General features: G+C 60.1%; 2 protein-coding genes across 6 annotated transcripts; one reads left to right on the top strand and one right to left on the bottom strand.

The window, feature by feature from the left end:
• Nucleotides 1-3,007: 3,007 nt before the first annotated feature.
• Nucleotides 3,008-24,210, bottom strand: CTBP1 (C-terminal binding protein 1). 4 transcript variants are annotated; one of them, XM_053922728.2, is made up of 11 exons: nt 23,991-24,210; nt 20,671-20,748; nt 17,898-18,093; nt 15,858-16,012; nt 8,967-9,111; nt 7,204-7,410; nt 6,317-6,531; nt 5,588-5,718; nt 4,944-5,071; nt 4,268-4,385; nt 3,008-3,933 (listed from the first exon to the last, which is right to left on the bottom strand). In XM_053922728.2, the coding sequence occupies exons 3-11, from the start codon at nt 17,902-17,904 to the stop codon at nt 3,747-3,749; spliced, it is 1,293 nt and encodes a 430-aa protein (XP_053778703.1). In that variant the 5' UTR covers nt 17,905-18,093; nt 20,671-20,748; nt 23,991-24,210; the 3' UTR covers nt 3,008-3,746. The 4 variants fall into 4 exon arrangements, with proteins under 4 accessions (XP_053778703.1, XP_053778702.1, XP_053778701.1 ...); XM_053922727.2 differs by lacking the exon at nt 20,671-20,748; XM_053922726.2 differs by lacking the exons at nt 17,898-18,093; nt 20,671-20,748 and having other exon boundaries at nt 3,008-3,930.
• An 11,364-nt stretch (nt 24,211-35,574) lies between these two features.
• MAEA (macrophage erythroblast attacher, E3 ubiquitin ligase) lies at nt 35,575-57,483 on the top strand. Of its 2 annotated transcripts, XM_024573686.3 has the most exons (10): nt 35,575-35,696; nt 46,982-47,164; nt 48,983-49,186; nt 50,118-50,240; nt 50,813-50,926; nt 53,243-53,319; nt 54,125-54,233; nt 55,711-55,844; nt 56,483-56,678; nt 56,776-57,483. In XM_024573686.3, the coding sequence occupies exons 1-10, from the start codon at nt 35,628-35,630 to the stop codon at nt 56,869-56,871; spliced, it is 1,305 nt and encodes a 434-aa protein (XP_024429454.1). In that variant the 5' UTR covers nt 35,575-35,627; the 3' UTR covers nt 56,872-57,483. The 2 variants fall into 2 exon arrangements, with proteins under 2 accessions (XP_024429454.1, XP_024429455.1); XM_024573687.3 differs by lacking the exon at nt 50,813-50,926.
• The last annotated feature ends 6,086 nt before the right edge of the window (nt 57,484-63,569 follow it).

A 63,569-nucleotide genomic window follows, 5' to 3' on the forward strand; every position in this document is an offset into this window, starting at 1 on the left:
AATGCGCATTTTCACCACATGAGCACAGATTTGGGGTTCTGATGGTTTAGTGTCCACGTGCAGGCCAATGCCCTCTGCTGACTCCCAGACCGTCGGTCCATTTGCTGCCGGGTGGCCAGTGCCAGGTGCCTTCATTCTGGACCCAGCACAGGGGTCACTGTGTGTGTCCACACAGCACAGAAGACAGTGAGGGACACAGAGGCCCCTCCCTCATCAGTAGACACTGCCTGGGGGCCGCCTGCCTGGATGATGGGAGTGGGAGTTAGGCCAGCAAGTTAAAATGCTCAGTGTGGTTTCAGCTCTGGCGTGTAAAGAACTTAGATGTCATCGCTCCTGTCCTTACAATAAGAAAAAGCTGAAAAATCAACAACTTTCCTTGGATCCCTCACAGAACCAAGGTCACTGGGCAAGCCAGCACCCTGAAATCTGGAGAGACAGGTAACAGGGTCCCTGCTGGGGCTGCTCACCCTAGCAGAAGTCACTGGAGCCATGACAGGTAGGTGACTTGAGGGTGACTCTGCTGGAGGCTGCGTGGACTCCGGTGGCAGTGAGAAGCTCCAGGGAAGAGAGCGCCCGGCCAGCAGATTCTCTGTCCTGCTGCGGGAGCTGTGTCCGGAGGAAGCCCGTCTCTCCATCGCAGAGGCCCTTGCTGTGTGTAGACCTACATGTGGTTCGTCGTCGTGGCTGCAGAGCTTTTACTGCAGCACCGGTGACACCTGACATCCGTTCTAACGTTGGACAGGACGCTTCTGGTGTTTGAGCCTTATGCTAAAAGCAGCTGTAAGCACGCCTGAATGCATCTTTCTGTCACATGTGTCTGCATGTGTTGGGATATACCAGGAGTGGAATGCTGGGTTTCGGGGGTTTCAGGTGGGCTCCCTGGGAAGCAGACTCTAAGATAGGCGTACATACAGCTGGTTCACGAAGGAGTGACCTCAGCAACACCCTCCCAGTCACTGAGGGGGCAGCACTGGGCAGAGGAAGCTCAGTGCTGTGACGGACCTTCCGAACTGTCCTCCATGAGCCAGAGGGGCCAGATCTTCGTACCACAAGTCAACTCTGTGCTGTGCGTCGGCATTTGCAGGAGCCAGCTCTGCGTGGCTGAGGAGCATGCCCCCCAGGGAGGGCCCGTGTGAGCTGTCAGCACCCGGCGCCTCTGGTGGCTGTGCGATGAATGCTTTGGCCCCCAGGGGAGATGTGGGGGGCACGTGGTCCCACTGCAGGCCGCCCTTGGTTACTCTTGGACCCAACTTGCAGAGTAGGTTTGCCTGTGTAGGAGCACCCTGCGCGTGGCTCAGACAGCCTTTTCTTCCAGAAGGGATCAGAACCAGTTAGCGTGACCTCACAGTGGGAGTGGCGAGTGCGCCGTCCTTTGTGTCCTCTGGACGTCTGTGTGAGACTACTTCTTCTTCAAGTGTGTGTTAACATCAACCACTGAAGCCTCTGGATTTGAGGAATTGTTTTTCAGGTCAACTTCTTTAAAGATGTAGAGCCCTCTGATTTTCTAGGTCTTGGGTCAGTGTTGGCACGTGGCTCAGTTCTTCCGAGTTGGCTGGTGACCTCAGGAACTGCAGTGAGACCCTGCCTCCGAGTCCTCAGAGTGGATGTACTCGTCCAATTTGCATTTACCTGTCACTGTTTCACGTTTACTGACTTAGTCATAAGAACCCGCTATGGACTTGACTGCTCCTCTCTCGTTTGTTTTCCATCCAATCCCAATCTTATAGATATTATTTCTGTCCACTTTTATTTTAAATTCATTTTGTCATTCCTTCTCAGGTTGCTTCAGACATAAATGTATCTAAATTTCAGCCTTTCTTTCCTAATATCTGTACCTCAGCCTCTCACATTTCTTCCGAGTTAACTACTGCAGCTGTTCCCGTGGTCCCTCAGCACCCCTAACAGAGAACACGAGGGAAACCAAAGGGGGCAGAGCCGCTGAGGGCTTTCCAGAGCGGAGCGAAGACATGGGTTCACCAGCCCACAAAGTCCAACAGGTCTTGGGAACAACTAGAAATGGAGGCACCTGCGGCACGGGCTGTGGTGACAGGAGGGACACAGAGCAGAGGGTTCTGAGCACAGCCACAGGAGGTGGCCCTGGAGGACATGACCAGGACTGAGGCTGAGAGCTGGCAGGAGGCATGTCTGGAGTGGAGAAAAAAACGCTCCTACTCTGGAATTCCGGGCCCGGCCCATACCTAATCAAGTGTGTGGGTAAAACTACACCTCCATAAACTCCCCACCAACAGGTATTGGTAGACAGCCTTCCCCTGGCAGACCACGCTGGAAAGACCATTAAAGGATGCATGCCAGGAGGCTCAGAAGGAAAGGGGCAGTCAGAGAACCCAAGAGGTGACCCATGAGCCTGGAGTGGTGGTCAGGGGCTGCAAGGGAAAGGCTGGTTGGGGAGGGGGCAGCCGAACATAGCCCCCTGTAGTCAGATGAGTGAGCACAGCCTCAAGTTAAGGCCAGGCCAGTGCCCAGGAGAGCAGAGGGCAGGGATGGGGCGGGTTGGGGGGAAGGGTTTTGCATGGGAGCTTGGTGGCATCCCGAAGCCGTGGGGTACAGGGAGGGCTCAGAAGGTGGTCAGGGTGCTCCTGCATGCACGGGCTCTGCTCTTGGCACCCACGTGGCTTCCAGAGCAACTGAAAACCATTGGCTGTGGTCTATGAAAGACAAACAGCTTTGCAAGCACTGGCCCACTGTGGGGTGCACATCTCTGTATGTTGTGGAACTAGCATCTCTGCTCTCCCAGGTCACAGCATGCTTGAGGAAGTGGCGTGGAGAGCCAGTGGGTCACCATCTTGGCTGAGGCTGGTGTGCAGACCGCTCCACTCCCTGGCAGCTCCCTCTGCAGCAGCACACAGCCACCCTCACACATGACAGCATGGGACCACTGCCCCCCAGGGTCCCCAGGGCTGCCTGCTCAGCCCCCAAGGCCATGACGGCCAGGACTGAGACCTGCCTGTGTCGCATGAGACAAAGCCACTGAAACACACACTGGGCGTGCCGGCTCTTTCTGGGGTTTTATTTCTTTAAAATAATTCATACAAATGGTTACAGTCACAAACATGATTTTAACCAAAATATTGCTAGCCTACCACATCAGCAGGACGGCACCTGTGCAGGCTGGGTGCTGCGCCTAGCATCCCCTGGGACAGCGCCGACAGCAGAGCATGCCATGTGCTCCTGCCTCTCCAGCTGCTGCGCGGTGCCGCCTTCATTTGGAACAGGGGGGGTTCATGCCAAAATTAGGAAAGACAGCCTTTGTTTTGTTTTTCTAAATTATTCTAAAAATAAGACAAGCAGGTAGAAAAAACAATGCACTGTGTGGCGTAGAAAGAAAAAGAGGAAGGATTCATTGTCCTGAGAAGTTTGCCAACTGCCTTGCTCCGGCACATCCCGTAGAAAAGGGAGCCGGTCTGAACCGACTGTGGGCTGGCTCGGGGCGCTGGTTGTGGGCAGCTAAGCAAACAGACCCTTGTGATGCTCTACAGGCTGCACACAGACGAGGACGTTCATGGTGGAGTTAACTACTAACTGGTTTTGCTCGACGAGGACGCAAAGAACACAGGGCAGCGCAGCCCAGGGTGGGGCTGGTCAGCGTGGAGGAGGCCGGCGCTGCCTCCCGCGCCTGGCGCCCGGACAGTCTCTGGAGTGCGGCTGCCGACCAAGGGCACCTCCCCTGCACACGCCTGTCCAAGGTCGCGGCCCACTGGCGCTGAGGCTGCAGAGCTATGTCCGCGCTACAACTGGTCACTTGAATGGTCTCTATCCGCCTCGGGCTTCACGGTTTGGCCAGGAGAAGGGGCATGGGGCGGGTGGGACACTGGGGGCAGGCCGTGGGACAGGGACATGGCACTGGGTACAATGCCTTCCACTGCGGCCGGGATGCCACTGGGAGCCACACTCACCACGCCTGGGGGGTACCTGCTGGGAGAGGAGGGAGGGCACCATGAAGCTGGTGGGAGGGCAGGGAGCTACACCCCAATGCTGCCCACTGGGCGGACCTGGCCATGGCCCGCTGCCCCTTCTAGTGCCCTGGTGTCTGTCCCAATGTGGCCTCCACCTAGATGGTCTTGTGTCCACCAGGCCCGAAGGCCACCCCTGCTGAGGCTCTAACACCTCAACTTTGTGTGTCCACTGGGGCTCACGTGAGCACACACGTCCAGGCCCAAGAGCCTCCTGCTGGGCCACTGTCCCACCCAGAATCATCATGGGGACCTGTGTCCCCCTGGCCCACTGTGCCCCTTGCCCACCCGCTCACCTGTAGGCGGCCCCATTGAGTTCAGGGTGCACAACGGCAGGGTCCATGCTGGCCCAGTGGGTGGCAGCTGTCAGATGATCCTTGTTGACACAGTTCTTCAGGCTGTCAGGGATCCGGCCTAAGTGACACAGGGACATGGGAAGGACAGCATCTGTGTGAGACGCTGAGGGGCCCCAGGTATGTGGCGGCTCAGTTAAGAACACGGGGCAACACACGGGAAGTCAGGCTGCAGGGGCCCTGCAGCCACACCTCCCTTCCTCAGCTGCACACAGTCCCCCTCCCAACTCAGGGTCCCACCCGTCCTCGAGGCCTGGGGATTTTCAAAGGGCAGCAGGCAAGGCCCGGTCCAGGTTCGCAAGTGCAGTCTGACTTTTTAAAAAGTCTAGGGACAAATGACACACAAGCTTAACTCCCCCAGTGGGTGACAGTGAGTGAGGGTCATGAGTGAGACGTGTGACGAGGGCCTGGGTTGCACATGCTTGACCATAGGGGAGACCAGGGCAGCCCTCTACCGCTTCAGCTGTGATGTCCACCTCCCTACCCAGTACCAGTGCAGAACAGACTTGGCTGTATGAGTGAGAGGTGGAGGTGCCCCAGCTCCGGCCACCCAGTGGGTGCTCACCTCTGAGAGAGCCTTGAGGGACCCCAGGCCCTGCCGGTGCCCCGCCCAGCCCACCTGTGATGGCTCTCCGGATCTCCCGGGCTGCCTCCTCGCGCATCTCAATGGACGCCTGCTCGCTATACCAGGCTGCATGGGGGGTGCAGATCAGGTTGGGGGCATCCTTCAGGGGGCCCTGGCTGAAGCTAAGACAGCACACCTCAGGTCAGTGCCATGGCCCAGGTGCCACCCTCTCCCTCAAACCCTGTGGGTCCCCGAGACAGTCATGCCTGCCCACGGGTATCTGAGAGCAGTGGGGAGGGGCCTCGCCTGGGAGGAAGGCAGCCCTGGCACCCCATGCAAGGAGTCCTGGGAGCTTCTGGCTCTCAGACCCCAGGCCCTCCTGGCACCACCTTTCCAGGGTGGAAGACCCACCCAGGGCTGGCCTGCTGCCCACACTTGCTTCTCAGCTGTGGACATTGCCTTGCGGGCCTGGCCACCTGTACACCTGGGCAACCCATCAACACGGTGCCCCTGGGCATTCAGCAGGAGGCGCAGATCTGAGTCTCTTTCCCTGCCCAGAAGGCACGGGGCACCATCATGCACTGGAGCCTCACTTCACAGGTGCCATGCTGGCTGGTGGGAGGCGCGAGCCTGGGCAAGTGAGTGCCCAGCCAGGGAAGGGTGCCAGCCAAGAACCACCCAAGACCACCAGTGGTCACCTGAAGGGCTCCGACTCATGCACATCCAGGGCTGCCCCGCGTATCCGCCCCTCCTTCAGGGCCTGAGCCAGCGCCTTCTCGTCCACCAGGCCACCACGTGCTGTGTTCACCAGGAAGGCCCCCTGCCTCATCTGGAAGACAGCAACACAGCTCCAAGAGTAAGTGAACACGGAAGCCTCCTCACAACCCTGTCGCTGGGAGGAGGGCTGGGCAGGGATGTCGCACTGTGGCCTCCTAGATGGGCCACCCTGGCCTTCAGGCTCTGCTGGTGAAGGTCCCCAGGGCTGCACCTCACGGCCCTGGCCCCTAGGCTCACCCCACCACCGTAGGAGGCGGCCTGCTCCCAGCTCCTGCCAGACGCAGGGCAGCTCAGGAATGCTGAAAGCTGCCCCAGGGCCACCACTCAGCTGAGACGGAAACCTCAACCCTTGGGGAACCCCAAGACCCTTGGTCCCTGTGTTCACCCTGTTTGCTGGGAACTTGTCCCCAAAAGCCATGGGGCTCCACCTCTGTCACAGGCCCTTTCGGAGCCTCGGCAGGGATGGTCTAAAGCAGTCTGTGCTGCCGGCTGCCAAGCAGGACCAGGCAGCGCGGCTGCAGGGCTGGGGGAGGGAGCTGACCTGGGACCAGGGGGTACCTCAGCCAAGGCGGGAGGCACTGGCAGGAGCGTCATGTGATGGTGACGGCACCCCTGCCACCCAGCCCGGACCTCCATAGCCCAGGCCCCACCTGCTTGACGGTGAAGTCGTTGATGAGGTGGTGGTTGTGCTCGTTGAGGCCGCAGTGCAGGGTCACGCAGTCGCTGTGGAACAGCAGGTCCTGCAGGGTGCTGACCCGCTGCAGCCCCAGCGCCCGCTCCGTGCCATCCGACAGGTACGGGTCATAGAAGAGCACGTTGAAGCCAAAGGCCTTGGCCCGCAGCGCCACCGCCTGCCCCACGCGACCTGGTGGGAGACCGGCGTCACCTCGGCCAGGGACTGTCCCTGCCTCGGCACCCACACCGCTCAGTATGGGAGCACAGCCCTCCGAGGCCCAAGGCTTCTGCCCCCAGACACTGAGCATGGGGCTCCCAGGTCAGGAGCCACAGGACTCCCACCTGGCCAAGTAGGGGACAGGGGCTTCAGAGAAGGGGTGGGGACTGGAGGCAGCCCCCAGGGAGCACACAGGATGGGTTGGTGCGTGGGGTGGGGCAGAGGGTCAGGCTGCTCCGTACGTGTGCTGGACCCAGGACAGCCATCTGCTCTCCAGCAAGCAGAATGAATGAAGGACTGCACAGTGGGCTGTGGACACCACCCTGTACCCACGGCAGCTGTTGGTGACAGCCCTGAAGGGCCAGGCTGGTGAGAGACCCCAGGGTCATCTGGCCCTCACCTGAAGGCCACATCGCCTCAGCCATCACCACAGGCTGGGGGAGGCCACAGGGTGAGCACAGGCGTGACCCTGTGGGCACCTGTTTGGTATCCGTGCATGTGGCCCAGGCCTGGTGTCCCTGGGCAGATAGGGGCCAACACAGCCTCTGTGGCAGAGCTTCCTCCACCCCATACTGTCCCTGGGTGGGGGGCCCTCCTCATTCACTGAGCCCCGCAGAGAGAGGATGAGGGCAGAGGCTAACGCACCTAGTCCAATGATGCCCAAGGTCTCCCCACGGATCCTGGCAGCTCCGGAAGCCACTTCCCGGATCTGCTCGACGCTCTGGACCCGCGTGCCTTCCCGCAGCGCCTGGTGCAGCCAGGTGGTCCTGCGGTACAGGTTGAGGATGTGGCACATGGTGGAGTCAGCGGTCTCCTCCACAGACGCTGCTGGCACATTGCAGACAGCAATGCCTGGGGACACAAGACATGCCTGGATGGTCACCAAGCCTATCCTGGTCTTTACCTGTGAAGGGCTGGAGGACATGTCCCCAGGCCACCCCAGGAGGCTACAAGACAGACACATGCAGGCACATGCTCCCACTGGGCAGACAGGGAGGGGACAGGATGCAGTGTCACACCTGGTTCTGCTCTTCAACCTTCCAGGAAGGGGTCATGGTCAGGACAAACTCCAGAGCCAGACAGCCACCAACCCCACAAGTACTGCCCCTTCTGTCTTCCTGGGCTCCCAGCCAATGGGGGTCTTGCTTTAGATGGGTTGGCCCCCACCCTCCCATCCCCCACAGCCCCCATGACCCTCTTTCCTCCTGTCTACTGCAGGCATCCCATGCCCCCCTTGCCCCATCCTCCAGCCCCTACCCACCCCCCCAGCAGGGGTCACAGGAGCAGTGGAGTGACCCTGGAGAGTGAGTTGGCTCAAGCTCTCCACGTCAAGCCTTGGTCCCCACTTCTTTCCATGTGTCCCCTGCACACTAGCTGGTTCCACTGGGAGCTGATGCTGCTCCTGGGCTCTTGCCCCAGGTGGCACTGGCCCCACTTCTGTTCTCCCCCTCCCCTGAGCCCTGGCCCCTTTCACCCTCATCCCCGACAGCCTCCTAGACTGCACTCTGGGTACCCCATCTGCCTCCCTGAAGAGGAGGCTCCTGGTGGCTGAGTGGGTGCCTGGCAGACAGGCAGGGCTGCACCCCAGCTCCCTGTGAAGCACAGGGTGGAGCTCACGGAGACCAGATGGGAACCAAGCTGCCGCCCACCTGAGAGAGCACAAAAGGTCCCAGGGACTTCCACGTCCTCACCTGCTAGGCCTTGAGGAGGTGGTGGCATGGCATGGCCCCAGACTGCCTGGCCAAAGGACAGAGCCAGCCATGAAACTGAGGGCTGGCTCTACACAGGGCCAAGGCCCTGAGGGAAGTGTCCAGGACATAGCTCGACACTGCAGTTGCCTCCCTGGAGTTGCTGCCCAGGGACAGGTGTCGGCAGTAGCATGAGGGGCTCACACAGGATGTGTGAGGTCAAACATTCAGCACCTTTGGTTCTAGTTCCCCAAGCTGCACCTGAGGGTGGGGAACTAGACACCAGAGGTACCAGCTACAACTGTGGACCTGCTGGGGCATGGCCTCGCCTTGCTGGGCTGCGAGCAGCGCAGTGCGGAGAACTGAAGTGGGTGTCAGGGAAACATCAGACAGCCCTGCGTGGCGCAGTCAGTGCTGGGTGTGAAGTGTGATTCTCCGTGTGACAGGCACACACACTCGCGTGTCCTAACTCACAACATAAACTCTGAGCCTGGAGTGCCAGCTGCCTACAAGACAGAGGACAGGAGCCCAGCAGGGCTAGGCAAAGCCTCTGTGACCTTGCACCTGCTTGGGAAAACCACGTGGGGCCCCAGAGGTAAGCTCACAGGTCACCTTCAGCCAAACCAGCAGGAGTCTCACCGGAAGTACGACACAAAATGCAGCACAGTCACGCCCAGGACGCACAACAGGATGCCAGAGGGAGAAACGGGGCCATCCTACCTAAGTCCCCGGCAGACTTGATGTCGATGTTGTCAAAGCCGCTGCCAATCCGGACGATTATCCGAAGGGCTTTGAATTTCTCCAGGTCCTCCCGGGTCAGCGTGATGGTGTGATACATGAGCGCGCCCACTGCCTCGTTCAGCACCTGCACAGAGGACAGCCACGGTGAGTGCCTGCCACACCCATCCCCACAGGCCTGGCCCGGAGAAGGAGGTGCTGCTCCCCCGGGGACTCCTGCGGCCCGATGTGTGGAGAGGCCACGTGGACATTCCCCCCAAGTGCAGCTCTGGATGGGGCGGCCTGGGGGCCCACAGCTTCCGGGGTGCGCTGCAGGCTTTCTGGGATCAGAACCCTCCTGATCCCACCAATTACTCAGCTCATCAAGGAAACCAGGGGTCCCACCCGCCCGCACGCCCGCCTGCCCCTCACAGGAAGGGCACGGAGAAATGCAACTGAAGCTGAGCTTTGGGAGGACGCCTTGTCTGGCACCGCAGACCGCCGGCGGCCCGGAGAACCACACAGGCCCCTGACAAACTGCCACGGGGCCGAGGCTGCCACGCGACCCTCACTGACACGCAGAGCTGTGACTCGATGGCGGCAGAAACGCACAGCGAGCCTCAGTGAACCGATTCCCACAAAGGACCTCATTGCTTCCCACGCGCAAACGGACACAGGCGCCGGCGCTGGGTCACACGGTACGGAAGGCGGAAGGCTCGCTCCAGATCAGTCCCTGAGGCCACGCCCGGCCGGAACTTGCAGCTCCTGGGGGCGGGGAGTGCGCCAGGCCTGCACACTGCAGCCCTGGGGACATGTTCTCCAGCCATTCACAGGTGAAAGGTGCGAGCGTCAGGGCTGGACGGGCTGGGCCTGCGCAGGGCCCGCTGGTTCCACACCCCAGGCTTGGTGGGCTCAAGCGCGTGCTCGAAGTGTGCGGAGGCCGATCGGGCCCCCTGGGTGTCGTGGGGAGCGCCGCTCAGGAGTGTGTTCATGGGGATCTGGCATGAAGGGCAGTGTGGTCAGCACGGCCCCAGGGTGATGGCCAAGGGTCTCCAGCACACCCCTGGACCTGCCTGGGGGATGGCCATGGACAGGTTGGTGCCAGTGTCTCCTGAGAGTTCAGATGACACAAAGGGACGCACTTTTTCAAAACCGCCAACCGGCGCACTAACCTCTGCACGGGGGGACCTGTGCATGGCTGCCCCCATAGAGCCATGCGGTCGGGGGACCCTCAGCGCCCCCGCCTGTGCAAGCCAGCCCAACTGGTTCCCCAGGGGGCGTCCCTGGCTCCGTGGGGGGCAGCTCTGCATTGACTCGGTGTGGGTCAAGGACAGTGTCAGGCCCACATCCCAGGGTCCGGTTCTGGGAGGGACATGCTCTGGTAACCACCAGATGCAGGCGGAGGGCCTGCAATGTCCACCCTCCCCAGCCAAGGGCAGAGGCCATGGACCTGGGGCCACCCTTGTGGGATGGGATGGAGACACAGGACTGTCACTGTTGGGGGATGGACCTTATTCCTCCCTAAGGGACAGAGTGGTGGGCCTTGTCATCAGGGACATCTCATTCTTGGGAATGCAGCGACCCACAGAGATCCATGGCTGCTGCCTCCTCCTCCTCCTCCTCCTCCTCCTCCTCCACACTGCATTTCCTGTGCTGGCCCCAGGTCTCCTGGATGGGGAGTAAGGCCAAGACCCGCTGTACATGGCCTGATACACCCAGGAAAGCCTGGACTTCGGGCCCATTACGTGAAAGAGTAGAGTGGGTTTCCACGTGTGGGACGCAGCACTGCCAACTGCCCATTTCCTCCTTCCACGGCAGCAGGCTCCATTTTAGCTGGACACGTGGCCATCCAGAATATAGACAGTTCCCTGGGAGGTGGCCTGGAGGACGTGGCCTTGGGGACCACTGACAGGGCTAGGCAGGCTTGGACTTCTGAGGTGAAGGGGGTGGCCCTGACTCTGCTCCTGTACTCATGACCTGGGACTAGGTCCTGGAGGCAGCAGCTGAGTGGATGTGTGGCTGCCCGGGCTGGGTCCCTGGCCCCAGGGAGGGCATCAGGCTGAGCAGGCACAGACCCTGGTGTGGAAGGGCAAGGACCATTGTGTGACAGAGTGGCAGTCGGCGCCAGGATGGGCAAAGGGGTCATGGACAGAAGTGGACACTGCGAGGGCCACAGAGCAGAGGGGAAAAGCTGGGCTGGTGGGACCTCAGGAAGACCCCTCTGGACTCCTTTTGCTCTGTGGCCTGGCAGGGGGCCACAGGAGCGGGTGAGGAGGGACCCCTGCAGCAGGTGAGGCAGGGCTACAGCGGAGAGTCGAGTGCAGGCAGATCTGTGGGTGTCCACTGTGGGCGCACAGCCACGTCCCGGAAATGAAGAGGGAGACACATCCAGGGAGACTGAGGAGGTGTAGCCCAGCCTCCGAGACATATGCCGAGGAGGGGACGGCACCAGCGGTGAGCCCACGTGGGCCCCTGGCGGACACAAGGATGTGGAGGAGGCCCGGCCACAAACAGGCCAGACTAACAGGCCCTGGACACGCAGGCTCGTCTGCATGCAGGTGGCACCTGGCTTTACTCCTAGGCGTCCAGGCATGGAGGGCAGTGAGGTCTCCAGGCTCAGCAGCTTCCAGGGTGTTCGTTCATTTCCTGCAGGTCCGTTCTTAGAAATGCAAACTAGTGGCTACCGGAGGCTTCCAGCCACACCCAGGGGACTGGCCCAGCTCCCACCACACAGCGCTGGGTACCCCAAGGTTAAAATGGTGAGCATGATGAATGCAGATTGGCCCCTGTGACTTTAGCTCTACCTGCATTCTGAGTGTGACTTGCCCACACGTGGTTCTTGGTAAGTTACTTTTCCAGGTCCCTGTCCTTTTTTCACTGAGCATATATTCAATCACCTGGTGCCAAGTGAAGCACTCAAAATAAAGATTTGGACATGACTCAAAGCCCCTCCCCTCCCCCCCAACCAGTACTGGGGAGGCCACACGCAGACACCAGAGGAAAGCACACTGCAGTGGCAGCTCTGTCTGAAGACCAGGGGCCAGGGCCGCTGAGGCCGCGGTGTGTGGTGTCCAGGTCCCCTCTCCCTGCAGGTTTCCCTATTTCCTTTCATGGCTGCAAAGTAGCTGCGACACCCCCGGTACCCTGCCAGCCTCCCAGGAAATCTGCAGGAAGCCCTAGGACCGAGACTGTCTCCTCGAGTTAGGAACCAGCAGTCTCTCTGAGACACTGGCAGATGTCCATTCAGTCACCCTCCCCTGCAGCTGTGTGACCAGGCTAGTGACTTAGCTCTGTGTCCTCAACGGGTCCTGCTTGTGGAATGCTCAGAGCACAGCCCCAGCACTTGCGGGCACCACGGCAAAGTGAAGCCAGGGTTTGGTGGGCACCAGCCGGGCCTACCTGCCCCCTCCTCACAGACGCAGGCATCTCCTCCTCACCAAGTCACATGGTGCTGGCTCTGAGCTCCCGGGGGCTTCTTGCTGTCTCTCTGATCTTCCCAGGTCCACAAATACAGGGAGGGCTACTCTGAAACCCCTGCTCAGAGGCACCCACACCTTCCAGGTGGTTCCAGGTAGTTCCTGTGACGAACACCCACACGCAGGCCCAGAGTGGACGCCTCAGGTTTTCAGAGCTGCCGAAGTGCCATCAGAACACAGTGCATGTCCACCGCACAAGCACCCAGCTGCCTTGGGCCACCGCCCTGGGTGTTCCCACAGCACAGGGTGCCCTGACCTCCAGGCATGGGGACTCACTGCCCAAACTCCCCCCACTATTTTCCACTGGTCTGTCTTTGCTGTGGGCTGCAGTACTGATGGGCTGGTTCGGTGTCCGCCACCCTCCGGGGGCTGCAGGCCCTGCTCCGTCTCCCACCTGTGTCACAGCACTCCTTCTGTACATGGCCGCCGCCTCCTCCACCCACCGCAGTCAGCACACCCCCAGGGACACAGCACATCTTAGACAGGACCCCAAGCTCACCGGGCCTTTGCCCAGACTGAAAGCTACTTCCTATGTCCCAGGGTCCCCAGGAGGGGGCTGTTTGGGGGTTTCTGTCCCATCCAATCGTTCAGCACCAACACTGCCTGCCCAGCAGCCACCCAACCCCTCACTACAAACCCCGTTTCTGCGTTTTCCCTGGATTTTTATCTCATTTCCTACACAGCCTCAGCACCTTCTTCCAGGGACAGGGTGCTTCACTTCTGAAATGCCCCTTGGGGTCCTGCTGGGCATGTTCAGATTAGCTGGCTTTCCCTCAGCAGAGGGACTGCACCCCCGCTGGCCTCCAGAGGGCACCCCAGTGCCTGGTCCCATCTTCCTTTCCCAGGGTTGCCTCTCCTCTCACGGGTGGCGTGTCTGAGGAGCTTCCCCAAAGCGCAGGGAAACCCGCCTCTACTGCCGGTGAGCAGGCCAGTCCGATGCACAACTGGGCTGGAAACCATCTCCCCTGGAAGCTTTAAAGCACCCACTGTGGGCTGGCCTGGCTCTTGCGTTTGTGCTGCTAAAATCTGGAACTTCAATGGCAGAGTGTCCTGTGGGCGCCCCCGGTGTGTGTTCTGGGTTGGTGGCAGGGCAACTGGAGTCCCACTTAGTTCCAGAAATGTGATTCACCACATGGTGGCGGTGACACCAAGCTTTCCTTCTGTAACAGGTAATGTCCACATCCCCCTAGTTGAGGGCACATGGGGAACAGAGCTCCCAGGGCCTGCGGGCAGGCGTCTCCTCCCTCCTCGTTTCCATCTTTCTCCTGAGCTTCTCTCGACCGTGTCTTTTAACTTTCCCACGAGAATTACATTTTCACACATTTTAAACTTCCAGGCTCCTACGAGGGGGGCGGGGGCAGCTGTGGTCCTCTCGCTGACCGGGGGCTCCCGGCAGTCAGGAGCAGCTTCCGGTGGGAGGACAGTACTTGGGGGCCCTGACACCGGCCTGCGGCTGTGCTTCCAGGGCGGCTGGGAGCCTGGGAGCCCGACGGAGCTGGGGTACGCCTGCCATTCTGAGGGCCCTGCCCCTGCCCCCCCCCCCCCCCCCCCCCCCCGCCCAGGGCGGCCCTTCACTTGCTGAGGTGGGCTCTGCATCAGCTCGCTGAGGTTTAGTTAAGTTACAATTTTAGAAGAAACCGTCTGTTTTGTCTTAGTAATCAAGTTTATTGGCAAAACTTGTTTTAACACTGCTTATGATTTTTAAAAATTTCTATCTGCACATCTCTGTTACTGAATATACTGTTATTTTAGGACTATCTTGTCAGTTTGAAATAGTTTAAGATTCACAAGAAGTCACCCAAACCGTAGAGGTTCCTGTGTCTTCTAGATGGTTCCCCTGGGGACAACCTCACCCACTCCCCCAGGTCCCCTGTCCACACGTGCCCCCAGCTCTGCGTGACTCTGTCACCTACTGCTCACGTAGCCACCACCAGACACCGCGTGTCAGCTCCGGAGGCGAGTGCGCCCCCCAGCCATGCCCCCTGCGACACCACGCCCATCACCATCATCCTGTCCTTGGAGAGTGACCAGGGTCACACCCACACAACCCTCGGAGGTCAGCCCTGCGCCCAGCGCTGGCCCAGCGCCCGCCAGCAGGCTGGGGGTCAGTCGGCAGCTCGCTCCCTCGACTGGGTCCATGGCGCAGAGGGCAGCCGTCTGAGTCTCTGGGTCCAGCCGCGGGGAGGAAAACCGCTGTGCCCTCCCCGTGCGGGCTTTCCTGAGGACAGGAGCTGCATTTCTCTGGGGCAAACACCTAAGTGTGGCCACGTGGGCGTGCAACGGGCCTGTGCCCAGCTTTAAAGGGGACCGCACGTGTTTCCCAGGGCCACAGTCTCACCTCCTGCCGTCGTCTCCATAAGCTTTGGGAGCAGCTGCTGGCCGCTCAGCAGCTGTAGCCTCTGGCCTACCCCTCCGTTGCTGCGAGACTCCGTCGGCAGCACGTGAGCTCCACACTGCAGCCTCTCACCTCTCCCCTAGCTTCCTGAGTCCCATCCCCTTCCTACCTACTGAAGTCTCACTTCCAGTTTGCTTCTTCACCTCTAGATCTTCTAAAACATTTACCCACATCTGCTATGTCACCTATTATAGTGCTCAGTTCCTCGTCAAACTTCAAGCTTGGTTCTCCCTTTGTCTGTGCCTGTCCCCGTGGCCCTGGGGGTTTTCGCTCGGCCCTCATCGCCTCTACTGCCCGGTCACCCTTGACCGTGGGGCAGACACAGCACTAGAAATGACTTACGGAAGTAATCTGAGACCGAGGCCAATGGCACCTGCTCCTAAGAGGCTGGCACCGTGTGTTGGGGCAGGCAGTGTGGGGTCGCCTACAACCCAAGTTCAAGGCTCAGTGCAGACCATGTGAGGGCACGTTGGGTTCCACTTTGTCCTTTCTCCAAGGCAAGGCTGTCAAAGCTGCCTTGGCCCCTCAGCTGCCTCTTCCAGAAGAGCAGACGCCAGGCCCGCACGGGCAGGCCTGCCCATCCCTGCAGACTCTGGCCTCGCCAGACCCTGCTGGCCCTCGAATGCGGTTGGGTTTTTTAAACTGTGTCCAGCTTCCTCCCCTGTCTCAGCAGAAAGGTTGCTCTGAAGTACTTAGTCGGCCGTGACTACAAACAGAAAACCAGATTAACACCCTTCACCTCTTGGGGATCCCATGACCTCCTGAGCAGACACTAAAGGTGAGGGCTGCCCACCTGGCGGGAACCAGGAAGACACTGCACCCATGTCCCCAGGCTCCACTTTCTTAGAAAAAACTGGTTATGAAGGAGATGACTCAAGAAACCACAGAGGAAACCCCATCTCCTCTCCCGGACAGTGCCCGGGACGACGACAGCCCTGCTGAACTTCTCTAGGTCCTGCCCAGCCGGCACAACCTGATCCCGCCTGCCACCCCTCACCGCCCAAGCCCCTCTGCACTTTTTACCTTCTCGTGGATCTCCTGCGTGGACTGCGCGTCACAGAAGGCCACGGTGGCCACGTCCTTCAGGATGGGCATCTCCACGGTGCAGTCCCGGCCATCCAGCAGCGCCACCAGGGGCCGGGGGTGCAGGGGCCCGTTCATGATCGGAGGTCGGACGCCTGCAACGACAGGCACTGCTGCTCAGCCCCCCACGCAGCAGCCCCAGAAAACCTGCCGCCCCCACCGGCCCACATTGCGGCCACTGAGAACGAGCACCCTCACTGCCCCGTCACCGGGATCATGAAAAACAAGTGGGGAGAATTGCAAACAATCCGGCGTTCGTGACAGCTCATCGGCTCTTGAGTGGACAGACCCATGATGACCGTCACCACACCCATGGGCACAGGGTGCAGAGACAGCCTGGGGGGTGGGGTCGGGTCCCCACAGCCTTAAGCATCGTCACTGTTTGGCTGGAACATGCAGGACCTGATGTCATGTGGAACGTGCCCCAGGCTACAGCCTGGCTGCCCCCAAACCCGACAGGGATGTCTCCCAGGGTGTCACTTCCCTGCAGGACCTGAAAGGGCAGGACACAGTGCTGAGGCAGAAAGGGCAGACACCTGGGGTGCAGCTGGAACCCTGTCTTCCCACGTGAAGGGCTGAGAGTGACTGCAGCCAGCTCCCTCCGAACATGAGGCAGCTGCACCTCACTCTGGGCCAAGGTGGACGTGAGGTGGAGGACGCCTGTACGTGCTGGGCCACGCCAGCCCCATCCCCCACCCCACGGCCTCACACTGTTGCCAGGGGACCAGCCACGCAGGGCAGCTTACAGGGCAGCTGCCAGGTGTAGGATGGAAGCCGCAAGTGGGGTGACCATGCCAGCCCCCCACTGCCTGTCTCAGCCACTCCTCCCACCCACTGCCTTCCTGAACAGTAGAGATGCAGAAACCTGCAGGCCAGCGGCCCTCCATGTGGGGCCCACCCCGTCCCCAGGTCCACCCTCCAGACAGCAGAGCCAGGCAAGCGCGACCGTGCCCATGGTCTCTCCGGCTCTGCTGGCAGAGCTGTCATTTTTAATGAATTTTTTTCCGTTACCATTTAGTCCCCTCTACCCCCTCCCCCAACACCACACTCTTGTCCCTGTCCATGAGTCCTTTTGCGTTTTTGCTCAGTCCCTCCACTCCCTATCACCCACCCCCAACAAGAGCTGTCAGCCTGCTCTCCGTCTGTGAGTCTGTCTCTCGTTGGACCCCACGTGCGCGAGTGACGTCACATGGTATTTCTCCTTCTCTGACGGGCTTCTTTCACTCAGCAGAACGCTCTCCAGGCCCACCCACGCTGTCGCAGTAACTTCTCCCGTTAAGGTGTTCCTCACGTTGGCGTGTAATGAGTTCATTGCTGCTATTTTTAAGTGACTTCATAAGTGCCTACTCTCAGCATTTCTCAGCTTTAATCTCTAAAAAACACCGATCGGCACAACCCACATGAACCAAGTGCAGGGTCCTCAGTGGCCTCGGCACGAAGCAGGTGGCAAAGCAGAGTCTGAAGCTGCTGCCCGGGGGGAGCCTCTACTGAAGACCAGCACAGCGTGACTGGGAGAAGCAGACGGGAATGCTACCGCGGGGCTGCCGAGATCAGCATCAGGGGTCACGACCACACACTTTGTGCAGGAACGCCCAGCAAGGAGTTCACAGGATGACCCGGACAACCGTGACGCCCACCTGCTTGCAGGCTGGAGGACCAGCAAGGACTGTGGGTCTCCACCTGCACCCCCAAGGACCCACCCCCACTGCCGCACGTGGGGCCTAAGTGCCCACCTCCCTCAATGCCTCTCGACAGAAACCAAGCACAGCAGCAAACGCGGGCAACCAGCATCCGTTCCAGAGATGCAGACCACGCTCCCTCCAGCAGCATCGCTGTCCTAACCCACTGAAGGGCCAGGGTGCGCTGGTTCCTCCGACGGCACCCAGCACCCAAGGCCACGGACCGCTACCCCAGGTGCAGCGCCTCCTGCTGGGGCAGAGGGTCGGGTTCAGACTGCTTGCAATCAGCGCCCCTACCAACCTGACATTGCCTAATATGGGCTTGGCTTCCACGACCATGAATTCCACTTTTCAACACGCTTTATCTTCTGAATCCCCAGGCAGAACCGCGTCCTGTCACTGGATCCTCATCCCACGTCTTTTAGTGTCTTGAACCAAAGCTCTTAGACTCCTGGTCCACGGTGACCACTGAAGCCTGCGCCGGGGTCAAAGTCTGACTAAAAATCAAACACAAGAGACACGTTAAAATCCCATCGAGGGCCCACCAGAACTCACACTCCAGGATGGCAGGGCTGCTCACGCATTCTCGACCCCACGCCCGCGGCTGCTGAGCTGGGACCTACCTGGACCCAGGGGCCCTGTCACCGGGACGCAGCCGGGATGAAGACTCAGTAAGAAGTTTGCCCTGAAGGTCCAGCCCCCACGTCCCCTCCACGAACTTGGGAACCACCACGGCACTCTGCACTCTGCGCCACCCAGATGCCACCAGGGCACTGGGAGCAGGTCTGCAGCTTGCAGCCTAGAAGCTTCTCTCTCAGGTTCCTATAGGTTCCTGGGCTTCTCTGACTTCCAGCGAGGCCACCGGGGAGGGGACACGGGTGCAGACCCCACAAGGACAGCAGTTTCCTGCATCCCACACACAAGCCTAGGCGGGGGCTCCCCCAGGTCAGCACGTACCACCGTCCTGCCCGGACAGCACCCCAGGGATCAGCACTTAGTTAACTGAGGGGCAGGTCTCCCCGAAGTGCCACACAGCTCTTCCCAGGGGCAGGACAAGGGCACGGAGGGCTCACACACAGGGCAAGCATGCGCATGGCCACACACCTGTCAGGGTCCAGATGGAGGAAGTTTCTGGGGACGAGCACAGGGGCTGACCTGTGGGTGGCTGGAGGCCACAGGTGTGCACTGGGACATCAGGCAGCCCTGGGGTGACTGGTTCAGGACAGGCTCCACAGCCAGAGAGGCATCCTTGCCCACTGCTGGCCACAGAGAGACTGGACAACCCGACCCCACCACAGCCTGGGGCAGCCCTGCAGATGTGTGCAGCCCTCCCGCTCACAAGCCCCCGGGTTGTCGGGCCACCAGCCCATTGCAATTGCAGCAGGGGTGGCCATGCACCTGTCCCAGGAGGCTAAGGCGTGCTGCTGGGGCCGTCCACTTTCCAAGGCCACCTCTAAGGCTAGATGTGCCTCCCTTCCAGACCCTCTGTGGGATCAAGCACCCAACTGACCCCTCACAGCCTGCTCCCATGGGACACGGTGCATAGCTCCTCACCAATGACCGCGGGGCTGACGGTCCTTTCTCCCAGTGGGCTCTGCACCAGGCCCTTGGCAGAAGGAAGGGGTCTGCGAGACCCCACGGGGGAGCCTGGGGTCCACATAAGCCTCAGCTCCTCCTTAGTCCCACGTGGCCACACACACTAAGGCCCCTGCCAGGCCAGATCCCCACCTGGATCCTGCTTGCAGCTGTGGTCAGCTGCTCGCCAGTGCCCCCCAGCTGAACCTCCCTCCGCTGCAGGCGGCAGAGCCTCTCCCCCACTGCCCCTCTCCAGCCACAGCCACCAGTACCTCCCCTGCAGGTAGACGGGAGGTGGGTCCAGGACAGCGCTCCACCCAGGTCACAGGTACCTGTCCCCCACCACGCCCGCTCTGCCAGGTGTGTGCAGAGGCCGAGCTGCAGGGTCGTCCCTCCAGTGTGAAGGCCTCGATACAAGAGGGTCGTGCTCCCTGAGCTCCCCACACACAGACACGCTGGGCTCTCAGCTCTGTGACCTGCGTGGCTCCAGAAAACATGTGGGGCGCTGGGTGCTCCCATGCAGCAGGAAGCACCCAGCAGGTCAGAGCACGCCTTCTGTCCCCTGCAGCCCGAGACACCACCTCCTGGGGGCTGCTCTGGACAGGGTGGCAGCCCCAAGACCCTCTGGGGCTGTCTGTCCTCGGGCCCCTGATCACTGGCAGCAGGTGGCAGTGGGCAAGGCCCGGATGGTCAGGAGCCGGCCCCCTCTCCACCCTGGTCTCCACAGACGAGCGCAGGGATGGCAATGGGTGTGAAGGGCCTGGAGCAGCAAGCCAGCCTGAGGACACAGGCTGCCCTGAGGACAGCAGCCCCTGGCCAGGTGATGGCCAACGGCAGTTGAACCAGCCCCCAGGTCTTGGCTGGCTCAGCAGGGCTTCCTCCGGTCTCCAGGCCTGCAAGTCCCAGCAGCGAGGAACTGGCACAGTCCCCCAAAACAGCTGCCTGAGTCGAACGAGCACCCCCACTTCTTCACGCTCCCTCTCTTTCCAGACTGTCAGGAGCTGATTCCAAGCATGTGGCGCCCCCTCCTGGCAGCCAAGCTGCAGGGCACTGTGGCTGTCACTAGTGAGCCACGTCCTGCATACCAGTTAAGTGCCTGATGACCAGGACAGATCCCTGCACTCCAAGGGGCGCAGGGCTCAGCCCCACACATGACGCACGGGCACTGTGCACGGGTCCTGAGTGTCCTTGCAGCCCTAAGAGGTGAGCCAGCCCCGCAGGTGCTCGGGGCATTGCGCCGTGTGCTCCCCTGTGCCCACTGCTAACCTTCCTGTGAAAAGTTCCAAAAGGAAGCCCCGGGGCGGCTCCCGCCCATGGCAGGCGCCACACAACTGTCTGCCCTGCTGTCCTGCCTGCCGGCCACAGCTCTCCTCTGTGCGGTCACTCTCAGGAGGGACCAGAACTTGCAGCTGGCACACTCTGGGGTCAGGAGTTGCTGAGCCCCCCAACCATTCACAGCAGGCCCCTGTAGCCCCTTGCAGCTCTAAAGAGCAGCTCACCCAAAATGCGGCCCTGGGAGTCCTACTGCTCTCCAGCCTCAGTGACGCGCCTGTCTGCTCAGGCTCCACGCTCAGACCCTGGAAGTGAGAGGTTTGTGCTCGCAGAAGGAATGCAGGGGTAGTCACTGGCCCCTGTACGTGACAGGTTATAAGTGTGCCGGCAGACCCCTCGTGGGGACCAGAGGACTCAAGTCAAACTTTGGAACACCTTGCAGTTAATGGCCAGCCAGGTGGAGTCCAGCCCCTGCCAGAAACGGCAGCCAGTGAGTCACTGTGGACACTGAGCCCACCTGCAACAGGCCACAGTCCACAGCTGGGGGGTCCACGAAGGGCCCCCTTCAGGCTGCAGTGCTGTCCATGTCCCCCCCACCAGCCAGGCCTGCTGACATTTCTTTGGAACTACCCCAGGTTCCAGTCCCACCAAGTCATCACCCTCCTCTATGGTTGGGTGCAGAGCCCCACCCTGGCACCACCTGCAGCCAGGCTCCAGGGCTGAGGGGTGACATAAGGAACCACCTCCCCAAAGACGACATAGGCAGGAACTACAGCACTAAGAGCCCCCCCTTGTCATCGGTATGACGGCAGGCCTTCCTGAGTTGTCTGGTTCCATAGAAGGATGAATGCTTCTTCTCAGGAGCCAAGGGGCTCAGTGGGCTGCCACTCCAGGACCCCAGGGCCCCAGGCCAGTGCACAGCCCACAGCTCCGAGGCTGGCCTTCTGGAGCAGACGAGCCCTGACCTGTGGGGTGAGGCCCTGTGCTGGAGGACAGAGGGAAGTGTGGTGTGTCACTCCCGCCTGTGTGGACAGCAGTGCCAGGGCCACCCAGGGCTTTGAGCCCCGCACCCCAAAGAGTGAGGGCCAGGGCACAGACCGGGTCCTTCCTCACGCCACTGGTGGAGAGAAATTTTGGGTCTTCTAGGAGAGCTGTCAGAGGGTAAAAGCCTCACAAGGCCATACCTTTGACCATGGGCGGCACCAGAGCCTACCCGAACAGGGTCTCGGCTATAGCACAGGCCACTGTCGGGTGGCATCAGGGCACCTCCTGAGCACAAGCCAAGCCTGGGCTACTCAGATGGCACTGCCCTGAGGCTGCTCACACAGGAAACTCCAAAGGCAGGTCGCAAGCCGTCAACAGAAAAGCCCCATCACCAGCCCAATGCTCTGCTCACAGCCAGCTGGCCACCAAGCATCACCCGCCACTGGGCTGGTGGGGAGCTGAGGCCAGACCTACCTCTGAACCCTGAGCACCTTCTCCTGCAGAGAAGTGCTCATCTGCACCTGGGGTTGCTGGCGGGAACATGTGAGGACACCTACTATGTGGCAGGGCCCTGGGTACCACCACACAGGGTGGACAGGCTGTGGTGCCCCACATGGGCCCAGATGCCCAGATCTCTGCCAAGTGTATTTCTATACTAATGAAGTTGCTACTTTCCAGAGGAGAAGGCAGGTCCTGGAGAAGGGGAGAAAAGGTGTGCTGTCCAGGCCCCCAGCCCCATGTGCACACAGCCTGACCCCCCACGAAGAGGCAGGAGCTGGGTGAGGGGGCGTTCAGCATGAGGGGGAGAAAGCCATCAAAAGCCATGTGGTTCACCTCTCCAAGGTGGTGGCTCCCTTCCCCCGACAGGAAGGTGAGTCTGCCCTATCCCTAACCAACTTAAGAGGTCACCGGAGGTCACCACTGTGAAGGGGTCTGGCTCTTTGCCAGGATCCGGCTGCTCCAGGAACTGCCAGCTTAAAGCCTGGTTCACAGGCACCTCTGAGGTGGCACCCTGGTTTCTCGGTTGGCAGGCAGAGAGACCTGGCTGGGTGCCCAGTCAGAGAAGGCTCCAGCGTCCAACCCCCGGGGGCTCAGGTGTGGTGGCAGCCCCACCCTCCTGCAGGCCAGAGCCCGGGGTGGGCTCAGCAGGCTCCAAGGGCATGGGGCGGGGAATAAGAAGCCGCACACCCTCCCACCTGCATGGAGACCTACCGGCCCCTCCCTGCCGCACCCTCAACTGTCCCTCCCCCGAGGAGGCCCCAGCCCCTGAGGCTAGAAGTTGACAAGGACTGCAAACTGGACAAGATGGCCACCGGCAGTCGGGCAAGACGCGAAAGCAGGCCATCGTCAAGCCAACTGTCACCAAAGGGCCGTCCCCAGCTCAGCGTGGTCCCCCCACAGCCCCAGGCTCAGGGACCCCCAGTGTGGCTTAGAGTCCCCACGAGGGCCCTTGTTTCTAATGCCTTCCAAACATGAGGGGGAAAGGGTGCCTTGTGACAAACACAGTTGGGGCCAAAGCTCTTAAATTATTAAGATGGAAACAGCCTGGCTCAGGAAGGGGCTGCTGTGTGCAGTTTGCTAACTTCCGGCAGCAGAGCGCAGATGGGCTGCAGGGCTTGGGGCCTCCTGACGCCCCCACCTGTGCACCCACGAGGGGGCTGCAGGGCTGTGCCAGCTGAAGGCTACAGAGGGAGGGCCGCCTACCCCACCAGCTGGAGACTATAATTTCATACATTTTTAAAAATGGACGAAACATCCCAATGACAGTACAGAGCCCGCTGTAAAACTAAGCGCCGCAGAAGCCCCCCCCCCCCCACCAATAAATGACGGGGCTGGAGGACAGGGTGCTCCCGGCCCCGGCCCCGTGCGCCTGTTCCTCAGGGGACACCCTCCAGTGCGAGGTCTGAAACAGGACAGGCCCGCAAGCCTCAGGGCCGCCACCGTCTCACGGAACCGAAATGCAGTTCACGGCCTCAGGACGCACGAGGTCTTCCCTTTCCTTCCAAAGCCATCTGCAGTGGATCTCGTCCTGTGCCACCCAAGTGTGTGCCAGTCCCTAGCCTACTCAAGCCCTGGGGTAGTATTTACAACAGGAAGTGACACATGAGGCAGAGGCTTCACCTCAGAGACACAAGGCCCGTGGCTCCAGGACAGACCTGGCTGAAAGCTAAGGGCTGAGGCCCTGTGGCCAGACACCAGGGTCGGGTGGGGGGCCGGACACTGGGATCCGCGGTCTGGGTACCGTGGGTCTGGGAAAGCCTGGATCAGAGGACCGGTCAGGCCTGGGACTGGGAGTCACGGGGTCGGAATGCAAGGGGCGGATGGGCAAGGGTCTGAAAGGTCAGGGCCCGACGCCCCTTTGTGTCACCTGCGCGGGCGGCGGACGCGAGGGCGGCGCCGGCGCAAGCGCACTAGCACGCAGCAGCCCGCGCACGCGCTCGGCGCTCCCCGCCCCAGGCCCGGCGGCGCGCGGACACCGGCGCGCACGCGCACTCGCACACAAAGCAGCGGCCCCGCCCGCCGCCCCGCCCCCGCAGCCGGAAATGCGCGCGCGCGGCCTTACCCAGCGGCAGGCCCTTGTTGAGCAAGTGCGAGCTGCCCATTGAAAGGCACGGGCGGCCGCGGGCTCCGACGAGTCCGGCGATCTCCGCCGCGAGCCCGGCGCCTGGAGCGGCTTGGGCGCCGTCCTCTGCTCCGCCGGCTTGCCTGCGCCCAGGCGCCGCCGTGCCGAGCCGCGCCGCGCCAGCAGCCGCTCCACCGGGCGGGCGGGGACAGGCGCGCGCGCGCGCGCGCGGGCGGGCGGGGCTTCCGGCCCAGTGGCCTCCTGTTTCCCGACGCGGGCGCCGCGCAGCATCGTGCGGGCGGCTGCAAACGGCGCACGCCCGCCCGCACCTTCCTGGCCAGACTACCCACGCGGGGCCCGGTCCCGCACCAGCATCTGCCAGGCCTGTGCCCCCATGCCTCCCCCCTACGTTTGCACCAAACACGCACCTGCCCCAAACACGCAACCACGATACTGCGCCTGCCGGCACAGGCAACCACCGGGCCGCACCTGCCCTGCACCCGCAGGGGCACCTGCACACACGTCTGCCCCGCACACGCAACCACCCGGCCGCATCTGTACACCTTCCTCCCCCGCGCACGCACGTGCTGGGCAGCGCCTTCCCAAGCAGGGCAGCCTGGACAGGAGGAACCTGACGAGCTTCCTTAGTCTGCTGCTAGCACAGCGCTAGAAACTAGCACCAAGACTGAGAAGGCAGAGCAGGGGCTTCCTGGACTTGGGCTGTGAGGGTCCCTGGGAGGTGGCCAGGTGTGGCTGAACCGGAGTCCACGCCCCAGTCTGTCTGGCCACCACCCCCAGCCCGTGAGAGTGGCCGGTTCAAGAAAAGCAGAAGGGGCCCTGGCGGGGTAACACACTTAATTAGACTGTAGTCCTCGTCCTGGTCAGGGCATGTGCAAGGGTCCTTCAGTAGATACATAGGTGAGTGGAACAACGAACTGATGTCTGTTTCTTTCGCTCAAGCCCCGACCCCCCCCAATCAACATTAAAAACAGAAAGTCCAGAAGGGACCTCGGCCCTTGAGGGAGCTCGTCTGGGCCCAAGGCCAGGTTATCCAGTGATGGCAAGAACCACATGCCAGCCCTCGGGGACCCTTACGTCCAGAAGGGGCAACACTGAACTATTGGGGCAGTTCTATGGAACAGGTGGACCATCCTGAAATCATTCCTGTTGTCTGTCTGTTTTTCTATCCGTTTTTATAATTAAGAAGTCAGTGAGAAAGTGTGGAAGGATTCATAAATGATGACAGGGAACTGGGTATCTATTTGCCAAACGCTGTTTTTTTTTTCCTTAGACTTTATTTATTTTTAGAGAGAGGGGAATGGAGGGAGAAACATCAATGTGTGGTTGCCTCTCATGTGCCCCCAGCTAAGGACCTGGCCTGCAACCCAGGCATGGGCTGTGACTGGGAAGTGAACCTGTGACATTTCGTTTCACAGGCCAGAGCTCAATCCACTGAGCCACACCAGCCAAGGCCAAACAAGTGCTTTTAAAGCCTCACTTGGTGCTTCCCAAACTCAGTTATTCAGGACATACAGGGGTATTGGGTGAGAAAACAGGATATGCATGAACATGTTGCAAACCTCTTAGAGAACTTTCTTAAACAACGTAGAGGCAAAAGGAGCCAGAAGTATAAGATTAAAATCCCAGACCAGGGTGCACGTCTCACCCACCCTCATTTTCTCAGGCAGTGGGTTACTCACTCACATTGTCCTAGGCCAGAACTGCTGGAGGGACCTGGACCGGCTCTGCCCCTCTTCCTGTCCTGCCTCAGTACCTCCCATGCTGAGATCCAAACTGCCCCTTAGTACCTGCTTTTGCCACCTCGCAGCTGCCCAGAGCAGGGTCAGCTCCATCATTTTGTTCCTGTGACTGGCCCAAGAACATAAATCAGATTCTATCATCTCCTACTCAAAACCCTTTAAGGCGTCCATCCCAGTCAGAGAGCCCGGGGTTGGGTACCCCTGACCCCTAGCCTCCCAGTGACCCTTCAGCCACATGGCTCTTCTTCCAACCTGTCACACACTTCTGCACACGCTGCCTCCCCCTGCTTTTCCCACGGCCACCCCCTCCCCCCTACCCTATGCCCAGGACAGGCGTTTCCACTCTGTCTGGGCTTTCTTCCTGCTACAGTGCAGTACAGGGGTCTCTGCTGCCCCTGCCCCATGTCTCTGAGGTGGAAACCTGTTCTGTGGAGATGTGTCTGTCCCTGCGTGCCCCCTTCGTCCTCAGGACGGGCAGATGAGAGGGCCAGGAGGGGTTCGTCCCTGTCTGCTGTCTCCACCACAGCCCACAGGTGGACCTGACCCCTAGAACCGTGTCTGGCCTGCTGAGTGGTCACCTCCTCCTGGTAAGCTGTCCCCTCCCAGGAAAAATCATCATCTGGAAGAAGCCCCCACCCCTTGGTCTTCAGATGGACCTGGGTTTGTACCCAAAGAACGTCCTGGTCCCTGAGCTCTGCCTTTTGTGGGAGCAAACCAAACTCTGCCAACCACAGAAGGCTACCTTGGGCCCAAGACCACGGATTGTGTCTGTCCTCTCGGGAGGAGACCAGGCCCTCCCTGCCAGGTCCCTAGAGGTGGAGGCGGTACCCCTGCAGCCCCACTTCCTTAAGGAACTCGAGAGTTTTTCAACCATCAGAAGCTGAACATGTCCCTTTCTCTCTGTGGATAACTAATGAGCTTTTGACTTGCAGTTGTTCTGAGTACTCTGTGCTGTTGCTCAGGTACCTGCACAATTTATAAACTGGAGCTCAGAGGGGACACCAGGAAGTGCTCCGTCCCTGGCAGTAGCTGCCAGACACTCGTCTGGGTTCACTCAGGGGCTCCTGAGGGGGCACCGTGGCCACCCCAGAACCACCCACACCTCCGGTGGGCACGGAGAGGCGGCCTCAGGATGCAACTTCTGGTTCAGTGACAGAGGCACTGGCGGTTCTCGGCCACCAGGCCTGCTTGTACACTTCCCACTGTCACTGCCACAGGCCCAAGGGGTCCTGAGGGTGCACTGGCCACTCTATGGGCGCGTGGGGAACATAGACAGGAGACCCTGGAGGCCTCAGAGGAGCCTTGGAACTGACAGCCCAACAGTGGGGTCCAGAGGGGTTATGGAGGGGACAGGCATGGAGTCCTGATGGGGGAAGGGGCAGCCTGCAGAGGTCTGGGAAAAGACCATTCCAGAAAAGGAAGCAGCAAACTCGGAGGCCTGCGTGAGTACAGGGGGCAGAGGGCTACAATGGGGGAGGTGGAGGGACAACAAGCTGGCAGGTTTGGGGCTCAGGTTGTGTTCCTGGCTGCCAGAATGGGTGCTATGGGTGGCAGGGTGCACAGGTCAGGGACCCCACTTGGAAACCCAGGGGAAGGCCGAGAGGCCAGTGCAGATGCAGACGGCAGGGTCCGGAGGACTGGCCACTGGGCCAAAGAAGGGCTGGGACGGAGGGGTCCGGCCACTTTGCCCTCTGCGGCTGGCACAGGGCTGTAGTCTACCCAGATGGGAGACGGGGACAGGCAGCTCGGCCAGGGAGGAAGTCCACAGCGCTAGCTGGGACTTGCTGAGTGGGACGGGGACGTCACATGGCTGGGTGTCCAGCAGACTTTGAGTCAGATTGTGAACTCAGGCCCCAACTGCCCACTGTGGAGCTGCTACCTTGTGATGCAGACCAGGACTCCCAGGAGGCCAGGTTGTCACAGGCCGGGACAGAGAGTGAAGGGTGGCCCAGGGCCGTGTGCTCCAAAACCACAAGGGCGAGGACAGGCCACTTGCAGGGTGACACCCTCAGGAGGAGCCGGACAGCGGCGTGTGTCCACAGCAGAGCGGCAAGGAGGCCACAGGCCCAGCCTGCTTGGACACATTTCTGCTGAGTTTGCAACCATGGCTCAGGGTTTTCAGATTCCACGGTCCAGGCCCATCGCCCCTGTGGCAGGTGAGCTCACCAAAAACCTGGGCCCAGGACAGAAGCAGCACAGCACTGTGGGGCGAAGCTTGACGCAGTCCTGGCCAAGGCAGGCTCACCATCAGGAAGTGCACAGCACACGAGAGCCACCACAGGGTGGGGACGGCTGACAGGCCACCAGCAGAGAACGTCAGTGAATCCATCACAGCAGGGACCGCGACCCACATGGTTTAAGTGGGAAAGAATTGATGGAATAAGAGGAGCGGCACAAATACGGACAAGGTTCCAGGGGGAAGGATGGGCCGGCCCAAAGCAGAACCCAGTGGGATGTGTGGGAAACACAAGTTACTGAATGAGCTCAGCAATGGGTTGCACGCAGACCCTGCTGCATGCCAGGTGTGCAGGTGTGCTGTGTGTGCAGGTGGGCTGGGTATGCGAGACTGTGCCATGTCAGAAGCGCTGGGTGTGGGCATGCTGAGTGTGGCGGGCGTCCTTCTGGGAAGGACACATTGGAGCAGTGAGCACAGATGCAGGGGTAGCTGCTAATCAGAAGAAAACTGTTGCAATTTCATTGAACCAGGTGACATAGGCTTTAAGACGAACAGCATGGCTAGGAACAGAGTGGCCACGACATGACCACAGAACAACTCCCCGGGACACAGCTGGCAGGTCTAGGAAGCAAACACTGGCAGAACTACAAGAACAAATGATCAAACCCACAACCACGCTAGGCAGCCGTCACATATGGCTCTTACGGTGGATAAGGCACGCTTGAAATGAGGGCGTTCACAAGAAATCGGGGGGCACGATTAGCAAGCATGATCCAGTAGACACATAAAACCCTGTACCCGAGCTAAAGAATTCATTATGCCAAGAGCACATGGAATATTTACCAACAATGGAGACATTACAAGGTTATAAAACCAAATCCCAACAAAATGACAAAACTCTCTGTGGATGAGGTTCTCTGACCAAATTCAATGATAGTAAACTAAGACTTGGTTACCCAGCGTTTGGACATGTGGAACCATGAAGTGCTGTTCGACTGGTGCTTCAAAGGAGTAAGAAGGGGAGTGTGAAACAGCCCTGGCTGGTGTGGCTCTGTGGGTTAAGCACGGGCCTGAGAACCGAAAGGTTGCTGGTTCGATACCCGTTCAGGGGTGTGTGTGAGAGGCAGCCAATTGATGTTTCTCTGGCATATGGATCCTCCCTCCATCTCTCTCAAAAAAACCACAACTAGGTAGAGCCCAACACTAAAGAAACCCTTTGTGTAAATGTTTCAGGTGCAGCCAGGCTGGTCCATCACTCAAGAAGTTAGAAAAGGGAAGTTAGAAAAGGAAGGGCACAATAAACCCTAAGCAATTGTGGATTAAAAACTAGAAAGAAAAGCCCAAAGCTGGCTCTTCAGAAGTGTGGTGGGGTGGCCTCCCAAAAGCCCCCCACTGGGACTGGCACCGTCACCCGGGCAACGGTGACGGCTTCCCGCCCCAGGAAACACTCAAACCGCCCCCAGAGATACTTCAGGCACCTATTGGCACCTATTAAAGGAGAAATGGCGTCTCAGCCTGAAAGGCGGCAGGAAATCAGGCCCTGGCCCTGGCAGCCTGAGCTGGGAGGACCCCTGAGCCTGGCAGCCCCAAAGGTGCAGGGAGGGGGTCATCCAGCAGCAGCACACACCCACCCGTCCCCACCCAGCGCACTCCGAGAACCCCCAGACCCTGCTGAAAACACAGAGCCATTCCACTCGTCCCCCATTTATTCATGACGCGTGTTTGGCATGGACCCTGAGGGGCGAGACGCAGCCCACGAGGACACAGAGGGATGGAGATGTGCCTGACCCACCGTGGCCGGTGTCTCATCGGCAGAAACACACTCTCACAGTGGAACTGGCACAAGGCACAAGGAGTAGTTAGTTTATTCTGGCAGTGAATGGGTCAGCGAGGATGCCTTCAGTTTCATGAACCAGAATGTCTGGCCCCGGGTGGCTTCTGTGCGGGTGGTTATCATCTCCCCAGGGCCAGAGGGCTCTGAGCGGATGGACACATCCTGCCCGAAGGGGCTGCCTTGCCGTCAGCGCCCCTGGCGGTCCGGTGACCCCTTTCCTCAGGGTCTCACTTCTGCTCCAACTCCAACATCACATATTTACCCTACCGGGTCAAGGGCAAAGAGCGACAGCTGATTCCTGCCACCCACCCTTTAGCGAATGATGAACAGCCCTGCGTCCCACCTTCCTCCTCAGCTGGCACCTCTCGGGCCACGTGGGCTGGATCCGGGCGGGCCGAGAGAGGAAACTGGGACGAACCCCGTCCTGGCCCCGCCGGGGTTTGTTCCTGGGAGCGCCTACGTCTGACCCAGTGCCGGGAGGACCAGGAAGGACGAGGCGCACGTGCCAGCCCCAGCGTCAGTCGCCGTGGCAGAAAGACGTCGGCGCTTGGAAGCACAACGGGGTTCGTAACAGGCTGTCCCGGCCCGAAGTCCAGGTCCAGAATGGATCGTCTCTGCGGATGAAGACGTCGTCAGAAACGGCGACAGGACGTAGTGGCCCGGCAGTCGGCGGGACTGACGTCCTCCCGGGAAGCTCATTGGGGTGGGAGTGACGGGCGCGGTCGGGGCGAAGACTTTCTGAGCTGGGGCGGCAGCCGCCCGGGGCCGCCCAGGTCCTCCGGGGAACGACGCTTCCGCTTCCTGCAGCAACCCCCCGCAGCAACCCCCGCTCTGCCCCAGGCCGCCCCAGCCGGCCCAGGCGGCCTCCTCCGTCCCTCTCCCGAGGTCCAGACGTCGGACAAACTGCTGCGCCCGTCCAGGCTCGTGATCGCCATAGAAACCCCAGGGGAGGGCAGCCCGCCAGTTCTCGGGTCCCTACCCCTCCCGGCACCAGGGCGCCCAGGCCGGCAGGCCGCAGGAGGAAACCAGGCGCAGGCCCGGCAGTGGGGGCGGGGCCCTGAGAGCCGCCCGGCGATTTGCAGGGCGTCACTGGTGACGTCACTGGGAGGCACGGCGACTCACGGCGGGTATAAAGGCCCGTGCGGCCGGCACGCGCGGGTCGCGCAGGGGTTGCTCTGGGCTCTATCCCACTGGCTCGCAGGAGCCACTGGTCCCCGCCCAGCCCTTCACCTGCGCCCTGTTCTCCGCGTCCGTGTTGTCCCCACCTACGCGTCCTCTGTGGACCCTCCGTCCGCGCACGCGCCGCCATCGCGGGCTGAAACCGCGACCTGCGGTCCCGCTGCTGGCCGTGGCGCCCCCAAGGGGCGCGGCAATGCCCGCTCACCCGACTCTCAGCCAGCCCGGGAGGGCAGGACTCCGGCATTGCACCCGGCTCCGCGCGTGTGAGCAGAGTCACCGGACCCCAAGCCCGAGGTCTACCCTTTGGATCTCCTGCCCCACACTGGGCAGCTGCTGACAGCAACTGAGTGCCTTGGACCCCTGCTCCCTGCCTACTGAGAGGAGGCCACCATGAACACCGCTCACAGTATCGTGGGCCCTAGCTCACGGGAGCCCGAAAACCAAGCTCTGCCGCTTGGACTTCCCACTTCACACCAGGAAGCCACCGGTCCCTGCTCCCGGCTTCCAGGACCCCACCCACAAGCTCACCGGGTGTCCAGCCCCAAGGTGTCCCTCCACGTTCTCTGAGGCGTCACCTGCCTGTGGCCGTCGGCTGAGGTGGCTGGAAGAAGCTGCTACGTGGTAGAGGAGAAATACCTCATACCAGTCCTCTGTCACCCCATTACCAAGGTGTCCCCCAAGAATCAGCCTAGAAGGAGCAGGTAGTGAGTCAAACCTCCTGGCCGCCTTGGTCCCAGTCACATCCCTGGCTTCCAGGTGGTGCCCCAACCGCCAGAGAGGGAAGAGGCAGCCCCAGTGGCCCCTCTCGCCCCACCACGACTCAGTTTCTCTGGCAAACAGGTGAAACGAGGCAGGAAGAACAGCCTGAAGCCCAAGGCCGCCAGGCCAGGAGGAAAGCCGCCCTCCAGGTCAGGGGTAGGCTAAGAAGAGGGAGGTTGCTGCTTCTGTCAGAGGTGGGCCCTGGTGGCCAGTGGTTGGTGGCCAAGTGTTAAGGCCTGGCCAGTGCTGAGCTGCTGGTGGGCCCTTGGCTGAGGACCAACCTCAGCCTGACCTCCTGGTGGCATGTCACATGGGGAGCTTTTTTCTTCTGCGGAGCTCTCTTGCTCATAGGGAGCAAAACATGCCATTCTTTAGAGCAGGACCAGGCCTCTGGAAAGGATCCGAGATGGGGGGGGGGGGCGCGGCCGGCAGAAGCACATTGTAGAGGAGACCCATGCTGAGGACAAAGCTCCCTCTTCAGGTGCCGCAGCCCCTCCCGGCTGTTTGTGCTCCTTCAGTGCGTGTGTAGCCAGAGTGTGGGACAAACACTCTGGGCCAGCATGTGAAGCAACTTGTCCCCTTTTGTGGCAGACAGGTAGCTGTTTAACCACTCTAACATCCTCTGCTTAGGTAAGCCACAGCTCCGCGATCTGTCACCACTTTTGCATGTTCTTGCAAATACATGATCATGTTGGGGACCTCTCGCATGACTTGTGACTTCTAGCCTAGCCCTCCACTGGCCTCAGGTAGGTCTCTGAGCCAGCTGCCCGAGGAGCCTCAGAAGCAGGCGGCCCTGACACAGCAGCCCTGCGTGCCAGGCTCGGTGGGCAGCACTGGGAGCTGCATCAGCTCTCGTTGGTCCTCCGCCCCCAAGCAGTGCCCGCCGACCTTGGGTTTCCCGGAGACCCTGATGGTTCTGCCGGAGTCAGCAGGCTCCCCACAAACTGCCACTGAGTAGTAGTTCACTCCCCAGCCTCTCCCCAGGACTAGACGCACGTGCGGGGAAGATGTCTCATCACGTTTATTTATATGTTGAAACGACGGGTATTAACAACAGGCAGTTCCAGGGTTCTCCTTGGCAGAGTGAGACACATGTTGCTACGATGCCCACGAACCGCTCTGCTGTGGGGTGAGTGAAGGCCACCGGTCAGCTGGCGCTCCTGGCCCCTGCGGCAGTGGAAGAACTGACACCCTAAATTAATAAAATAGAGACCTCAAAGCATACATTTTTATTAAAGAATAATATTGTGGTAACCAAGTCATGTGGAAGCCTCCACAAGAAGATGGCATTGCACACTGAGCAAACCTGGCCCAAACCAAGCTGGGCTTTCTACGGCAGCTGGGAAGCACCGGCGGTGCGGGCGGGCGGCCCGGCTGCTGCACCTGCAGCGCTGCCTGCCTCACTCGTGCGCCTGCTGCTCACACCCAAGTCCGTGACTTGTTACTTCTCATGTGGAACTGTCACATAAGTTACCCCTCATCTTGACTTCTTGAAGTACAGTATTATGGGCTTAAGAACATTTTTGTTTTATCTACAGAATTGGGAATATTTTTAATGTAGAATGTCAGCATTTGTGCACCAAGCATATAATACTTACTAATTTTTTAAACTATGCCAAATGTCAGCCATGGACCCCGGGACCCACCTGCTCCAGCTGAGGGCCTGGGTGGGGGAAGCCAAGCCCCTCACAAGGTGTGCCCCACCTCCAGGGCCACCCTGCCTTCTCAGGGACCCGGGCTGCCTGCAGCCTGTACTGTGGCCTCTCTGTGGACTCTTTCTGCAAACAATCTGTCAACATGCTCTAGTCCCTCTTTGGTCCCACGTCCTCCCGCTGCCACCATAGTTAGTGTCCTCTGCTCTTCGCCCAAACTTAGTGGAAGCTGTGTCACCTCTGTCACCTCTGGTCATATGCTGTGGGACATGTTTCCCTGGCCAGCTCTGCGAGCACTCCACATCGAGTTCTTGCATCCCAGCCCAGCCCAGCCTCCTGGGCTCCAGCCAAACGGCCACTGTCAGTGTCAGGTACACGCCTACAATGGCAGTGGTGTTGCGTGAGTTTCTGTACGCCCGAAACTCGCACAGTATTGTATGTCAAATATCCTTCAATTAAAAAACATCCAGTTCTGTGAACCTGGAGACAAGACTTAATGTCTGAATGAGCAAATTGCAGAATCCTGTTGGCACAAGTGTGTTCAAATAACTTCAGGATCTGTTTTATTGGCCAGTTAGAAGGCTAAGCATTTTATTTGCAAACATCTGAAATTTGAAAACAAGGTTAAATAATATAGTTTCCCAAAGCTGCATGAGCTCATTTCAAGTTTAGTTTTTGTTCTTGAAATAAAAGACAACTTTGTAGAACTCCTGGGCAGGAGCCCTACTATTCTGATGATGTGTGCTTTGATGAGCTGATCAGTCTCAGCTGGTGACACCCGTTTTCCTTGGTGAGGGTTTAAAAAATTGTAGACTAGCTGCCTTTTTCTAGCCACACCAACACTGTGTTCCAAATGTCCCCTGACACAGGGCTCCATCTTCCCCCTTCTCACTTTTGCGCACTTCCGATATAGGCGGGTACACGCCATGCGGTCTGTTCACCAGCAGGAATAAGGTTGTAAGCACTTCTGATGATCATGAATTCGCGCCTGTGGCCACGATCAGGTGCAAGAAGCTGGTGTGTCCAGGACAGGCTGCCGCATGGCATGGGGGCTACGCAGAGTCCCAGCGGTTTCTCATTCGGGAGGCAACTTCATTTGTGTCGCCTTAAGGGTTTTGTTTCAACACTAATTTTTTAAAAAATTGTTTCAGAAGCGAGCATGAAATGTGAAGCATAAGAGATGGTTTAATGTGAAAATCTAACTAATGATATCTAATTTCTTCTCTATTTAAAAAAAAGGGCCAGTTATATTTGAAAGTATAAGAATGTGAAATTGTTGCCCTGACCGCGGCGCTCAGTTGTTTGGGCGTCTTCTCGCAAAGCGAAGGTCCCCGGTCGATTCCGGGCATCCCAGTCAAGGCACACACCTGGATTTCCGGTTCGCTAACCCGCACCGTCCCCACCCCCCGCCCATGGGTGCATAAGAGGCAACGAATAGATGTTTCCTCTCCCTCTTGTTCCCTCCCTTCCCCTCTCTCTAAAAATAAATGAAATCTTTTTTTAAAAAAAGAATGTAAAATGGTTTAAACTGGACTCCAGTTCCAGGGGGTGCCAGGGCCATGCCCCCGCCCCCCCCCGTTCTGCTTCTGGAACTGCTTTTCCTGTAAATTAGTTTTAAAGACCCCCCCTGACCTCTTCCAAAGGAAACCCGGGGAGCCACTTGTGGACCTAAGCAGCTCTTAATCTGGAAATGGGGCCCAACGGCCCCTGGCCTGCAGATGTTTGGCCACGTTGCCAGAGGAGACACTCGGGCGAAGGTCCCACTAGTGCCACGAGGGGTTCCTGTCACCGGGGGTCCCTGCGACGAAGGGTTACAGCCTACAAGTGCGGCTCCGCAGAAATCCAGTCGCCCCCACACCTGCGCCCCCCCAGGGTCCCAGGCCCACAGGCCGCAGATGGCCGATTGCGTCCCCCATCCATCCCACCCGTACAGGATCTGGGGGTTCCGCACTCCGACCAGGGAAGCGGGGCAGCCGGAGGCAATACCAGGCCACGAGGCCACCCTGCCCCGCCCTGAGTTCAAGGAGGGAACCGCCCATCTGGTCTTGCCACTGATTGGCTGGATCGGAGGGAGGCCGGTGGTGATTGGACGCTCCGGATGCCTCTCGGCAAGCACTCCGGGGCCGCGCCATTTTCAGCCGCCAGGCCGGTGGGCGGACACGATTGGTGCAGACGTGTCGCCCCACCTACCCACCCGGACTCCCGCCCCGCGACGTCACTACCCGGCGTGCCGCGCGGTGCTTCTCCTCCGCCCGCTAATGTTTTGGCCGACTCAAGATGGCGGTACAGGAGTCGGCTACTCAGCTCTCCATGACCCTGAAGGTGCAGGAGTACCCCACCCTCAAGGTGGGCCTGCGGGCGGGGCGACCGCGCCTGGCTGGTGTCGGCGGGACACGGTGGGCGGGCTGTGGCCCGGAGCGCCGGGCGGGTTCTGGGGGCCGGACTCGCCGGGTCTGTGGGGTCTGCGGGTGGGGGTCGAGGAGTGCGGGTCTGTGAGGTCCGGGCGTCCAGGCTCCCGGGGACGGCGGAGTCTAGGGCCTGGGGGTCTGCGGAGTGTGCGGGGTCCGGCTTCCGGGGGTGGTGGGGCCTGTGGTTGTGGGGGTCTGTGGGGCGGGGTCTGCGGGTGTTGGGTCGCGAGGTGCAAGACTGCGAGGTCCGGGGAACCGGGCTTCCCGGGGCGGCGGGACCTGGGGCCTGTGGGTCTGCGGGGCCGGCCCGGCGGGTGTGGCGAGGTGTGGCGAGTGGCCGTGGCTGCACTGCCCGGCCAGCAAGGGCTTCGTGGCAGGGCGGGGAGCGCGTCAGCCCGGCGCTGGCCTCGCCCTCCGGGGCCGGAGTGTGGCCCCTGCGTCTCAAGTAGCCTGCGTTGCCCCTCCCCTGGCTGCCTGGTGACCTGGCCGAGGTGGGGTCGCGGGCCCCCAGCCCGAGGGCCCGACGGTAGGTGGCCAGCTGCGGTCCGGAAGCTCCGTGTCAGGTGTGTGGCTCCCAGTCACTAATTAGGGAAGTTGGAAGCAAAGGAGAGCCCCGACGGTCTAATGGGAATCCATTTTGCGGGGTGTCACCAAACCTGAAATACAGCCCTTACCACTTGGTTACCGGTTGGGTGACCTTGGATGGTCACTTAGCCAAGTCGCATTCCATTGGGGTGAAATTGGTGTTCCTAGTGGTAGGGCCTGTACTTGCTGCTTACTGGATTGGTAAAGGATTTGAGGGTGATTGACTAACATGAAGCACTTGGGAGTAAATGCCTTCAAAGGTCAAGGTCACGATACTCCAGGAAGGGCTGTGGCTGGACATTAGTGGTCTGGATTCTTTCCCTGGGGGCCCCACACCCCGCTCACCCTTGCGGTGACCAGTGGTGGTGGGTGCAGTGTGGCTGGGTGGCTGTGAGTCCTGTCCCCTGGTCGCCGCTTGCTGACAGACCTCCAGGTCTGAGGTGTTTCCTCCTTCCAGGTGTAGGTGCTGTGAGCTTGATGCCACCTCAGTGTGAAAGGGGGACCGCGACCGCATATTAGAAGAAGACACACGGCTGGAGCCAGGCTGCCCTGCTGCGGCGCTGACCCAGGAGCCGGTGTCCTGCTCTCTGACACAGGAGGGGCCCTGGAGCAGGCGCTGGTTGGCGGGACCTCTTTGGGGCAGTGCTGGTCAGCGTGCGGCTCATTAAGTGGGGGAGCTGTTAGCTTCTGGCCTGGGTCTCACTCAGTCCACCATCAGGCTGTCATTTGAGCTGACAGACACGGTTCAAAGGCCAGAACTGGCGGTTCCTCATTTTTGGTCCTGGCTGGTGACTGAGACGCATTGACTGGAAGGTGTTTCTCCGCCCAGCCCACCTCTGTTGTTTCACCGCCGTGTTGTGGCTTGAGTTCCACGGTGGTTAACTAGCCTCTGACTGAAGTGGCTGTGGCCCTGGCTGGCTGGCTCAGTGGGTTAGCGGGTCGTCCCCATACGGCAAGGCTGTGGGTTCAATCCTTGATCAGGGCGCACGCCGGAAGCAACCAGTGAGTGCGATTGAGGGGACAGCAAGTCCGCGTGTCTGTCTTCTACTTTTTTAGAATGATTTTAAAAGCTGAATGTTTGCAGCCAGAGAAGCCACTTCCACCACTTGTCGTCCCAGGCTGGTCAGGTCCCATTGAGTCACTCCGTTCTGTCGACACACGTCACTGCCGAGTTAACGTTTTTCACAGAACTTTTCAGAACCGACTCCCAGTGGTTAGCGAGGTTGTCCCAGGAAACTAGGGGTCCTTGACTCGGACGCGTTTGTTAGCACAAGTGTAGCAGACGTGGGAAGGGCGGGTGGCTTGGGAGCCGGGCCATGCTGTGCCGTCTCAAGTAGGGTCCAGACCTGGGGCACGGGGTGGGGGCACAGTGTGTATTCAGGGAAGAAGGGGGTAGGGAGGATGAGGGCTAGGCCCCTGGACAGCGTCCTTCTGCGTCTCTGGTCCCTGGACGTGTGTCCTGCAGGGTGATGGGACAGGCACGTACTGGACCAATTACACAGACATGACGGGAACCCTCATGCGGGCAGCCTCGGCAGGTTCGTCACAGCCTCAGGGCTTGGTGCTCCTGGTGCCTGGAGAAGCGGGATGAGAGAGGAGCCGGGATGAGGTGCCGCTGCCCCTGCTCTGGCACAGGCACTGCGTCTTCGCCGGCGCCGATCCTGCAGCGGGTGGGTGGCACAGGCCTGTCCACCGCTGTGGATGTAGGGGCCCGGTGACTCTTTGCCGCGGGGGTGTGCACTGCAGGGTGTTCCGCAGCACCCCTGGCCTCCCCCTAACCAAATGCCACAGGGCGGCCTCAGAACGTTTCCAGACCTGGCCAGGTGTCCCCGGGGCAGAATCACTGCGGTGAGAAATCACAGCCAGATCTGGCTTCATGGAAGCCATGTTTACGTTGCTGCCAGGGGCCATGGGAAGGCAGCCTGACTGTGTCCTTCCCTTTGGGTGCACTTGGGTGTCAGGCGTAGGGCGTGCCCCTCAGGCCTCCACCAGTGAAGAGCGGAGAAACGTGGGTGCCTAGCCCACCATCTTGAACTAATTTTGTTTTTAATAGTGTTCTGATTATAAAAATAAGTTATATTCTCCAAATTCTACTAATTATCCCACTGATATTTTGGTATGTTCCTATTTTTTTCGTTCAAATAGCTGAAGTCCAGTAGTGTTTTCGAGGCCTCCTTTATCACCCCCACACCAGGTGTTCTGTGCGGCCGAGGCGGGGCGCCTGGCCTTGGTCATCTGGCCACCTGGCTCTGGGCCCTGACTCAAGTCTCGCCTGGGCCCACCTCCTTGCTGGGAGCCTCGTCTCAGCGCCTCAGCCAGGGGATCCCCAGCTCAACCCAGCTCAGTCCCACCTCCCAGCTGTCCTCTCCTCACGGCTGGGGAGGGCGGGTGTTGCTCCCAACTGGGTCATTCTCTGCGGGAATGTTTAAATTTTGTGCTTTTGATTTGGTGACAATCTTTCAACCAAGCAGTGCCCTGTGGTTTCAAAGCCTGGGTTTGTCCTTGTCACAGAAAATTTGGGGACAGTTACATGCCTGAAACTAACTTTCAGGGCAGTGTTCCAAACTTGGCCGGGTTGGGGACACGGGATCTGGAGTTTGGGAAGCACTGGTAAGCATGACATGGGGACGTCAGAAACCGACCTGGCGCTGGGGTTCAGTTCTGTGTGTTCTGCATCCTGGACGGTGGACACGGGCGGTGGCTCAGCTCCCTCCTACTTCAGGGTGTGTGACTGATGAGGCCGGAGTGCGCCTCCAAAAGGGGTCGTCCTGTGCACAGACACCACTGCGTGCTCTGGCCCTCGCCCGTCGGACCTTCACAGTGCGGCGCTCCTGCCTGCGTGCCTCCCAGACCGCCAGGTGTGAGCTCGGAGGAAATGCCTCCTTCTCCGAAGAGCTGGGCCTGCACGGGCCCCCTTTGTCAGATGTTTGGCCGCCCGGACAGGGCCCTCGGTGGCATGTCTTCTGTGCTGGGGCACGTCTGCCCTGCGTGTGCCCGGGCCTTCCCCGGTAGCGCAGACCAGGTTGAGGGAGGAATCCCGCTTGCTGTACGTGATTGTGGTTAAAGTATTATTTTCAAACAAACACCAAGTCAGGAAAAGAAGGGTTTTCTAATGCCTAGTGCCCTGTGGCAGAGGGCCCCCAGCCCTGGCCTGTGGCAGCAGCTGGCAGTCACCAGGCTTCAGGTTGTGTGGTGGCTGTGATAGCCGAGCATGTCACGCCTGCTCTCCTGTGACCCTCACGGCAGGCCCAGACAGGGCCCTGTTGGTGTGTGGCAGGGAGGCGTGGGGCGCAGGCTGAGGTTCCCGACACTGAGGCTTTGCCCTCCTCTGGCAGCTCTGGGGAGCCCTGAGCACCGATGGGGGTGGGGAAGGACAGACCTGTGACTTGTCAGGTTGCTGTGCTGCTGCAGTGCCGGCAGTGGGGGCGGGGGGCGCTGAACGAGTGGACAGGAGGACTCAGGTCTCTCAGTGACCAGGATGAAGTCAAGGCGAGTGTGGAACAGCAGGAGGCCCATGGACCTGAGGGCTGGTGCCGTAGGTGGCCTTGGAGCTGTACATGGGGAGAACCTCGTAGGCCATGTTGAAGTTTCGGCAGACCCCAACCCTGTCGATGTGACTTGGGACGTTCCCAAAGCCACCCAGAGGCTGGGCCTGCAGGGCCCTGGGCTAACAACAGGCACCACAGCGGCAGGTCAGCTGGGACAGGAAGCCAGTGAGGGAGACAGTGGCCTGAGAACAAAGCGGTGGCCGGCGCTCTGCTCGGGGCTCTGGGCAGAGCGGCTGCGCAGTGCTGGCCTGAGTGCGAGGGCGCTGTGGGCCGGCAGTGCCTGTCGGGCATTTCGGGTGTGACGGTGTGTTTCAGAGTCTTCATACCTGGAGAGCATTGTTTTGAAAACTTTCTGAGAAGAGGAGTCACCTGCCATTGGAACAACTACACACAGGGCTAATGACGAGTCTCCCTGGATGGTGGAGGCCTCAGCTGTGCAGCTGAATGTGGCTTGCAGAGCACCAGCGGGCTGGGCCAGTGGTCTTGCCGCCCCTCATGCTCCCAGCTGCCGCCTTGCCTGGCTCCACACACGGCAGGGCCCTGCTCTGCCCGCCCCCACGGTCACTTGTGCTCAGACTCCTCCCCCCTGCTTGCTGCAGCTCCAGCACTTGGTGCTCTCTGCTGCCTCAGTTTCACCCCCAAGTGGCTCTGATGGCCCCTCCTCAGCCGTGTCCTCCTGCCACAGCTGGTCCTCTCTCTGCCCTCCACCCTTGTCTCTGGGAGCTCCTGGTCTTTCCTGGGTTAGAAAACCAGCATTGTTAGTGTGGCCTCCAGGCCCTGGTGGCTTGGCTTCCTGTATCCCCTCCCCCACCAGTGCCCTGGGGACATGGCCACAGTGGTCCCCCTGCAGTCACAGGACACGCCAGCATGGTCCTCGGAGCCTGTGCTCTTGTTTGCTTTTCCCAGAACCTTCCCCACCTGGAGTCCAGGGGGTGTTTCCCTCCCCTCCTCTGGCCTTTGCTCAGGTGCTGCCTTCCCACTGAGGTCACCTGGTTGCAGCTGAAGCTCCCACCCGCTCCATCTTGGCTCCTGCCTCCACCCGGCTCAGTGTGTTTTGCTTCCGTGTCTCCTTCTAACCATGGAGTGGTTTGTTTCTGGGGAGGGCAGAGAAGTAATTCTTCAATTAAAAAATAAACTAACGTCCTTTTGGCAATTTTGCCCAAAGCAGTCAGAACTGACACAGAAATAAACGTGTGTGTTAGACTGGACGAGACAATGTGTCTACGTGCCCAGAACACACAGCCCGCTCACTGGGAATGGACAGAGTGAGGAGAGAGGCCAGCGCCAGCGCCGGCCTGGTGCACGGCAGGGGTGCTCAGAGCCCAAGCACCCGGCCTGACGCAGGCCACAGGCGGCCCTGACCCAGCCGTGGCGATATGTGTATCCTCAGCAGAGGCGAAGGGAGCCCGGCGTCCATGGAGCTGGGCGTGTTTCTGTTAGAAAACACCGGTCACAGCTGTTCGGGCACCGTCAGCCTTCGTGCGCTTGCCCAGGTGTTTCCTGTTCATCAGGAAGCACAGCGAGTCCGGACCCTGCGTGACACCCAAGTGGGCTACAAAGGGCCGAAGTAATGGCCTTGGGGCGAAATGGCTGGCTTCCGTGTAAAGTGAGAAAGTGGGCTGTGCTGCGTTGCAGGTGCCCCTGAGTGTGTGTGCTGTGTTTGCTCCGTGGGCCATCCTTGTGGAGGGTGGCCGGGCCTCCTGCACGCTGGCAGCGGCAGCTGGCTTGGGGGGTGCAGCTCCTCCTGTTCTACTTCTGCTGCCCTTTCCACGGGGGGCCAGTGGCTGGGCGAGATTTCCGCAGGAGCCAGCACGTTGTGATGGGCAATCGTGTGTCCAGAGAGGATAGTGTGAAGGGGCTGGCCACTCTTCCCTCCTCGAGCTGGCCGTGACACCCCCCCTTGAAGATGACCAGAAATGTGTCATTTTTCGAGGAGCCTATTTAAAATGGGTGTTTTGAACCACTCCTTTCCAAGGTGAGCCTCCCGCGGAGTGTGTGCTGTGCTCGGAAAGGCCCGCACAGGGCAGCACGAAGCCCCGATGGCTGGGAGACTGCCCCACGCCCACACCAGAACTCAACACGGTGCTCCGGGACGTGGAGGGATGGGCGCTGGTGCTCAGGGCTCAGGCCTGCCCTTCTGGGGTGAGCAGCCTGTGGGCTGCACGCAGTCCAGGATGGCTGTGAATGCTGCCCAGCACAAGATCGTAAATTTACTTAAAACATTTTGAGACTTTTTTGTTTTTGTTAGTGTTTGTGTATTTAATGTGTGGTCCAAGACAACTCCTCTTCTTCCAGTGAGGCCCAGAGACACCAAAAGGTTGGACACCGGTGCTTGATATATTATATTGGCTTTGTGATAAATATGGAGAAACCTCTCTGGAGGTTTCTTAATTGTGAAAGATAAAAATCTTGATGCCATTGGGGAAATACTTCCTTCCTGTGCTGGTGAAAGTGGCTGAAAACAACGATGACAAGTGAAAATACACCTTTTTGTCAGCAAACACTGTCAGAAAACCACAGCCAGCACTGGAGAAGCGGTGGAGACACACACGCCGCAGCAGACGACAGCGTGGGGGCCGCGTGGAGCCGGCGGGAGTGCAGGTGTGCCCCGGGAGTCTCAGCCGCAGGTCTGCCGGCTCCTGGTTCGGTTGCGACAATGACAGGTCTCTCTGTGAGCCGCAGGAGGGGAGTGACGCGCCGTGGAGGCAGCGTGGGCTCCCTGGCTGAAGGAAGCTGGGCGTCTTCGAAGCTTTTGCACGCCAGGTTACCAAGGAAAAACCACGTTGGTCCCGAGCAGGCAGACTTGAGCCTCTTCTTTAGCGGGTAGGGTAGAGTCGGGATTTAGAAGCAAGTAACAAACTTTAAAAATCCTATGAACCAGGAAGAGCTGAGTTCAAATTAACAAGGAAGACCCAAGGCCGCTCTCCCTTGTGGAGTGTTGGACACAGGCACACACAGAAAACCTGTGGAAGGGAAAATGTGTTGAACTAAAGCTCATGAAGTCGCTATTTTATAGGTTAAAAAGCGATGAGTGAATAGGCCTATAACATTTAAGGAGATTAAAAACAAAAACAAAGCGCATGAAGAAAAGCCCAAGGCCAGATGGCTTCACTCATGAATTCTGTTACGTGTTTAAAGGAGAATTGATATGGATCCTTGACGGACTCTTCCAAAAATAAAAAAAAATAAAAAAATAAATAGAAATGGACATTTCCCAACTCATACTTTGAGGTCAATATTTCCCTGATGTCAAAGTCAGACAAACCTCAGGAGAACTCCAGACCGCACTCTGCATGGATGAATACAGGTACCCAAACCGACAGAGTGCTGGGAGACAGACCCCGACAGCAAGAGGAAGGGGCGTGTGCCGTGGCCACTTGCCACGGAGTGCGAGGCTTGGTGCGTCCGCACAGCAGTACGCCACACCGGCCCACCAGTACGTAACCGAACTCGATGCCGCTGCGTGACGGAACCCTCCCCACGCGCGGAGCAGGAGAGCCCTTCCTCGCCCTGGTGAAGGGCATCTGTGAAAACCCACAGCCGGTGTCAGGCTCCCACTGTGGCCGGGCACAAGGCAAGGGGTCTCGTTCTTCACTGCTGTCTAGCGTTGTCCTGAGGGGTCTAATCAGAGCAGTTAGACAGGAAAAAGACAGGCATTTCGACGGAGGGAGAGGCAGCCCTGGCTGCTGTGGCTCAGTGGGTTGGGTGGGCCAGCAAACCGAAAGGTCTCTGGTTTGATTCCCAGTCAGGGCACATGCCTGGGTTGCGGGCCAGGTCCCCAGTGCGGGGCGTGCGAGAGGCAGTCGATCAGTGTATGTCTCACATCGGTGTTTCTCACGCTCTCTTCCTCCCTCCCGTCCTCTGTCTCTAACAATAAGAAAATATGTAAGAAAGGAAGGAAGGGGTGAAGTATTTGCAGATGAAATGTGCTTGTACGTGGAAAATCCTAAGGAACACACACACCTATTAGAACTAAAAAGCAGGAGATAAGATCCATATATCAAGTCAGTTGTATTTCTGAACCTTAGAAATGAAAATCAAAAAGGAAATCAAGAAAACTTTTATTTGTAGTAGCCCCAAGAATAGTAAAATATGTAGGGATTGAGACTGTTAAGATAACAGTACTTCCCAAATTGATCCACAGATTCAGCACAATCCATATGAAAATTGTAGCTGGCTGTTTTGCAGAAATTGATAAGCCATTTCCGAAATTCTCACGGAAACGCGAGGGACCCAGAGTAAAACAGTAATGTGAGTCAGCTCAAGCTGTCGTAAAGGACCAGAGACTGGTCACAGTTCCCGAGGCTGGCAGTCTGGGGTCAGAACGCAGTGAGGTCAGTTCCGGTGAGGCCTCTAACGAGTGCGGGCCAACTTGGCGGGAAGTGATAGCTCTCGGGTCCCTGTGAAGAGGGCGCTGAGCCTGTGTGTGAAGCTCCAGCCTTGTGACAGTCTCTGCCCGTAGGCCCTGCCACATTGGGGCTGGGATGTCAGCGTGAGCTGTGGGGACACCGCTGGTCCCGGTGCCCCCCACCTCCTTTCTGCCTCTGGGCGTGCCTGCTCTAGGGACGCTGTGGGGCGGCTCCCATAGGGTGTGCCCCCTGGGTCAGGCTGACCAACCCCCCGCGTCCACCAGCCTGTCGCCCTGCTGCCTGCGGCAGGACGGCCTGCGTTTCCAGGCTGAGCGGCACCCCTGTGTGCCCCCACACATCTTACCCTTCCGTCCGCAGCTGGACACTTGGGCTGCCCCACGCGTCGGCGCTTGTAGTGACGCTGCGGTACGCCCGTGGTGCGGAGGTCTCTCTGAGACGGGTGTCAGTCCTGGGGGCCCAGCGGCCCCTCCGGTGAGGTGGGTTTGAACTTCTCGAGGCCTTTTCAGTAAATACAGTCGGCCCTTGTGTCCCTGGGGGTCACAGCCGCAGTCCGACCAGCCACCACTCGGAAACAGGCTTTTGCTCTGCGGTGGGGAATCCACATACACGGAGGGCAGACTCAAGTTCATGCAGATGTTCAGCTGCACTGGGGTCGGTGCCCTAACCCTGCCCCTCTCAAGGGTCAAACTGTGGTGCCCCTGGAGAGGGATTGCGTCCACCCGTGGGTGAGGGCCTCTCCTGTTTCCATGGCGGCAGCCCCACCTACAGTCCCACCTCAGGGCCCAGGTCCCCGAGTCCTGCCAGCCCTCGTTCCTGGGTTTGGACTGGGCCGTCCTCGTGGGTGTGAACTTCTGCCTCCCTGGGAGTACAGTGCCTGTCCCTGAAGGGCCAAGACGCCCAGCCGAGGGCCGCCTTGCTTGCATGTCCTGTGTGAGGTGTGGGAATGTCTGAGGCTTGTGCCTGTTCCTCCCTCTGGTCACTTGGGGGTTTTGCCATCGTCCTTTGTGTCCTGGATGCCGCCCGTGGGAGTGAGGCAGTGGGCACACAGCCCTCTGTTCCCGGCCGCCTCTCCCCTCTGTGGGTGGCTCCCTGTGCTGCTTGGAGCTTTAAAGGTCGGTGTGGTCCTACTTGTCTATTTTTGATTTTGTTACCTGTGCTTTTAGGGGTAGATTTTTATTTACTTTTTAAAAGAAAACTCTTCCAGTCTGTTACTTTTCTAGTCATGTTATCCTCATTTATTTAGGTCAAGTCTTGTTTTTCCCGTTACTGCGTCTTTGGCTTCTCCACTGTTGGTGGTTGTGCCCCCCGCACTGCGCTGACGTGAGTGTGTGGTCCCACTAAGGCCTTTCCCTGAGCCGGTTTTCCTCCCAGAAGGTCTGTCCCTGAGCATCCGAGGGCATTGTGAGCTCTCCCTCATTCCTTAGTGGCAGCTTGGTGTAGTTTAGAATCCTCAGCGTTCCTGCTCCTTCCTTTGGCAACAGCCTTCTGGGGAGGAGGTGCCTGGGAAGGAGCTGTTGGTGGCCGCACAGCAGCAGGGTGGGTTTGGGAAAGGCAGGAAGGCCTGCTGGCTGGGTGCCCTGGGGGTGGAAGTCCTGGGAGCAGCTGGCAGGAGAGGCTGCCCCAGGCTGGCTCAGCATGCACTGTGTACAGGAGCAGAGCACAAGAACTCCAGGAGCTCCTCCGGGGAGGGGGCGTTGGTCACACCCTCAACCATGGCCGTGTCCTCGAACCCAGGACATTCCTCAGGTCCTGGGCTCGAGCCAGCCGGGTGGGGACTGGACAGAGGGGTGGCATAAGGCCTGGCCTGGAAGCCCAGCTCCGCAGAGTGGGCAGAGTGTGCAGGCCCTGGGGGCCGAGGGCAGGTGGGTTCTTGCCTGGGAGGGGTGGTGGCAGGCAGTGCGGGGTCAGGGCCACTTGGAGTGAGTAGCGTGGAGGCGTAGGGAGCACTGAGGTGACGGAGTGTATGCATCTGTGGGAGTGTGGACGGTGCCGCCACACCCCAGGGCGGGCACTGGGGACCCCAGGTCCCCATGTGCACTGTAGTTCTGGTTACCTGCACCCCACATGTGCACCGAGTCCAAGTTGGTTTCTTCCATCAAAAGGTAAAAAAGCCCTGGCTGGGTGGCTTTTTTATCTTTCCTACCAGTCAGTTGGAGAGATGTCTCATAGACCAAAATGTTGTGGGTTCAGTCCCCGGTCAGGGTACAACCCAGGTAGCAGGGCTGCTCCCTCACGGGGACGCATACCCAAGGCCACTGATAGATGATGCTTCTCTCTCGAACTAATGTGTTTGTCTCTCTCATTCTCTGCCACCCTCTCTCTCCCCCCTTCTCTCTCTAAAATCGGTAAAGATGTCCTTGGGTGAGGATTTAAAAAAAACATTAAAAAGTTAAATTTGACCTTAAAATATAAGGTTTTGGGGCTGGATACTGACGACGCCAGGCCCTGCTGCTGTTTGGAGAAAAGTTAAAATGGACACGGCGCCCAGCTGAGGAGCAAGCCTGGCGTCTGCCCTCTGGTTGGTTGGCTCTGTGGGTTTGGGGGCAGTGTGTATTTTTGCATTGGTCTCTTCACCCAGCAACCTGAGTGGCCCAGTATTCGGGCCGTCTTTTGCAGGTCCCAGTAAGGTTTGCGGGGAGACGCGTTTGTTAGGCACCCGAACCCTAAGGGAGTGCCGCGCGGGGGCCTGCCCATCCCTCAGCCTCTTCTCGCTCCTCCAGGTGCCCTACGAGACGCTGAACAAACGCTTCCGAGCTGCGCAGAAGAACATTGACCGTGAGACAAGCCACGTCACCATGGTGGTGGCAGAGCTGGAGAAGACCCTCAGCAGCTGCCCTGCCGTGGACTCTGTGGTCAGCCTGCTGGATGGCGTGGTGGAGAAGCTCAGCGTCCTCAAAAGGAAGGTTGGTGCCGGCCGCCAGGTGGTCCTGTGGGAGGATTGTCATCGCCTGCGGGACGCGGGTCCTGGGAAGTGGGACCATCGGGGTCAGGCTGTCCCAGGGGCTGGTGGGCAGGGCCGGTGGGGGTGCTGTGCCAGGTAGCTGTCCCCATCTGACTGCCTGCACTCCCCGGCCTCAGGCAGCCCCCAGCCCCTGTGCCTCTTCGTGTGGTCCAGGCTGTCCCAGCTCCCCAGGGTCAGGCCCACACAGGGCACAGGGTGGTAGCAGGTTGATTTACTATTTTTAGGATTTCACCTCAAAACAGCACGTAGGGTTTCTTGTTTCTGGGAACGGCAGATGGGGCATCTGCACCAATGTGCTCACTGAGAACAACCAAAAATGTGATCTTTGATTTGTTCATTTTTAAAAATCCTTAGCTGGGGATGTGTGTATTGGTTTTTAGAAAGAGGACAGGAGAGAGAGAGAGAAAGAAAAACGTCAGTTGGTCACCTCCCGTGCCCGCCCCGACTGGGAATCGGACCCTCAGTGTTGGGGGCACAGGGCGATGCTCTGGTCACCAGAGCCACCGGCCAGGGCAAAAGTATGAACGTTTAACGTGCCTCACTGCACGCTCTAAAGAAACACTGAGAAGACAGGAATCCCCGGGAGGGCAGGGGTCAGAGAGGAGCCAGAGGAGGGTGTACCTGGCTCCTGGGAGCCCCTCCAGGGCCTGGTGTGCCAGTGACCGGGGCCCGCTGCAGGGACTTTGCAGCGCTGCCCGTCAGGCGAGGGCACCCCGCGGACGCCCCGACAAAGCATCGCAGCCCTTCAGGCTGGTGGGGGTGGGCCCAGCCGGGGCACCTCCCAGCACCAGGCAGTACGTGCAGGTCTGTGGCGTGCATCCGACGACCCGCACACAGTGCCCAGGTGCACGCAGAGGAGACGCCGCAGCCAGGTCCGCAGACTTCAGACACAGAAGTTGTCAGAGACCACAGTTCATACTGTGTTTAAGGAATAAACACGGGCTTGAAAATAACATGCAGAGAACTGAAAGCACGGAAGTGATTCAGTTTAGAAAGAACCAGATAAAACGTCAAGAAATGAAAAACTCAAATGTTTGCTTATAACGGATGTTTTAACACTTTGGCGTCAGGCGTCTGCCGTGAGGATCAGCAGCAGCACTGCATGAGGAGCCGGGGATTGGGGGGGGAACAGTGCGGGCGGGCGCCGGGATGGTGCAGGGGGCAGGGCTGGTCTGTGGCCCACAGGACGAGCAAGAACAAACCCACACAGGCTTTTTACACAAAATTCGTAAAGGCAGCGTGAGGAAAAGACTGCCTGCTGCCAGCATCTGGAAGCCAAAGAGTCAGGAGTGCTGTGGGAGAGAGCAGGGCCGGTGGGCTGGGCATGTGGGCCTGCACGTCCAGCCTCGGGCCGTGGGCACTGCTCTGGTCGGTGGTGGTGGCTGAGCCTCATGGCACGTGTGTGGGACATTGCTGTGTAGCTCTGTTGTGTTTGAACACAACTGAGTTCAGTGAAAAAGTGTTGTAACAGATAGAAGACGAGTTTGTAAGGGCGAAAGGCTCAGTTGGTTGGAGCATCGTCCCATGCACCAGAGTTGTGGGTTCATCCTGGTCGGGGCGCTCACCTCGGCTGCAGGGGCCATCCCGCGTGGGTCCCAGGTGCGGGTGCGTGCGGGAGGCAACCCATCAATGTGTCTCTCTCTCCCCCTCTTCCCCACCCCCATCTTCCACTCTTTCTAAGATCAGAGCGCAGGGCCGCAGGGTGGCAGGCTTGGCTGTGGGGAAGGCGCGGCCTAAGCTCGCTCTGTGCCCCCCTCAGGCGGTGGAGTCCATCCAGGCTGAGGACGAGAGCGCCAAGCTCTGCAAGCGCCGGATCGAGCACCTCAAGGAGCACAGCAGCGACCAGCCCGCGGCCGCCAGCCTGTGGAAGCGGAAGCGCATGGACCGCATGATGGTGGAGCACCTGCTGCGCTGCGGCTACTACAATACGGCCGTGAAGCTGGCGCGGCAGAGTGGCGTCGAGGTGTGCCGCGTGGGGTCTCACTTGCTGGCCCGCAGCTCTGGTCCCGGAGCTGCCCAAGGGCCCCTAGGAGCTTTGGCATGTGCTGCCTGCCTCCCCCATTCGCTGGGGCGGAGCCTGCTCCCGGGAAGGCAGCGCTGATCTGTTTTCAGTGGCTCTGGTGAAGCCGGTACAGAAGCAGGCATGCTCTCGCCTGCAGTCGCAGCTGCCCCGAGCAGCACGTGTCCCTGTCCAGATTCGAAGTGATGTCTGTGACCCATATCCACAGAACAAGCTCGTTCCATGGCCAGCTGTCCTGCCCTGTGCCGGGCCCGCTGTCCTCTCAGATGCGAGCTCCCACTGCAGCCCCACCCCTTCTGGAGCTGCAGCTGCACCCACGTGTGGCTCACACCTGGGCCAGCCTCGGGCCTGGTGCCAAGCTGGGCCCCTGTGCAGGACGCCAGCAGGCACCCAGAGCCCCTGTTGTGCCGGGCGTTGTCCGTGTCTATTTCAGACAGAGGAGAGAGGTGCCCCTGGAGCTCCGTCTCCCTCTCACGGCTCCCGCCCTTCCTGGTGTCCAAGTGTTGGTCATCTCGACCTTGCGGTGGGGCGTTCTGGGCACCTGGCTCTGCTGGGACCCGAGGGCTCAGTAGCTGTGGCCCCATCCATGCACCCTGCCCACCCCGTGTCAGACACCTCAAGTGTAAATGAGTCCTCAGAGGGACAAACCATGGAGAGCGAGGGGAGGGGATGCTGGGATGTCCAGGTCTCCGTGTGGAGGGGGAAGTAGGGGGAGGGCCTGGTGCGCTGGCGGGAGCTGCCTGGCAGGGGTGCACAGACGTGGTCAGAGTGTGGTCCCTGAGGGCTCTGGTGAGGGGACTGGGGGTCTGGGGGGCCAGGAGTTCAGGGGTGCTTGGGTTCCATGCTCTGAGCACGCACTGCTTCCTTTCCCAAGGACTTGGTGAACATCGAGATGTTCCTGACGGCCAAAGAGGTGGAGGAGTCCCTGGAGAGGCGTGAGACTGCCACCTGCCTGGCTTGGTGCCACGACAACAAGTCTCGGCTGCGCAAGATGAAGGTGCTCCGCCCCGGCGGGGTGGGCGGGGCTGTGCCACCCGCTGGTTCGGAGGCATTTCATTCAGGTCCTCGGCTGGGCTGCTGGGTTTGGTGTGGGTTTGGGGTATTTTGGGTGGTGCGCCCCCTACTACGCTAGGTTTTGGACCAGTGTTCTGAGCATGATGTTCCGAGGCAGCAAGGCAATGACCTCGTGTAAGCGCTTGGTGGCCCTGCTGGGGTTGGAGCCAGGCCGTCCCGCCTCTGCATCGTCCCGGGGTGCGGGGAGCCCTGGGCAGAAGCTGGTGTTGGCCTGCCTGGCTCAGAGTGTCAGGCTGGGATGTTCTTGAATACAGCTCTTTTTGAGACCCACACGCAGCTTCGGAAAGGGACACCTAAACATAATCAGAGTCTAAACGTGCTCACGGAAAGGTGTTCGCACCATGGGGCTTGCAGAAATGTGTGACTGTGTTAACCCTCCCGCCTCCGTTAGAGAACTGTGTTTCCTGTTTGCTAACCCGAGCGCCTCTGACCTCCCTGGCTGGGTTGTCGTGTGCACGTAGTGACCAGCCAGGGGTGACGCTCTCTGCCACTCAGGGCCGCCAAAGCGAGCATGACGCGAAGCCGGGACGGAAAAGTAGAGTGGCCAGTGGCTCCCCTAAAGAAAGTGAGGATCTTGGTATGGAAACCATAAAAGGAAAGCCAGAATTGGTACGTAACTCCCGCCCCGCTCCCCGCCCCAGCCCCCCAGCCGTGCTGCTCGCAGAGCGGGAGCGGGTCGGAAGGAAATGGGCTTCCTGTCTTGACAGGCTGTCTCTGCAAGCCCGTTGCCTCCCAGACCCACGGCTGCTTGGCGAGGGCGCGCCCACTCGGGCGCTCTCGGACGGGGCATGGCAGCCACGTGCGGGCAGGCGGGCGAGGCTGGACCCGCCGATGGCCTTTGAACTCAAAGGAACGTAGTCTCCCAAGAGTGTGTTTGGAAGACGCCCCAATGGCATGGCAGCATGTGTGTAAAACGCTGACGGGACAAGTCAGGGTGCCCAGCAGCCTCCACAGTGTGTGTGCGCACGTGAGCTCACGTGCACGGCACGGCCCGGCCCGCAGCAGGCTGGTGGGGTCTCGCCCGCCAGCCAGTCGGGACACTAGAGGGGGAAGAGGCTTCAAGGCGTGGTTTCACGTAGTCGGAAGGTGCTTCCGAAGGAAGTGGTTGTGCCGAGGCAACGTCCAGTGCGTTGACTGGGGTCTCCGGGCAGGTGAGGATGTGTGCGCAGTGACCTGTGACATGCTGCGTGTCTGTGGAAGTCACCGGTGGTGCAGGGTGTGCTTGGCGCTCAGTGCTTCTCAGTCACTTACCTGTGGTGCTTCCACACACATGCAGTCCCCTGCACGTGGCCTGCAGTCGGCCCTCGACTTCTGTGCCCGCGGGTTCTGACCGCCGAGCCCGGTGGCGCCCTGGGGTGACAGGGTAGAGAGGAGCTGAGTGCCTGTGGCACCTCATCAGCAGTGTGCCACAGAGACAGGGCTCGGGGTCCCGTGTGTGGAAGTGTAGTGGGTGGGGCAAAGGGCCGCCACAGCCAGTAGACCACATCAGCGTCGGGGCTGGGACCTGGTTGTCTCCGTAGCACCACTGTCCGCCATGTCCTCCCAGGGGCTCTGCCGCTTTTAGACAGGAGGCCTGGGAGGCAGGTGCGTCTCTCCCAGTGGTGTGTGCACACCTGCCCCTTGCCACAGGGCACCTTCGCCAACCAGTTGGGTCAGGCCTAGGGAAGGTCCACCACACGTGGAGGTTGGGGGAGGGCGAAGGCAGGACCCCGCCTGGCCGTGAGTGCCTGTGGTGTGGACATGCGGGTACCAGGTAAGTGACCGCACCTTTGCCTGCAGTGGGCAGCATGCAGCGGCAGGCGCCCCACCCTTGTCTGTGGCGTGGGGATGGGGCACCGCGTGCGGCGGGAGGCTCGGGCGAGAGAAGCACATGTAGACGTTGAGTGTTGGCCGTGTGGGTTGACTGACCCAACTGGCTGTGGGCATCTCCGTCCACGCCACGTGGGGCTGGGTGCCATGGAGCTCGGGCATGTGTTGTGCTGAAGCCACAGGCTCTGTGATCGGCTGGCACAGTGAGTGCTGCCTGAAGCCACAAGAGGTGTTGCGGCCGGCGACTGCTGTGGAGGCAGCGCAGCTTCCGCCTTCGGGCACAGGGGCTGCCCGCGCCCGCCTCTCCCCTGACCCCGGCCATGGTGGTTTAGCCCAAAGGGGCTCAAGGTCACTGAGACCCCCAAGTGAGTGTTCGGGTGTCTGTACAGAGCACCTGCTGGTGGCGCACAGTGCCCCTCGACCTCCCATGGGGCCATCGTGCAGGCGCCTGCCAGACACACGGGCCTCAGCGCTCACTGCCTGCCGGCTCTGCCTGGGCCTGGCCGGCCACTCACCCGGGGCCTTCAGACTGGCCGTCCTCCCAGGTGTGCGTGTGCCGCCCTTGCTGGCCTCTATCCCTCCGGGTGCTGGGAACCAGGCCTCAGAGCAGCGATGGGCCTACCTCCCCCTCGCAGCCCCTGTTCTGGTGGGGCCAACTGGAGGTCAGGGCGGGTGGGACTTAGACTCTGTGACTCTGAGGCCAATAGAGGTGAGGGCCCAGCGAGGCTGGTGACCAAGGAGGAGGTGTGGTTGGGAGAAGAGCTCGGTGCAGGGGGGGTCCCACGGTCACCTGCTTCTCTCGAGCTGATGTGTCCCACACACTGAATTGCTGGTGACTCCTGGCTGTTTCTCACCCGAGGTCTCCCCTGTCAGGGACACCCAGCTGTCCCCAGGGCCTGGCCCTGTGGGTGGTAACGCTGCTCTGGCCGTGTTTTGCTGGGAGCGGCTGGGCCTGCAGGCCCAGGAGCTAGTTCGGGTCGGGGTCAGGCTGCCCCCGGTGGTTTTGAGCCTCCTTCTCGGGCACTGCACCCACAGCGTCAGGCCTGTGTGTGGGGTCGGCTGGGGTCGCAGCTGTGCGGGGCGCCGTCTGAGCCTGCGCCTTGTCTCTGCCCTCAGAGCTGCCTGGAGTTCAGCCTGAGGATCCAGGAGTTCATCGAGCTCGTCCGGCAGAACAAGAGGCTGGATGCCGTGAGGTGCGCAGTGGGTGGGCCTGCCGTTCTGGGTGGGGCGTGGGGCTGGGGCTGGGTCTCCCAGTCCCGGAGTCCTAGGCCATCCTGACGGCTGGTACCTGCCCAGGGATGGTCCCTGGTAGGAGGGTGTGAGGCAGGGAGCCAGGAGGCTGTGAGCTCTGTCTTCCCTTGTGGGAAGTGCTGTGGCTCCGTATCTCAGGAGCGTCCCCATGCACTGGGCCCTTCACCGGGCTCCAGTGTCAGTAGGCTGGGGGCCGGTCCTCCACTGCGGGCATTGGTGAGAGCAGTGAAGGCATGTGGAGTGTCCAGGGCCTCCTGGGCCCATCCTTGGGGCAGGCTTGGTGGTCCACGCAGAAGGACGGGGACGTGGGCTGGCTCTCCCGCAAAGGGTGGACTGAGGTGCCCGTGAAGGCAGGGTTCCTTGGTGACAGGGGCACCTTTGGGAAGGGGGTGGGATGGCACAAGAGCCCACTGTCCCAGAGCCTGGCGGCTCTGGTGTGTGCCTGGTGTCGCCTGGGGTCGGGGTGGGCGGTCAGCGCAGACTGGGAGGGCTGCGCTGCTTAGTCCCGTGGTGGCGGGGAGCACGCAGGGTGTTCCATGTGGAATGCTGGGCCTGCTGCAGCTCACGGTCTTCGGCCCCTCCTCTGGAAGCTTCGGACTTAATCCGCTTCCCAGCATCTGGGTGGGGGTCAGGCCCCTGGGGAGCTGAGCTCCCAGCAGACCCCGTGCAGGCCACTGAGTGTAGAATGGATTCAGGTTCTTAAAGATGAAAGTGCAAACTTAGAAGAACCAAGATACTGTTTTCTAGACACGCCAGGAAACACTTCAGTCAGGCTGAAGGGAGCCAGCTGGATGAGGTCCGCCAGGCCATGGGCATGCTGGCCTTCCCGCCCGACACGCATATCTCCCCCTACAAGGTAACCTGTCGCCACGGGGCTGCTCACACACTCAGCCTGGGGCCACCGTGCCTGGCATGCCTTTTTCCGGTTTGTTCCCATTTTGCTGCTAAGAGGATGGGTCAGAAGGACTCTGTGGGCCTGGAAAGCAGAGCACCTCTCCCAGGCCTCCCCTGGGGCCTCCCGAACTTCGGCTGTCTCTGGCAGGCCTGCCCTGCACCTGGGGATCTTGGCACAGGTGTGCTTAGGCCCTTCCCTTGCTGGCCACAGTTGGCCATGTGGGGTTGTTTCCTGTGAAGCCTGAGGGCAGCCCCACTGACCAGATGATCCCGGAATTGCCCCGGGGGCGCCTCCTGTTCTTGTCCTGGAAGACGTTCCACCCAACAGCCAAGCCAGCAGCCTTCACTCCTTCACTCCTTCACTCCTTCATCCTGCCCCCCTTGCGATCCGTCCACTGCGCGGTCCTGGTCACACTTGCTCATCTCCTCGGCAGGGTCGCCAGGCTGCACCCTTGGAGTTTTCTGACTCCTGAAGCTCTGCTTCCTGTCCATGAACAGTTCCCACTCCCAGTCCTTTCTCTGCTCTTACTTGACTGTACACTTGAGGAGCAGCTGCACCTTCAGCTCCCACACAGCTCCCTCCAGCACCCGAGAGCACCACACGGGCGCTGTCCTGTCATGACTCGCTGTCCCTCCAGTTTCCAGTGACTGGTCCCTCATCCTGACTCAGCCGCTGCTCACCTTTCCCATCCACATTTGCATAGTCCCCTGGAGACCGAGTTCCCCTTCCCTCGAGCCCTCCCTGCCCCTGCTGTCCCCTGCCCAGGCTGCCACTGGGTGTGTGCCTGTGTCCAGCAGCACCCTGTGCACATTTCACCCTCCTGGAGGCTGGTGGCGGGGGCTGTCGGGTTGTGTGGTTGCTGCACATCAGAGAGGCCCCGGGAGCTCTGATCTGGCACAGGGCCCTACCCCCTGGGCAGAGTGCCTCCCAAAGGCCTGCCTCCCTCAGCCCCTGTGGGGTGAGGGTTCACCCCTGGGTGCCCACACATGGAGGATGGGACCAGCCTTGTTGTCTGGGCCTGGAAACAGTTCCACCCAGGGCCTCCTCTGTAGCCCACCTGCCCCAGATGGGGCCCCTTCCCACCCCCCTGTGCCCCCCTAGCCTCTCGAGGGCAGCGGACAGCGTGTGGCTGCAGGTGGTGAGCCTGAACTGCTCTGGGGGAGGTTTGCGACCAGCCTGAGAAAGGCTGAACCTCCAGCTCAGGGTGGGGGTGTCGCCACAGGAGCCTTGTGGTGGCCCTTTACAGTCAGGTGCTACCTCTACCCCCTTGAGGGCAGCAGGAGCCAATCTGCCCCCTTTCTGGAGCTGAGTCCTCTGCCTGCCTGGGATCCCCAGCAAACAGCTGTGCCCACCCACACATGCAGAGTCCAGGCTGGCTGGGTGACGGCTCAGAGGAAGCGGGCCCATGCGCCATCCCAGCCTCTGCCTTCCTTTCCAGGACCTGCTGGACCCGGCCCGGTGGCGGATGCTGATTCAGCAGTTCCGGTACGACAACTATCGGCTGCACCAGCTGGGGAACAATTCCGTGTTCACCCTCACCCTGCAGGCCGGCCTCTCGGCCATAAAGACTCCGTATCCTTCTGGGCTCACGCTGCAGCCTGCCACACGCCCACAGAAAGCAGCTGGAACGTGAACTGTTCCAAGTGGCTTTCCTGTGGGGTTCCCGAGAATCCTGCAGAGTGGCAGCTGCCCTGTGGCCAGAGAGCTGATGCTCTGATCCGGTGTCTCTGGGTCCCTCCTGAGTGTCCTGTGGGGTCCTCTCTAGGACCCTGTCAGGGCTTTGTGCTTCTTAGTTTTCACTGATGCTGGGCGTACTGGGCCAGCTTTGCCTGTGATGGGACGGGGGACTGTCCCCGAGCCTGTGTTGAGCACTCTTGAGAGGAAGAGCCAGTTGGTAGTTCACAGCCTTCCTGGTGTCCGGGAGGAGGTCCCAGCGCACTCCTGCCTGCCCGGTGGTGGGCGGGCGTGCAGGGTTGGCCGAGTGTGCTTGTCCTCTGCTCCTTTGCGCTGGGAGGGGCCTGGCTGGGAGGTTCTGGCTGCTGGTTTCGCTGAAGCCTCAGGCTGTTTCCTGCCAGACACAGTGATTTCTTTGCCTTGGAAGAGAGACTCTGCTTGTTTTCTCCTTGGTGACTGTATGGCAGGGAGTGGTCTGTCCCCTGGTCTCAGCCTGAGCCTGTGGCCCCGTGACCCTTCCTTAACCCGAGGCCCAGGCAGTGCTACAAGGAGGACGGCAGCTCCAAGAGCCCCGACTGCCCCGTGTGCAGCCGCTCCCTGAACAAGCTGGCACAGCCCCTGCCCATGGCCCACTGCGCCAACTCCCGTCTGGTCTGCAAGATCTCGGGCGACGTGATGAACGAGAACAACCCGCCCATGATGCTGCCCAACGGCTATGTCTACGGCTACAACGTGAGCCCTGGGGGCAGGGCCGGGCTGTGTGGCAGCAGGAGGGTGCCTTGGGCAGAATGCACCGTTTGTCCTAATGCCTTCTGTTTTTATTTTCCAGTCTCTGCTCTCCATCCGTCAAGACGATAAGGTGGTTTGCCCGAGAACCAAAGAGGTCTTCCACTTCTCACAAGCTGAGAAAGTGTACATCATGTAGGCCTGCGTCCGCGCCTGCCTGCGGCGGTGTTTCTGTTTCTTGCGACCAAAGATCCGTGAGCAGCGCAGACACTCGGGAGGAGAGGATGGGAGTGTGAACAGGCTTGTGCTTGGAAACCACATGTTGACCGTAGGGTTTTGTGATGTGACCCAACTAGCAGATGCTTCAGGAAGGACGTGACACTGAGGGAAACTCGGGAACATTTCAGAAACAGCTCCTCCCTGTGACTGGTGACGGCCCTGGGGGACAGGTGTGTCTTGCCTGGGGGCCTGGAGCAGTGGCAGCCAGGCTGGGTCGGCCACTGCCACCCGCCCAAGGCCCTTGTGGGGCCTGGGCTCTGCCTCCCCCCCTGCACAGCCTGTGTGCCCCCGGGGGACCCGCTGGACCAAGTCTGCCAGGCCTGCAAGGTCCTGTCACTCGGCTCTAAATGCCGCTGGTCACAGGAACGAGCAGCACAGCCGAGTGACCATGATGACTCGCGATCGAGGGAGCCACCGTAGCCTACACCGCCGTCCGTAGAGGTTTGTACTTAGTGCTCAGATTTGCATGTGGATGTTGCTTAGCTAATAAACTGTACATGTAAAACATGTTAATAAAAGGGTTTTCTATTTCTCCTTTTCGTGTGAGGCGGAAGCTGTGTGTTCTGACACCTTGGTGTTGCTGTCCCACCCATTTGTCCATAGTGCAGAGGGCAGGGCCCCTTCAGTGGCCGCTGGGTCCTCAGGGGCGTCAGGAGACCATGTCCCCTGCTGAGCAGTGCACCTGTCCAGGTGCTGAGCCACTGGCAGGGCCCTCCCCATGCCAAAGCATGTGCTGAAGTCAGGAGTGGAGTGCGGCCCCACCTTCTCCCCATGGCAGACAAGGCCTCCTTGGACCCAGGAGAGGTTGCTGGGCAGGGACAGGGTGCCCGAACGCGTACTGTCCAGCCCACCCCAGTCAGCACACACCAGGGACCTGGGGGGCTGCAGGGCAAGGCTGCACAGAAGTTCAGGTAGGGCTCCCCTGGTGAAGGGCCCCTGCCCTCTGCATGCTTTGCTTTGACAAAGAACTGCCCAGCTTGCTTTGACAAATTCCTCTTAATTTGTGTGCCTTCCGTTGCTGTGGCCTAAGGGCGGGCTCAGATCCAGCTGGACTGCTGCGGGACCCTGGGGCTTCTGGGAAGCCAGCCCTGTGCCCGGCCCTGACAGGCACAGTGTGGGTCCCTGCTGCTGTCTCACATGTCCCTGCTAAAGCCTAGGGTGGTCTCCCCAGCCCTCCCCAGCACCCCCAGCCTTCTCTCTGCTGGCCACACCTCCTGCTCCTTGGCTGCTTCCCTGCCCCACCCACAGGAGGTGCTGGCTGTCTTCTCTGCCTATACCCTGCCTGGGACCACATCCCAGAGGCCACAGCCTGTGGGCCATCGCCACCCTCTGCTCTGGGGGAGCACAGCGTGGCAGCACCCCCTGGGTGTTGCTATGTGAGAAAGGACTCGCACAGGCCCCGGGGGCCGGCTTGTGCTGCAGCCTGGTTTTCTGTGAGCCGCACTTGCCTGTGGGGCTGCTGGGCAGCCTGGGGCGGCAGGGTCGCTGGGGGCAGGCCTCTACTGGCCACTAGGAGCTCCTCCCTAGCCTGTCCTTTGGTTACCTTCTTATTGAAGTAAATGCCCGGTGCGCAGGCCTGTGGCCCCCAGACCCATCCAGCCCAAGGGGCCCAGGGCCTTTCCCGTCGGCGTCCCCACAGGGACAGGCCATTGTCTCGGTGGTTCAGCCAGGTCTCAGACCTTGTGGACACACAGTGGCCTGGTGGGCCCGAGCCCGTCCTCTCCACAGCCGGATTGTGCCCATCGGATGCAAGCACAGTGCCTATCCCCTCTGCAGGTGGTGGGCATGGCTTACACACTTGTCTGCAGGGGCACTGGACACAGCCGGCCAGGGCGAGGTCCCGGGCTTCCCCGCCCAGGTGTGGGAGGCTGCCTGCGGCACATCCTCGCTGGCTGGGCACCCACCTCAGTTCACACAGCCTGCTGGCCGCCCGCTCACTCGAGGTTCTAACTGTGGTAGAGACGCACACACAGACACAGGCCTTAAACAATTCGGTGAGTCCTGATGAAGGTGGACTTGTCCCGAGCCCAGCTAGAGCCTTCCCAGACCTCTAAAGTGTCGCCGTAATGCCCCCAGAGCAGCCACACGCCACCCCGGCCGGCGATGACTGGTCAGTCCCTGTCCAAAAGCTCTGCCTGCTGGGCAAGCCCCGGGGCAGTCCCGCATGTCTGGCCACCCGCGCCTCGCCGAGGAGGGACTGTCCCACAGCCAACCACTCGGTCGTTGCTTGTCCAGTCTCTCCATGAGGGACGTCTGGTCTGTGTCCAGGTTCCACCTGCAGTGGGCGCCGCTGCACGTCTCTGCGGGTTGTGCCTTCACTTCCCTGGACTCTTGTCTAGTGGGCCCTCCCTGGCACGGGGGTGACCGAGCCTCGGTGTTGCTGTGTATGCACCTGCACAAGGCTGGCGTTCCTCCGGAGTGGCAGCTGTGTGGGAGGCCCCCCAGGCCGCACCCTGCCCGCTCATGGTGCTGCTGCGCTCACGCCAGTGCATGGCCAGGGCGCGCTGGGGCAGGGTCTGCCGGCTCCTGACCGCTGGTGACACCCAGCTCCTTCTGGTGAGCTGATGGGGCCATTCGTCTGTCTGCCCACCCGCCTGCTCTTCAGCATTCTTGACTTTTCCTTGGTCTGTAGGAATCCTGAGGTATTCTGGGTACAGGTCTGTCGTCAGATGTTCCCACACTCTGTGGACCATTCATTCAATGGGCAGAGGCTTTCGTTTCGGTAAAGTTTATCGATTTTTCATTTTTTAACGTCTTTCTGTGCTCTAAGAAGTGCATGCCCACGGAAGGTTGCGGTGATACTCTCTTCCACCTCCTGGGAGCGTTAGGCTTTTGATTAGGCCTGTGAGGCACCACAGGCTGCCTCGTGTATGGAGCGAAAAGTCGTCATTCACTGGAGAGTTCTTGTTGACCAGACCCCGGCCGGACCTCCTGGGTCTGTGCCTCGGTGCTCTGTTCTGTACCAGCGCCAAACAGCAAACGGCACCACACCCCAACGCCAGCTCCCCAGGACTCCGGCTACTGCAGCTCTGAGATTAGTCCTGAATGGGGAGTATGAGTCTTTTTTGATACTCATTCTCTACTTTTTCAAAGTTGTTTTGGCTTTTCTAGTTCCCTTGCATTTCTACATAAATGTAAGAATGGACTCGTAAAAGTCCATTTTAAAAAAAGTGCTGGGATTTTAACTGGGATCACCCTTAATCTACAGGTCCGTGCAGGACGGTCAGTCTGTTCAGCCATCACAACGGAAAGACCTTTCCTTGGGTCTGGAGGCCAGAAGTCCAAGATCAAGGTGCCAGAGGCTGGTTCCTGGTGAGGCCCCTCTTCCTGGGGCGAAGGGAGAATGCCAGCTCTTTAAGGACCGCCGTCCTGTGGGAGCGGAGCTCTACCCGTATGATGTCATTTAACCTTGACTATCTCCAGATACAGTCATGGGTTGGGCTCACAACTGTGAGTCGGTAACAGGGACTTAAGAGTCTTGAGCAGCCCTGACCAGCGCTACTCGGTTGGCTGGGCGTCGTCCTGCAAAGCGAAAGGTAGCCAACTGACTCCTGGTTAGGGCATGTGCCAGGGTTGTGGGGTTCAGTTCGCAGCTGGAGTGTGTACAAGAGGCATCTGATTGATGTATCTCTCCCTGTATCTCCCCCCTCCCTGAAAAACAAATTAAAAAAAACTACTGACGGCTCCAAGTGCTCCAATCTGTGGACACGGGACCTCTCCACGCTGCCACCACACTCCAGTGTCTGGGCACACACTTTGTCACCCCCAGGCATGTTGTGATTTTTAATGCTGTTGCAAACGTGATTTTTAAGTTTGACAGTGTGTCCCCTTGTGGTAACACGGAACTGATTTTGTATGTTGACCGTGTCCTGTGGCTTCACTAAACTCCGTTGTTACATCTAGTGGCGTCTTGGTAAAATTTAAAGCATTCTGGACTACAGACGTACCCTGCAGGGTCCCTGCTCCTGTTTACACCCTTTCTTGTCCCTACCACCCACCGCCCACACGCCCGGTGTATGGAGGGTGACCGCCGAGGGCGCCTGGTCTCCAGCGTCTGGTGGACCATGTTCTGGCAGGTTTTGGGACCTGTGCTTCATCAGGGTGAGGACACCTGCTTCGTTTCCTGTTACAGAGGATGGACGCCAAGAACTGCCAGATGTGCTTCCCTGCACCTGAGGAAGTTCGCATGTCGGTAGCCTGCATTGTCGGCCCACGCGTTCCAAGGTGGCTCTGGGTAGCCCACTGCATGTGGCCCGTGTCCAGATGAGCAGAGCTCTGCAGGTGAGCCGTCTGTGGCACACCTTGACGTCCCCTGACCCAGGGCCTCTGCTGCTTCTCTTCCTATTGATCAATCCAGCTGGGGGCTCACTGATTTTACAGGTCATTTCAAAGAACCACGTTTGGGGGCCAGGAAGGCCCTGTGCGTAGTGTGAAAGGTTTCATGTTCTCTGGGATGGGAGCCAGTACAGGGGCGAAGGGGTCATGGATCTGACCTTAGGCTTTAGGGGCTACTCTGGAGGCTGGAGAACGGCCGAAATGGGTCCCGCTGGGGGGTGGTGACTGGGACCTGGTGTTGGCAGCGGGGTGGTGGAAGGGGCTCCCATCGTGAGCGTGTTGGGAGTGGGGTTGTCAGGTTTCAGAGTGGACTGGACGTGGGGTGGGAGGAAGAGGCTGAGAGGAGGGAGGGAAGGAGGGGAGGTTGCTCAGGCGCGCGCTCAGGAGACCGTGAGCCACGCGAATGCAGGGGCAATGGGGCGGAAGTGGGTGCAGTGGGGAGAGGCCACAAGGAAAGGGCGGCTGCACAGCTCTTTCCAGGGATTTTGACCAAGAGGAGCCAGAGGCAACAGCTTGGAGAGTGAAAATGGACAGAAGGGTTTCACTGGGACAGGAGAGTGAAACAGCTACAGGAACAACTGTAGGCCTGGGACGGGCGCCGGGGTGACTGGGGCAGGGGGCACCGACCCGCCTCTCCTGTTTAATGACAGCCTTTTTGACGGGTAACTCACACACTATGTAAGCCATCCTTTCCGAACATACACTCCGTGTTTCAGTACCATGACCAGGTGGTGCGGCCACTACCTCTCGCTGCAGATCAGCCCACAAAGGGCCCTGTGCCCGGCAGCAGGCGCTTACAGTGCCCTCCTGCCCTCATGCGCCTTGTCCACGTCTGTCTGCGGACTTGTCTTTCTGCACATTTCACACAAGTGCAGCCACATATCTGGCCTTTTGTCTGGCTTTCATTTACGGTGACGTTTTTAGGCTGAAGGAGACACATCGTGTTGTTCACCTGTTGATGGACATTTGGGTGTTCCCACCTTTGGCCACTCACGACAGTGCGGCTGTGGACTCGCATGTCCACGCCTCCATATGGCCTCCATCCTCAGGTGCTTTTGTCCCATTCCACAGCCGCCCCAGGAAACTTCCAGAGTGCTACTTGAGTGCCAGCAGAAGACAAGAAGAGACCCCAGCCCCTGCACGCAGGCAAGTCTTCCTGTGGAAAGGCAGAGGCAAAACCTGGAGGGGTGCAGCTGAGGCAGGTGACAGGGTGGCGGCCCAGGACAGAGCACAAGGAGAGGGCAGAGGGGGGACTCCAGGTGGAGGTGAGGAGCCCACCTTGTCCTGAGGGCTCCTTGGGCCCCACAGGGATGGGTGCAGGGGCCTGGCTGTGCCTGGCGTGAGGGTGACCCCAGAGATCCTCAGAGGGTGCAGCCCCAGAGAGCAGGTCGGGCTGCCTGGAGAACACCTGAGTGCACAGGCCCAATGCAGCTAGACCCCAGGTCTGGGCTTGGGGCTGTATTATCTGGGAGCCCTGATTCCCAGGCTGCACTGAGAGCAACACAAACTCAGGGATGCCCGCGCGCACACACCCACTCAGCCTCCCAGGGCAGGGGTGGGCACACCCGGACATACGCATGGGTGAGGGGTATCCTGGGGAAAGATGAACCCAGGGAGGGCGGCCCACATGCAGAGGTGGACACCTGAGGGGATGTTTGCCTCAGAATGCGTGGTCCGGCAGCGGTGCCTGTAATGGCCATGCGGGCTCACATCCTTGGGGGCCGGTCAGGGACCGGGCCATCCCACCCCTCCCTGCAGGCTGCAGACCTTCCTCCTGGCTGCCACTTTCCATCCCCACGTTGGGTCCCGTGGGGCCGGTCCTTGCCCCACAGGCAGCGCCCGCCCTGTCTCAGCCCCTACAGGCAGCGGGGGCCGCGGCTGTGGCACCCGCCGGCAGAAACACGCACCCGCTCCCAGCCGACTTGGCCAAGCGGTCGCAGGAACTGGGCCCAGAGACCGCGAGCCTCCTGGTGGCCGTGGCGTGCATATCCGGCTGCACTCCATGGGCCAGAACCTGCCGGTGCCCGCGGCTCCTGTAAGAACTTGTTGCGCCCTCCAGCTTCCTTTTTCTCGCACATCTTCCTCCCTGGACGCTCCACCCCACCCCGCCCCTCCTCCGGGGGTGCGCCAGCAGAGCAGACCTCTGCTCCGCCCCTGCTTCTAGCGTCAGGACCCGCCATTGGCTGCGAGCTAGGGGGAACAAATAGGAGGCGGGCCCTCCACCGGAAGGGGGCGGGGATAACGTGAGAGGGGGCTTCGTCCGGCTATAGAAGCGGTTATCAC

Source organism: Desmodus rotundus, chromosome 4 (assembly GCF_022682495.2).
Source record: "Desmodus rotundus isolate HL8 chromosome 4, HLdesRot8A.1, whole genome shotgun sequence".
Taxonomy (NCBI): Eukaryota; Metazoa; Chordata; class Mammalia; order Chiroptera; family Phyllostomidae; genus Desmodus; species Desmodus rotundus.

Bases quoted from the DNA above. Each gene is read 5' to 3' on its own strand.
- CTBP1 (XM_053922725.2), bottom strand. From the start codon at position 24,030: ATGGGCAGCTCGCACTTGCTCAACAAGGGCCTGCCGCTGG. The intron at 16,013-23,990 runs GTAAGGCCGCGC...CTGTCGTTGCAG, and splicing joins CAACAAGGGCCTGCCGCTGG to GCGTCCGACCTCCGATCATG. The intron at 3,934-4,267 runs GTGAGCGGGTGG...CTCCTCTCCCAG, and splicing joins CTCAATGGGGCCGCCTACAG to CAGGTACCCCCCAGGCGTGG.
- MAEA (XM_024573686.3), top strand. From the start codon at position 35,628: ATGGCGGTACAGGAGTCGGCTACTCAGCTCTCCATGACCCTGAAGGTG. The intron at 55,845-56,482 runs GTATCCTTCTGG...CCCGAGGCCCAG, and splicing joins CTCTCGGCCATAAAGACTCC to GCAGTGCTACAAGGAGGACG. The intron at 56,679-56,775 runs GTGAGCCCTGGG...TTTATTTTCCAG, and splicing joins GCTATGTCTACGGCTACAAC to TCTCTGCTCTCCATCCGTCA.